General features: G+C 40.1%; 5 protein-coding genes across 9 annotated transcripts; 3 read left to right on the plus strand and 2 right to left on the minus strand.

Annotated features, from left to right (window-relative positions):
* Positions 1 to 4,012: 4,012 nt before the first annotated feature.
* Positions 4,013 to 8,947, minus strand: LOC146566256 (microfibrillar-associated protein 3-like). The gene is made up of 3 exons (XM_085289857.1): positions 8,851 to 8,947; positions 7,578 to 7,863; positions 4,013 to 6,219 (listed from the first exon to the last, which is right to left on the minus strand). The coding sequence occupies exons 2-3, from the start codon at positions 7,816 to 7,818 to the stop codon at positions 5,492 to 5,494; spliced, it is 969 nt and encodes a 322-aa protein (XP_085145983.1). The 5' UTR covers positions 7,819 to 7,863; positions 8,851 to 8,947; the 3' UTR covers positions 4,013 to 5,491.
* Positions 8,948 to 9,532: 585 nt separating this feature from the next.
* On the plus strand, positions 9,533 to 17,905 carry fam114a2 (family with sequence similarity 114 member A2). Of its 2 annotated transcripts, none has more exons than XM_085289858.1 (14): positions 9,533 to 9,782; positions 11,290 to 11,532; positions 12,030 to 12,129; positions 12,300 to 12,401; positions 12,935 to 13,050; positions 13,174 to 13,308; positions 13,484 to 13,648; positions 13,772 to 13,895; positions 13,978 to 14,063; positions 14,308 to 14,403; positions 14,538 to 14,662; positions 14,762 to 14,834; positions 15,284 to 15,337; positions 16,265 to 17,905. In XM_085289858.1, exons 2-14 carry the CDS (start codon positions 11,314 to 11,316, stop codon positions 16,364 to 16,366), a joined length of 1,497 nt encoding a protein of 498 aa, XP_085145984.1. In that variant the 5' UTR covers positions 9,533 to 9,782; positions 11,290 to 11,313; the 3' UTR covers positions 16,367 to 17,905. The 2 variants fall into 2 exon arrangements, with proteins under 2 accessions (XP_085145984.1, XP_085145985.1); XM_085289859.1 differs by having other exon boundaries at positions 12,950 to 13,050.
* A 575-nt stretch (positions 17,906 to 18,480) lies between these two features.
* Positions 18,481 to 25,782, plus strand: cnot8 (CCR4-NOT transcription complex, subunit 8). 3 transcript variants are annotated; one of them, XM_085289862.1, is made up of 7 exons: positions 18,481 to 18,588; positions 22,020 to 22,245; positions 22,644 to 22,837; positions 23,425 to 23,586; positions 24,194 to 24,338; positions 24,486 to 24,596; positions 24,965 to 25,782. In XM_085289862.1, exons 2-7 carry the CDS (start codon positions 22,129 to 22,131, stop codon positions 25,091 to 25,093), a joined length of 858 nt encoding a protein of 285 aa, XP_085145988.1. In that variant the 5' UTR covers positions 18,481 to 18,588; positions 22,020 to 22,128; the 3' UTR covers positions 25,094 to 25,782. The 3 variants fall into 3 exon arrangements, with proteins under 3 accessions (XP_085145988.1, XP_085145989.1, XP_085145990.1); XM_085289863.1 differs by having other exon boundaries at positions 18,489 to 18,567; XM_085289864.1 differs by lacking the exon at positions 18,481 to 18,588 and adding an exon at positions 18,648 to 19,101.
* Positions 25,783 to 26,061: 279 nt separating this feature from the next.
* gemin5 (gem (nuclear organelle) associated protein 5) lies at positions 26,062 to 44,730 on the minus strand. Of its 2 annotated transcripts, XM_085289861.1 has the most exons (28): positions 44,423 to 44,729; positions 42,775 to 42,929; positions 41,916 to 42,097; positions 41,310 to 41,461; positions 41,022 to 41,114; positions 40,559 to 40,691; positions 39,849 to 40,014; positions 39,193 to 39,405; positions 38,678 to 38,763; positions 37,360 to 37,442; positions 36,265 to 36,401; positions 34,981 to 35,054; positions 33,956 to 34,137; positions 33,646 to 33,785; positions 33,317 to 33,488; positions 33,022 to 33,240; positions 32,881 to 32,937; positions 32,681 to 32,806; positions 32,401 to 32,496; positions 32,118 to 32,255; positions 30,433 to 30,580; positions 30,202 to 30,321; positions 29,885 to 30,095; positions 29,555 to 29,809; positions 29,181 to 29,343; positions 27,988 to 28,492; positions 27,659 to 27,746; positions 26,063 to 27,104 (listed from the first exon to the last, which is right to left on the minus strand). In XM_085289861.1, exons 1-28 carry the CDS (start codon positions 44,562 to 44,564, stop codon positions 26,940 to 26,942), a joined length of 4,401 nt encoding a protein of 1,466 aa, XP_085145987.1. In that variant the 5' UTR covers positions 44,565 to 44,729; the 3' UTR covers positions 26,063 to 26,939. The 2 variants fall into 2 exon arrangements, with proteins under 2 accessions (XP_085145986.1, XP_085145987.1); XM_085289860.1 differs by having other exon boundaries at positions 26,062 to 27,104; positions 29,555 to 30,095; positions 44,423 to 44,730.
* A 130-nt stretch (positions 44,731 to 44,860) lies between these two features.
* mrpl22 (mitochondrial ribosomal protein L22) lies at positions 44,861 to 50,968 on the plus strand. Its single transcript, XM_085289866.1, has 7 exons — positions 44,861 to 44,970; positions 45,073 to 45,115; positions 49,010 to 49,142; positions 49,223 to 49,288; positions 49,753 to 49,830; positions 50,046 to 50,115; positions 50,668 to 50,968. Exons 1-7 carry the CDS (start codon positions 44,946 to 44,948, stop codon positions 50,874 to 50,876), a joined length of 624 nt encoding a protein of 207 aa, XP_085145992.1. The 5' UTR covers positions 44,861 to 44,945; the 3' UTR covers positions 50,877 to 50,968.
* The last annotated feature ends 19,217 nt before the right edge of the window (positions 50,969 to 70,185 follow it).

The following is a 70,185-nucleotide window of genomic DNA, read 5'->3' on the forward strand; positions in this document are numbered from 1 at the left end:
AGGAGTTCACTTTTGGGATGTGATAGAACAAGTGAGTTAAATCATAGATGTGCAGCCAGTAAATCTACAACTGTGTGATACTGTCATGCCAATACACACCAAAAACTGTGAGGAATGTTTCCAGCACCTTATTGAATCTCTGCCACATGAATTAATTACAAATACCGTGGTAGCATCACCTTAGTAACAATAGAGAAGCCACATTTATTTCCACAAATGTGCAGTATTTACCAAATGTGCAAACTGGAGAGAGACTCCTACAGTGTTCCTGGCTTACATTTCTCTGTCTTTCCAGCCCAGCATCCTACTGTGTTCATTATCCATCCATTCATTGGAAAAACTGTTTCTGTCTTACATTCAGAACACTCTGAAGCCACATCTTTGCTACACAAGGATCACTTTTTCATATGTTTACCTCATCATTTAAAACTTTGACTATGTTTATTAGAACCACCCAACAGTGTGCCACTATACTGCAGATAATCTACAAAGATCATCTGCTCATGTTTAATAAAACTTTAAAAAGAAATCTCTGGATTTTGCTTTACGCTCTCATTTTCAGGTCAATGAGGTCACATTTTTTATAATAATATACAGATATATAATAGATCATTTATACCAGCTACTATAAATTAGCACCACATGGCCAAAAACGATGCTATAGACCACACAAATGTGGTTAATATTTTGCTTTTAAAGGTCTGTTCTACTCCATCTAATCTGCTGAAAAACACAAATGCAAAAGCACACGGTGACATTTTAGAGAACAGAGCTTTTAAACACGGCGATATCCTCACAGCATGAAGCATTACAAATATTTTTTTTATCCATGTTGGTAACAATTAACTTGACTGGGATCCACAGAACCCTTACCTCACCAGCCATTAATATTAACGGGTGTAATGCAGGTAGTGAAGCTTTGATTGAGGCAGATCTGGAATGGCAGATATCCTTAACATGCTGTTATAAAAGTACAGCAGAGCAAAAAAGTTTTAAGTATCCTTTGTCCTTCAGTGTACAAGCAGCTCAAATCTGAGAGGATGCAAGATGAAGGGAAAGCACACATACACAGAGCAAATAGTAGAGATAATCATGCCTGCTGCATCTAATGAACAGATATAACAAGCACTTCTCTCATTGTGTCATCTAATTTATCAGCTATTGTCCTGCGCTCCTTTTTTCTGTCAAGCTCCTTCAGGCTGATTGCAAATAAAATAGAATTAGCAATCATTTTCTTCTAACCCGATTTAATGAGCAATTTAATTTCAAGAGACCCAGATTTACTGCATGCACCGGCTTCATTCGTTTAAGTATGTATACATAATCAAACACACATGCTCAAGTATGTGGAGGAAATTTTTTTTCTTTTGTATTTCCCTCACACACACGCGCACACGCAGAAAGTGCCATCCTTTTTGGTCCAATCGATTCATTTAGTTTACCTCAATGACACCGGAGCCTGCTGGAAATATCCTGTCCTTAAAATCTTCCTTCCCCCCTCCTTAAACGTCTGCTTTGGCCCGACATGATGAATGATCGCTCGGGCCAATCAATTCTATTTAGATAAGCTCGCCTCCAGATAGGACAGGAAAAGGAAGAAGGATGGATTTTTTTGAGTTATTCAACACGGAGGCCCAAGGTTATTGTTATTTGGGATGTCCGCCAAACTGATATTTCACGGGTAGGGCGGACTTGGTAACTGTACGAGCTTGAGGAGTCTCACAAAGATGATCGAGGTGCAGAAAAATGGCGTTTGCTTTTCTGTGATAACCGGACGGCGGATCTAAAAGAATAGACTTGGTGTTGTCTTTGTCTTAACAATCTTTAATTTTCACAACTGTCCACTCTGATGTTGGCTTTCCAAAACCTTTAACCACTTTTCCAAAGTTACTGCAAAAAGTTAGGTTTTCCTGCAAATTGTTTTCCTGAGCCATTCATCGGTAGATATGCTTCATCATCATCATCATCATCATTTTACTATTGAAAACACAAACCTATGGTTCAAATGCAACCTTTGGACAGATGGCCTCACATTTCCTTCAATCAGGTTTTTTGATATGAGACAGAACTCATAGCTGAATCAGTGACTGCAAGCTGCCCAGTCCCTCAGGCAGCATTTCCCCTGTCATGCTTCATGGCCGGTGTGAGGTTCATTTCCCGAAAAGCTGTCTTTGGTAGGTGCCAAATATGCCTGCTGTTATTGTGGTCAAACAACTGTCACGAAACTGGCCAACCTTAGTTTTCTTTAAATGTTCTTTCTGGAATTCTAAAGCTTTTTCCTGGACCTGCAGCTCATGCAGGTCAAATGTATGTCAGATCTCTTTGTACCTGAAGAATCTGCAGATCCTCTGATGGCTTTTTTGTTTTCAGGCCACTCTCTGAATTCAGTGGCCTGTCTGTCCTAGAAAAGTTGTCATTACCAGACCCATTCTAATTATGTGTTTGTGAGGATTTGATTAACGTAGGGGTGTCATTGTGTTTTTATGTGACCTGAGAACACCTACACCTTTATCTTTATACACATTTGTTCTTAAAAGAATAAAAAGTTTATTCAAATAATTTGCAAAAGTACTTTATATGGCAAAAAAACATATTTCTTTACTTCCCCTTTACCCACATATATGTTAGTCTTTTATATAAGCTGTGATAATTGCTTTAAAACTGTACTTGACTGTGCACCTCCACAAAATATAGAGTTCAATGCAAAAGTTTTGAGCCATCCATTATTTCTTTATATGTTGCTAGGAACATGAAACATGGAAATACAGCATATGAAGCAAAAACAGAGTTTGTGTAGTTCTAGTGAGCTTGAAAGTCAGTACTCTGTAACAATACTCCCACATCGCCTCAGTAATGTTGAGGTGTGGGCTCTGGAGAGGCCAGTCCACGGCTGATAGCACTTCCATTCTGGCATTATTTTACTGCATTGGGAGTGTGTTCGGGATCATTGTGATGCTGAAAAATGAAGCTGTTGCCAATCAGATGCTTTCCAGATGGTTCATAAAAAAGTTATGGTACTTTTTCTGTATTCAAAATTATTACAATTTTGAAAGATCCCAAGACCACTGGCTGAAATCCAGCTGATGACAGGGCCTCCACCATGTTTTACAGATCCATTCATCTGTCCATGATGTATCTGGGTGGATTTCAAAAACGAGCATGGATAAATGTTCATACGTCTTCCCTTGTTAACCTGCACACCCCTGTACAGTCTCATTTATTTCAAAGTCTGAGGATATTCCAGTTATTCTAAAGATTTTAAAATAGTGAGATTAAAGTAGGCAGTAGACCAGATCAGCTCCATTTAAATAAAAATGGATAACAATCCAGCCTTATTAATTTACATGTGTCTGGATGATTTTACCAGATCTTCCAGCTTCACCCAGATGTAAAGACTTTCACCTAAAGTTCCTGCAAAATGACAGCGTCTGCAACAAGAACAACAGCTTTCTAAACTGGATCCGGTGTTTAATCCAAGCAAGACACTGACATATGGGCCTCAAATCAACACTTTGCCCATGAGATGTGACAGTTCAGCTACCAGCACTAAATCTCTCTCTGCTGGTATCAAGTCTTCATTGACATCTGTTAGCAAGCACAAGCTTCCTTCAGGAGTGTTACAGCTTGTGAAAGTAGCAGGGTTGGAGATGCTTAACCCAACAGCTCCACTGTGTGGCTCATTTGGAGCATTGCCTGTAAATAACTACCAGACATTTACACATTTTAATTGTGAATTACAGGCTTTTGCTTTCCCTTTATGAACTGCAGTAGAATTATGTGCAAACACAATTCAGGTTCTGCCACTGACTCAGTGCTGATTCATACTATATAATACAGGCTTTTATTTCCTTTTTTTTTTTTAACATGCGCAGTAAAGAAGCCTGCAAAGCTGTAAATATTTTCACAGACACCATGGAAACAAATACCAATACTGGTGTTGGAGGCACACTGCCAAACACATTTCTGTGCTGTTAATAAAGTTTTAATGAAAACAATGAATTGTGCCAGGAGTCATTATTTACCTTTTGTACTTCATTAATCTGTCAACATGTCACACTCCTTAAATCAGTATGGGTGCCACTATGACTCACTATTTACTCACACGACACAGACGTGTGTTACAGACATGTAAGAAGCTCTATGTGAAGGGTTTTCAACATTTTCTTAACAGCTGATTTAGTTTCAGGGTGTGAAATCTCAGAACTATAAAACAGATTCTATGGAAAAGGCTAAAATACTGAAAACATCCTTAAGTTAAATTGTTTTTCAAATGGAAAAAATATATACATATTTCTACATACACGGGCTATGTATGTCAGTGAACATCTTGTACCAGACATATCAGTGCTTCCCTTCTATACTTGATTAATCTGAAGTTTCACAATGAAATAAATGACTCTGCAGATGCTGAATGTCACTATGCCACAGAAAGTTATAATAAATATAAACTGACTTCATAATAAAAATGTTTTTGCTGGCATAGAGAGAGATCGGGAAATGATTTATATATATGACCATTAAACAATCAGGAATTTTTCATCACAGCCACGATGATTGCATCCTAGATTTGCAGCTTATTTAAAGAATCACATTTATGCTACTTTCCCTTTAATGCTTCATATTACTTATTCAATTTTGAAAAAAACCCAACCTGCAATTAGCCGCTATCCTTACTCACAAATGACTACACAAACACATATGTGACACAGGAATAAGTCTTGGGATGATTATTTCTCCGGCTTTTACATCTGCCTTCGAGTTTCAAGTGAGTGACAGGAAGCGCTGACATGAAAACAATCGACACGGCGATACGAGAACATTTCATTGCAGCATTTTGCTCTGTGGAAGCTCACTGACTGTCAAAGCGAACGCAAGTGAAGAGTAGCAAATGATATCTGAAAGAGGATAATGAGCGCTTGCTGCTTCATCGGCTGTGTGCAGAAAAACTCAAAGAAGGCAAAGTTAAAGGTGAGCCAACACGCAGGGTTGAAAAGAAAAAAAAAAAAAAAAAAATAGGAATACAATATATTCAAGAGGGTAAAGGAGGAAAAAAAATTACTATTCTCTGCTGTATCAAACTGAGGCAAAATGAGACCGAGGAACTGTTAGGGAACAGCTTTTGATTCTTGAGAGCAAAGCTGGACCTTTTGCACTTTCCTCATCATCACTAATTAAACAAACGTTAGTGTGTGTTTGTGTGTGTTGCATTATGTGCAAAAAGGGAGATTACTGCAAGCATAACGTAGGAATAGATGTGCAAAATGAAGGAAATTCCGTTTTAAGCAGGAAGGAAAACAGTATTTTAATGTCCACAGATGAATTCATAACTTATCATAAACAAGATGTTTCAATACAAGACTTGGTGACACAATTAAATAAGAAAGGGAGGAGATAAGAATGTTATCTAATAATCAGCTGCACAATTTAACAATTTCTTGATCACTAATTTGCAATCAGAAATTAGTTTTTGATGGGATTCACATTACTTATATCACACAGATGTTCGTGTGCCTGGTGGGAGCACATGAGCGGGTCCTCTATCCTCACTGACGGTCTTCTCAGAAGTTGTATGGACAGACACTTTGACGTAGTCACCACCTCCATCATTCCTTTGCCCTTTGCTTGAAAGCAGTGCCTGCTCCTCTGCATCCTTGTCGGGGTTGGGGGGGGCAGTAATCTGTCTGTTCCCTCTCGCCACAGTCGACTCTATGTGTTCTGACGCAGGGTTCCCGGTCTCCCCCGTCTCCTCTACCACCGCCCGGCAGTTTAGGATGAGTGGCGGCAAAGGCACGCTGCGGGCCAGCTCCTCGATGTGACGGGCAAACTCCATAGTTTTGAACTGCGTGACCTTGGCGAGCTCCACCGTCTTGGCTGAAGTGACAATGGGGATGCTCTTGGCAACCTCAAATGCCTTCTGCAGCTTCTCTGTGCCCTCTGTCCGGAAGAACTCATTGATGACCCTCTCCATCTCCTTGAGGTGGCTGCTGACCATGCACAGGCGGGCCACGTTGAGGATCATGGTGATGGTGAAGGCCACCAGGCACACAACGACGAAATGCAGCCCCAAGCCACTGTCAGAGTAGGCAACGCGAAGAGTCACCGTGTAGTTTTGGGTGCCGCCGCTGGCGCTCGAGGCAACGCAGGTGTAGCTGCCGCGGTCCTCAAACAAGACCTCGGTGATGTTCAGGATGCCTTCCTCTTGAATCTGCCACCTTCCACCTGCGGCAATAACGCACAACATATTTTTACTTTTACCACAAAGTTTCTCATTAAAACGTTCAAATCTCCTTCATCTCCTTAATCAGCAGCATTACCTAAGGCAATTTGTCAAAGACAAGAAATAGAAGGCAGTCATTCTTTTTCTCCAAACTCTAATCAGTACACATCTCTGTCACCTGCTGACAAATAGTTCAGCAAGTCAACCAGAATGACAATTTCTGGATTTCTTTAGTATTTGAAAATTAAAATACCTACAGAGACCTTTTGGTGACATGGTAACAAGTGTACAAATACAGAAGGTGGTTTTATTCAATGCCAGTGTCCTGGGTCTACAATTATTTAAATACAACATCGTGTAACACATTATAGCACATCGGGATATTATGTTAAAATTCATGGAAGTCCAATTATTAAAATGGCAGCATGAGTTAGGTTTGCAAAGTTACATCTGAACAGACTCAAAGACTTCGGGAACAATGTCCTTTAGACAGACAAGGCCAACGTGGATGTGTTTGGCAATAATACCCAGCATCATGTTTGTGCTGATAAGCTGTATTTGATTTTTGTTAAACACCTCACACTAACTGTTTGCTAAAGGCCAACTGTTTGACAGCTAAAACTAGGCCAAAACTGGCTCATGCAACAGGACAATGATCCTAAGCACAGCAGCAAATCCACAAGTTGCACAGGCCCAGCCAAAGTCCGGACCTCAACCGGACTAAACTGCTATGAACGGACCTTCAATTTATTTCTGTTAAAGGTGGTTCAGCAAACTACTGAATCATGAGATGTACTTAATTCATCACACACTGCTTCTGCAGTTTGTGTTAGATAAATAATGATGCAGTGTGTCACATAGTGTAGGCCAGCAGGGGGTTTTCTACGGAAGAGGATTAGGGCCACTAAGTGGGTACGTCTTTTTTTTTCTTCTTTTCCTGAATTCTGAGAAAAAAGTCAGAATTCTGACTTTAATCTCAGATTTTTTTTCCAGTGGCCCTAATCCTCTTCCGTAGTTTTCAGTGTCTGAACACACAAAATTTTATATATGAAATGAAGCATACTTCCTTTTTCCACATACTGTTTGTGACTAAAGTATTATTCATGGTAAAAACAGTAACAATGATTGACTAAGTGATTGATATGCTGGTTGAAAGGCAGTGCTTATGTGTCTTACTTTACATAAAACCTTTTTGTCACTTTCAGAATTAAATGCCACTGAAATATCAGCACGAGCACTAACTCTGAAAGTATGTTTTTCAGTTCATTTGATTGCTTTCAGATAAAAAAAAAAAAAGCCATGCAGGACGAAAAGAACTCGAAGCTGATCAAAATCTCGCTGCTTCATTTCCTCGTCCTACCTGCGTCGTCACCCTGCAGGGGTCCTTTAGAGTTGTACCAGCTGATGTTATCATAGGTCCCGGTCACGTTACACGTAATCAGCATGCTCGACCCCTCCTTCACCACGATGGGTGGGATGCTAGCCCGCTGCATTGAGGTCACCACCTCTGACCCATTGTGAGCTCCACCTGCTTTCCAGCAATTGAGCAGTAAGAATGTGGCGAGCCAGTGAGAGAGGTGAGGATTATGAGGCAAAAACATGTTGAAAAGAGCCACAGGTTCAGCTCACATTGGGACGAGACAAACCTGCAAAACAGGAAAAGTCAACGGTCAAATCTGATGTAGCGTCATATGACAACAGGCCCTTAGCTCTTTAGTGTCTTTATAATATGTACGTCTGCATTTCACAAATTTGAATGTTTAGTATATTAGTATTTTATGCAGTAATCATCAGGACATAAAACCTTTACAGGACAATTTTAATTAAAAGGAAATCACTTGAGTTTAAATGTTGTGTTTAAGCTCTTCTTCCAGTGAGGTTTTTTTTTTTTTGCTTGTTTGTTTGTTTTTTAATCTTTTTTTTTTCAGAGCACTTTGTTGAATTCTTGATCTCATTTTTCTCCATGTCCCAACATTTAAGTTACAAAATCATCACCCTTTTATTTGAATAACATTATAATTTTGCTCTGAAGTCACTTTTAGCTCATTTTTTTAATCTATCTTTTCTGAACCCTGTGTAAGTGTACTGAAAAGAAATCTCGGTTATAACATTAAGTATACGGCGAACGGGACAGGCGTGAGGCACATTTACAGTGATGCTTAATGAGTGCGCTAAACTAACAATTCAGAATAAATTATCGGAAAAGTGGGCAATTCCTTAATTCGTTTACAGACTGAAAGTATCAGTAAAAGGTACTGTGGTGCTATAATACACCGAGTTTTAAACAGAAATATAACATAGGTCAGACACAGCTTGATTAAATAACAAACTGGTTCTTGTTACCGCACTAGCGTCCCAGGCACGATAATGGTTTTCGAACTAAAACCATTCAAATTCCCACCTGTTGCCCACAGAAACCAAGGCAGCCAAATCCACCATCAGCAAGTGGCAAAAAACATCAGATATGTATAGGGTTCAGTACCACGTACGAAAGTGACCCAGTTCGGATGTCGGATTTGTGCTGTTCACACCGTCATACCATGATCGGATATGGGTCGCATAGGGTCAAAAAAGTCGGATTTGATGCGCTTTCGCCTGCAGTGTGAAGTTTTACAATTATTTTAGTAATTTACCTTGAGTGTGCCAGCCAAGGAAGCACAATCCATCCGATCCATTCACTTCCTAGTACAGGTATGAGTGAATGGGCGTGGTTTTCTGTCAACTCTTCCATGCAGGTAGGTGAGATCACGTCACTGTCGCCTATTTATTTATTTTACATTTTTACACGATTTATAAGAAATAATCTAAGTCAAACAGTTTATGTACTGAACGTTTTGTTATTTATTCAATGATTCATTAGCAGTTTTTATCTTTAATCGTGTTTCTCTATTTTTTTTCAATAAGTAATAACAAGGGATTTAATAGTCATTTGTATTTGTATATTGTTGTTAGAATTAAACATTAGTATTATTATTATTATTATTATTATTAAAGTAGCAATACATTAACTAAGCGCATTTTATTTTGACGTTTCCGGAAGTCTTGTTTTCTTTTTTTAATCCAGGACGACAGACCCCCCTAATGGGACTGATTCATTTCAAAATAATATTGCAAAAACTGAACCCTAAACTACTAACCTAACTTTTCGGTTCGAGTTTGTACTTTTTGTAAATTAAACTTTGAGCACATTTGTTTTTTTCTCTTCTATAAAGATTAATACGTTTGACGTTACAGTCAATTTGTGAGCATCAATGTGCTACATACTTTTATTTTGAAGAGAATAACAGGAATTCGTGTTTTTCATTGTGACTAACAGCTAGACTTTGAAAACAAAATATGACGTGGCTAATCCGGGTGGAAAAACCACAGCACGAAAATCTGAGCCATTGAAGTGTTTGTCAGAAAACTAGAAGTTGCTAAAGGTGTAGATACTAAAGTGCAAACCGAAACAATAAAAGGCGGATCTTAATTTTTAATTTGGAAGCGGAAACTACTACAACTATTAGCTGATTGAGCTAACGTCACCTGCTAACATTACGACTTTGACAGCTGAGCAGGAGAAAAGGTGAGTTAATAGCAAGGAACTTAAGTTAGCTTGTTTTTTCTCATTAAATTATTAGTTTATTATAGTTGAACCAGCAGTCGATGCTAGAAAAACAGCTGACGCTCGTGTAAAGGATACTTGCAAGACACGAACTCGATGTTCTCCTAAACTGTTAGCAAGCGTTTTGAAAGGGAGAACTTAACAGTAAATCCAGTAAACATCCAGTACGTATTGATCCCAGCGCTAAACTATTACCACGGACTACAAGAAAACGTGACACACACATTTTTATGGATTATCTTTATACTTGTACAAACTCCTACTTTTTCTTCTGTGTGATGATTGTTTTCTTTGTCACTTTGGACTTTCTATGTACTTAAATATGATTCAGCATCACTACCTCCAGCTCCCATGGATAGCTAAAAGCAATGCAAAGTCGGATTAATGCATTAATCTCATATTGTAAGAATAATTAGATTTGTCCTGACAGCTCCACGATTTAACGCTTGGAGATTTGAAAAGCTTCTGCTTCAAACCCATAAGAAAATACATCTCCTTAGAGTTGGTTAAAGCCTTGGTTAAGGGCCAAGCTAAAGAAACATTTAGTGCACCTTGTTTTTATGAGTAGAACAGCTTATGAACAGAGCATTATGTAGTGTTTCTTCCTCTTGTGAAGCCCCGGTCAAAATATTTCTGTTTTTATGAAAAGACGCAGAGATTCCCTCACAAGTTTGATTTACTGGAGTCACTGTTTCAAGACTAAGTCTTTTGAAATTAGTGATTATCTCCCTGACATTAGAATGTATCACCCCCCCCTTAAAACAGTTAATTTCATATGAAAGGTCTCTTTTTTTTCTACCTTTCTTTTCTTTTTTCATTTCTTTTGTACGTACATTTTGATAAAATCCTGATTTTGAAGCTGTGATTTTGTTGAAATGTTTCGATTGCAGATCTTATCCAAGTTTAAGTGTCGTTGGGTTTTTTGTTTTGTTTTTTCTTTTTAACTGTAAAAACTTATAAAGTTATAAATGTACTTATAAAGTTATGAAGGTTTAAAAATTCTGAAAAAGTAACACAAATTGAAATCCCAGCCCATGTACATCAAGGGACTTTTAATTTGAAAATATTCATAATATGAAGGTAAAATTTTCAGTACTTTTTTAATGTGTGTTAGTGTGGAAAAAAAAAAAAAGGAACCCGGACTCCTCTGGGAGGTGAACTGAATTTACTCATGATTGAAACTGAATACTACTACTGCTATCACTACTACTACTATTAATAATAATAATAATAATAATAATAATAATAATAATAATAATAATAATTAAACAAAAAAATTAAACTCACAAGTGAAGTTGACTGACTCAGTTGAAAGGTCGACTGACACGTGATGAGGTGAGAAGTGCACAAGAGAGTTAACTACAAACCAGTACCTGGCATTTCCGCTACTATCCAAAGCAACAAGCAAATCATTTTGTTTATTGCCAGAGTTTATGCAGTGCCTTTTTTTCCTCCTCTTTCTTTCCAGGTATGCACTGAGACATTTGGTAACATGTCAGACAGTGAAGCTTCTTGTGCAGCAGCCAAGGGTGCAGAGGCAGCGCCGGAAAAGCAGAATGTCTCTCCCGCTCGAACCCCTGACAGCTCCTCTCCATCCACACCTGACATCTCCACTGATGTAGCTCCGACGAGAAAAGCCAGGAGGAGGCCAGAAACCCAGCCTGCGGCCAAAGTTCAGGAGACTCCAAAAGAGGATGAGCAGCCAGCAGAGGTAGTAGAAATTGAAGTACTGCTCATACTCGAAGAACTAAAGATGATTGCAAAAAGAGAAGAGCTGAAGCCATAATTTCCATCATGACTTCTTTTTCATCCTGCAACATATCATGTCACATAAACATCTTCAAAAGAAGCTTGTGTGTTTGGTCGTTGACACTGTAAAGCTATCTCACAGGGAAGTGTGATACCTGATGAGCGTGGGTGCAATAACACTTTCACATGAGATTCTTAATGACCCTGCTGATGTGCGATGTCATCTAATTATCTATTGGATGATTTAACAACCTAATGGGCTTAGACTAAATGGTCTGATGTGTTGGATAGTTATTCTTGTGTGAAATGTGAGTTTTAAACAAGCTGCGTTTGTCATAATCTTTAATGGTTTTCTGTGAAACCACTAAAAGGCACTTGTTGAAGTCATCTTTCTGTTTTACTCATTCACAACATCTGTTTTGTGTCTTTTCTTCTTTCTCCTTCTGTCCTCATTCTCAGACATCCAATCAGTCGACCGTGTCTCAGGGTGGCTGGGGTTACTGGGGCAGCTGGGGCAAATCCATCTTATCCACAGCAACAGCTACTGTGACCACTGTGGGTGAGTATCCAACACATCACTCAGTCTTTACAAGTACACAGTTGGCTCCTCTGAAAAATAGTACAACACCAAGTCATTTGTTGTTTAAACGTAGTCTTGCTTTGGCCTTTTTCATTCTGTTACTGTTAAAGCTTCTCTGCTATATGTACTGATGTCTTCTGTCTGTTTAGGCCAAGGTATCACTCAGGTGATCGAGAAGGCTGAGACATCACTGGGAATCCCCAGTCCAACCGAACTGTCAGCTCAGGTGGAGGAAGAAGAGAAACAGAAGGGTAAGGCCGCATTATTGTGAATATGAAAAATGTTTGTTAGAACCTGGAGGATCAATAAAGCCAGGCTCTCCAGTCAAGATGATCAAGATGTATCAAAACACTTTAATGGGCACATTTGATTTGACTTTTCATCTGCTGCTAATGAACCAATCAGATGTTGATCACTTCAGTCAGAGAGGACTGGCTGATGGAGATCTGCCAAGAATTCAAAATTAATATAAAAGCAAAATGCAACACCGGTACTTCAGATAAGACGGGAGCTGGCAGAGTGTGGCAGAAAATTGTTGATCCTGTAGATTGCTAAGTGGATATATTTGCTTTAGTACTCCGTTTCTGATGTTACAGCAGCAAATTAATAGAGTTTTACTTTCATTTTGATTTAAACATCTTTAGGCTACTGAGTTCCTTCAAGTCCCATAGCTTTGTGAAGGAAAGATTTGTCCAAATGAAAATGAAATTAATTGAATTGACCCATTTAAATTATTATTGTTTTCTCTCGTGTAATCCTTGGACATTGATTTTTATGTCGTTAGTGTCTTCTCCTGTAGATGGCACCAGCATGGAGCCCGACAAAGCAGTAGATGAATCGTCAGCAGTGGGAAGTGCGATGGGAATGTTGTCGTCACTCAGTAGCGTCGTCCAGAGCACGGTAAGCTGATGCTTAAAACTAGAGAGCACTTGTGTGTTGGTGCGACTGTTCTCACTTGACAAAAGTTAGGAATTTATTTTAGCTCATATTTTAAAGAAAAGTTTAAACTGGGCTTCCTCACAGGGTAAGACCGTGATAACAGGAGGTCTAGATGCTCTTGAGTTCATTGGGAAGAAGACGATGGACGTGATAGCAGAAGGTGATCCTGGCTTTAAAAAGACCAAAGGACTGATGAGACGGAACGCCACTCTCTCTCAGGTAGGTAGTAAATACAAAACCAAGCTAAAATCCTAAAATCTCACTCAAACTTAATGGACAAGAGGGAACATATATATATGAAGACTTTAAAGCTTAGTGGATGACATAGATTTCTGGAGCCGTGTCCCTTATCATGTGTCACACTCTCTCAACTCTGTCACTCTTTGTTTCTCAGGTGCTGAGGGAGGCGAAGGAGCGAGAGGAGCTGCAGTCAGCAGACAAAGACTCGGCAAATTCAGACAAGAAGGTGGTCGCTCACTACGGGATGCTGTTTGATGAATTTCAGGGTCTGTCACACCTTGAAGCTCTGGAGATTCTATCTCGAGAGAGTGAGTCAAAGGTACAATGAAAGTCTCTGCCAAAATATCACTTCTGCTGTAGCTAAAAACATACAAAGACACTGTTTCTATGCTTTACATTTCTGGGGAATCTAGTAAAGTATTTTCTCTTGTGTGTGCTGTAGGTGAAGTCGGTGCTCTTGACTCTATCAGGAGACGAGCTGGTTGAGCTCAGAGATGAGCTCGACCAAATCAAAAGCTCCTTCTCCCTGGTGGAGTTCGATGATGAGGAAGTTGATGAGAGTAAAGGTAATGTCTTTTAAATCAGCTATAAAAGTTTCACAGCTGCAAGAAGAACCTGAAATAAATGATGGTGCATTTCTAATTGCAGATGAAGACGGATTAGAGTTTGAGAGGGAGTTAAAGGAGGCCATGGAGGGCCTCAGTGTTTCTGCAACTGCAGACAAACTGAGCAAGGTACAGCTCAAACAATTCACTGTGCAGAATCATATTCCTGCCAGTTTCTGACTCATTATTCGAAATGTTACAAGGACCTTAACTTGTCTCCCTTGTCGTTAATTTGATGGGAAAAGTAACAGAAATATGTCAGATACACTCATAGCTTTTAAATCTATTAGACTGGTCTCTTTCTGATTTACAGTAACTGCTAATTCTCAACTCGCCAATTTCCTGTTAAAGTATGATTGCTAACATCCAACAGGCCTGTAAGAGCTCCGCCAGCCTGATTAGTGAGCTGACCAAACAGCATGTGGAAACAGATGTAAATGAGGAGGATGTGAAGAAGCATAGTGTGGAGGTATGTCTTACTGACATCATCAACATATATATATTTTTTCAGTGTCCAACATTGCAAGTATTGGATGTTTGAGGGTAATACTTGACTGCAGGATTTGACCAAGTAGCAATGGTGTGTGTGTTGAATCTTGTCAGGAGGTTCATGCTGCAGCTATCAGGAGTCTGGCCGAGCTGACGGCCAGATCCATCGAGCTTTTCCACAAACTGGCTGAGATGATCCTTTTCTCCAATGGCAGTGCAGAGGCCAGCGTCCTGTCACAGTAAGACAGCATGAGCGGGGGACTCAGGGGTGGGGATATTTCACTTTTTCTGTGCACTTTAATTAACTGTATACCTTTTGTCATGCTGTCTGTTCTCAGGTTAACTGTTGTCCTGTGTAAAGAAATCTCACTGCTGTCCAAGAAGTTTACTTCCTGCCTGACAGCAGCAGGGGTAAGTTTCAAGATCCTATCCATCTGTTTTAACGTCAGGGCGTCACTGATACCTGATGCTTGTAAAGCATTTGTCCCACCACACTTAGATTTTCATATTTACTATGTAAATTTAAAGTCTTAAAAGTAACAGATGTTTTATTTTCCACTGATGTCATTTATTGTTAATCTGACCTCCACGTGTTTATTATTTCTTCATATTATCACACTGTTGATAAGGAATCATAGTAAGCAGTTCAGCTGATGTCTCACAGTTATTATATTATAAATATCATTTTAGAAGGAGATCTGCATTAGCCACAAACTTCATCATTTTGTTTCCATCCACATTTTTCTGTTTTTATGTCAAACCCTAATTTATGCTTCTCTTTGCAGTGTTTTCTCTTCCAAACCACTAATTCTTTGTTCCACAGAGAGATCATTTTAATTTAATTTTTTTCTGTTTTACAGTCAAACGAGAAGGGAGAAGTCCTCAACCCCCTGATAACAGGAGTATTTTTAGAGGTTTGTCATATTACTGCAGCCAACATATGTTCATTAATGAATTGTCCAAAATGTTTTTGTTTTTCGAATACATACAACACACCAGGGGTTCTGGCACTGTCTACTTTATAGAGATCCTCATCTTTTGGGATTCTTCGCAGTTCAGTATGTCAGTTAAAGGTCCGTTCGTGTAAAACAAGAAGCGTTCTCGTCTTTCCTGTTAAATTTGATTTGGTGTCCCACAGGGGTCAATTCTCGAACCTTCTTCATTTAGTCTGTATTTCCTTAGTTGTGTTGTCTGTAAAATTCCTGATGACTTACTTTAGATGTCTGATTTTTCCAGCCAGTAGGGTTCTGGAGAAACCTCAATATAATCATTTCCTGTAATTTAAAACTAAGAAGTCGTATCAGCTCATTGCTTCAGCAGAAGAACAGAACAGAATCAGTTATCTGACTGTCGTTGTTACTTAATTGCAAGAAAAGTATATCAAAAATATTTACTATAGCTAAAATAAACAAAACAATTTATTTATCTGCTGCTCAGAGCACTTTAACTTTTGGTTGTCTTGACAAGGACTGTGCTACAATGATATTAGAGTAAATTAAGACTTTTGTCAAAGAAATATTATTTCAGCTCATGACTGAAACATGACTAGATGTCAGGAGAAGATTTACAGCTATTCAACACGAAAGCTACGTTCTAATAGTCAGAGAAAACTGTGCTGAGACTTGATTTTATGGTGTTTTATACAAAGTGTGACCAAAAGCAAAAGCTGATTTAAAATTGGTTGGCTAGTTCCTCCACACCACTTCATCCTGCTTCATCAGGATCTCTGCTTGTAGAAGTTTGAGTTTTAAAACCCCATATAGATTAACAGACATTAGTATGGACATTTGGAGATTGATATTTCATACTAACGTGTTCTTTGTTTTTTAAATCCCACACAGGCATCCAACAGTGCATCTTACATCCAGGATGCCTTCCAGCTCCTTATGCCAATACTGGAGATATCTCACATCGAGAGGAGAGTTCAGCTTACGCAGCAGTGACCCGCTAACCTGACCTCTGCACTCCACTACAGCCACTAAGCTGGGGCTCAGAGTCTCAGCAGAGAACTGACATATCTTTAAAATGTTTAAGTTGTCTGGTTTTTCAGCTCAAGACAAAATCTACTTTGAGATTAGGAGAGAAAATGTTTTCTTGTCAAACAGTGTTACCTTTCTGCGCATTGCTGGTTTATTTGGACTGTATGTTATATGAAGTCATTGGTGTACAGAAGAAGAAGAACAGTGTGGATTTATAATGAACGCAGAACAATTTTTACTTTCATTGCACAAAATACACTACCTTTTCTTGGGTGTTATTCATTCACTTAGTTCAGGCATCTCATACAGGATACCAACCAGTGATAACTTGTTTCCAAAAGAACATCTTAACAAAATAAATGGTAAGATGTAGACATGAGGCTTCACTCTTACTGCAAAGCAAATCATTGCTGGTCCTGGAGCAGCTGGACTCTAAGTGTGTTTGCTAAAATCTTCAAGACACAATAATTTTAGTTTTTGGCAACTTGTCCTTAAATCAGGGGCAGACTGAATGTGATAAGCCTACAGTTCTGTTGCTTTTTGGCTAACTGAAGGATGATATTTGGAGTTTTCTTTCCCTTTGTTTTAAACCCACATCCTTCTAGGTTTACATCCAATATCAATTTTAAATTTTGCACCATCGCATGTCAGCACTCGTTCTAGCCAACGTCTCTTTTTCTCTATAGACAGCCTCAGATTTAAAGAAGACTTTGAGCCAACATTTCTTTTACGACTGCACCACTTTTACTAGATTTGATAGAAAAGTCGTGGAGCATTTAAAAAAAAAAAAGACCAACAAGCTGGTCACATAGCTTCAATAGTTTACATTAATGCCCTTGCATTCTGTAAGAGCATTTTAAATAAACCTTTAAGAAATCGTCTAAATGTTTAAGCGATGCTGAGTTGAGATTCAGAGTTGCAGTTTGTTTAGGAGAAATAGAATAATAAATCTTGAAAGGGACGTATTATTTTCATTTCCTGCTCTATACTTTTGGTCTCTTTTTAAGCAGCTTTGTTCACAAATTCAAAATGAACCTCATTTTTCTTATACTGTACAGTTTATCATTTAACTTGAAACAAAAATGTACAAGCTCAAATGTTGACAATCAAAAAAGTTTGAACATCCTGTCCTGCCACAGCTTATAATTTACTCCATGTCTGCTTTGTCCTTACTGTCCATCCCCAAAGCCTGTAGGTACCATGTAGAAAACCATTGTTTCATCAATTTTTCCATCAATGAAATAAAAAAGCAGTGCACAGCAAAATAAAACTCATTAGTGAGGTATACAAACATGATGATTGTAAGTGTCAGTGTTATAAGCCTGCTTTCCCCTTTTGTCATCTATCCAACATGAAAACTTCTGTCTGCCAAGAAGATAGAGGACTGCTAACAGCTGAGTGTTGTGGGCATGTAAATTTATGGTTTCGGAGTAATATGGAGCAATATACTGTACGCTATGGCATATTACTGAGATGAGATTCAAATAAATGTGCTTCCTTCAAGCTTTTTGTGTTTAAATTGCAGGGTTACATGTTGTCAGTGGTTTTTGACTTTTTGTGTGCGCACATACTTTCTTTGGCTTCTCGTGACTAAATTAATCTCGTGACAGAATCCTTGGTCTGATGAGAAACCAGACATGTTTTTTGTTAATCCTTTATAGAAATTATCATTTCAATTTTTCAGTCTGGCTAATTGACTGTTTTCACTGTGGTTGTGTCTTTGGTAGAAAATAGTTCTTATGGTGGAGGGATTATCCAGATCAATGTAAAAGCACCTCTTTCACAGTTTACAACATTACAATTAGATTACCAGTGAAATTTATTAATGTATATGTTATAAGAAGTAGATATATGAATATCTGAGTTAAAGCACAACAAAAAAATTTAAAGGTAATCCTGAAGTGTCTGAAGTGAAACCATCTAGACGTTAGGGAATTCAAAGTAAAAATATATTTGAAAGCAAAAAATAAATAAAGATGAAAATATCCAAAAATGGAAACAAATGTACCCCAGCATGTCATCTTATCACTTTATATTCTCCGGTTCGATGGGTGGCGCAGTGCCCATTTGAAGGTTCTCACCTAATAAACGCAAAGAGGAAGAAGCAGCAACAGCAGAAAGAAAGCGAAGAAGAAGATAGGGGTGCTATCACCTAGCTTGGAAGGGTACGTTGAAGAAATTTTCAGGTAAATTATTTTCTTTATTCTTCCACAGCAGCGCTGTGGTGTAGTTGAAGTGCGTTCAACTATAGTGAGACTATGAGATGTAGAAAAGCAGAGCTGCTTTTATGTAATCTCCGTTTCCGTGATGGTAGCTTTCCCGACAACGCGAGGCTTAGCTCGTAAACGTTAGCCATTCGTGCTAAACGCCGTGCTAGCTTCAATATTTTTTTTTTGCAGTGTCGTCAGTTTTATTAAAAAAAAATTAAGCTGCACGTTATTAAAAGCTCTCAAACTTTTAGCAACAATTTCCCCCAAAAAAAGACCCTTGTGCTTTTTTCATTTTAGCATTTAGCATTTGGGTTAGCTAGTCTAGTATCGTAAACAAAAGCCAATGTGAGTTCTTCATGATGTCATGGTAACACAAAGGCGCTTTATACCTCTCACTGTAACAGCAGGCATCACTATAATGGGACACCTTTCAGTAACAGGTTAAAGTCCTTCAAGAACAAAGTGTCGCCGCTCGGTGGTCAGCACAGGGTACTTATATGGGTAGTTATTTTGGAGCATTGTCTAAGTTCATGAGCTCGATACTTCTAAAAACTGGATGTGTAGAATAACCCACACTTAAAACGGGTAGAAGGCTGAAAGAGCCTTCAATTAAAATACCTTTGATTTGTTCTTAGTGCTGCGTGTTTAAACGGCACATCCTCGGTTGTTTTTTCGTGTTTCACACCCATATGACTATAGTACTGATTACTGTTTTTAGTGGTTATATTAATTTTTTTACGTTACGTTGTATACCGTAGTCTTTGTAGTAAAGTTCAGGATTTTATTTACGTACTTATCTATATATGTATGTATTTATTCTCTTTATGTCCACCAGTGAGATTTTGACCAGGAATTTGCTACAAACAAACAAACAAACAAACAAAAAACCCCCACTGATTTTAAACATTTTTTTTAAAAGTGGGTTTAATTTACTAACGTTTTACATATTTCAAAACGAAGTTTGTGATGACATATGACTAGCTGAAGCACCGTTTATAGTATTTATTTCACTATTTAAATTGTAAGAGGAAGTATAACTGCTGAACAGTTTTTTACTAAAGTAAAGTAACCATATTTTTTCAGGAGTTGCACAATGTTTTTAGAGATCCACTTGCAACTTGAAAAATAGAGGAATAGGTGCCCCTCTGTCACCATGCAACCGTATCACTAATTTCCATCCACTGTTTGCTCTTCCTGTCATATGGATTGTTACTACGGAGAGCTCAAGCTGTGCTTGATGAAGAAGTCATTTGTTTATTTTTGGGTCACACATTTCCAGCTGCTAGTTTCTCTCATGTACCTTCATATCCTGGTTGTATACAACAGCGTATGCGCACTAAACGCATGGGATCATCCTGTGCTTGATGTCACAATGTTTTTATCACACAAAAATTTGTACTGGCTTCATCGGATATGGTATAACCATCGTACCCATTTTATCTCTTTTGTGTGGATTAATTTATCTAATATAAGCAATCTAACTACCGTATTTCCCGGACTACAAAGCGCACCTGAATATTAGCCGCACAAGCTAAAATCAGGGGAAAATCCTGTTTTGTACATACATTAGCCGCACCTGACTAAAAGCCGCAGGTGTTTCAATGTTGACTTATCATATGTAAGAGAATATGCACAAAGGGAATTGTCAGGAAAGAGATGGCTGTTTGGAGACACACCCCTTTTATTAATATTTTGAAAAACAAGTTATGAGTACATATTTGCATAACCTTTTAGGTATATGTACAAGTAGCAGTAATTACAAGTAGGAAACATGTACTGTGCTTCATAAATGAGTAACAAATGTAGTACATAACAATAACCTACAGCACACCAGAAAAATAGATTCAGACTACCTTTTAGGCTCAGGTGCAGTGACACGGCTTTAACAAGAAGAAAAGTCAGTCATTCACCACCATCTTCCTGCCCACTAAAACCACCAAAGTCCTCTTCTCCAGTGTTGGATACGAACAGGCTCAGGGTGGCTTCATCATCCACTCTCAGCTTCTTTCCTTCGTTGTCACTTTCAAAACCAAAGAAATCCTCGTTGTCAGTGTCAGAGTCGAACACCCTCAGAAGGGCCGTGACGGGGTCCTCCTCTCCATCATGCAGCAGTCCAGCCCTTCGAAATCCGTTGGTGATCATTGATGTTTTCACACTTTTCCACGCTGTCAGAATCCACCGGTGGAGTTGAGCATAACTTGCTTTTCGCAAGTTTATCGCCGCACATCATCCACGACTCCCGCTGAACGTGTAGCGCTACTTTGAAGTTTGTTTTTCGCGCTACTTGTACAGCACTATGTTGTCTGGCGGATGGACACGTGACCAACACACCACTCTTGAACCCCGATACTGTGTGTCTGATCACATGCCCTTCCGCCAGGCAACGTAGTGCCGTACAACAGCGGAACAAACAAAACAAATCGTCTTACGATATGACAAAAATCATGGACAATCCATAGAAAAGCCGCACCTGACTAAAAGCCGCAGGGTTCAAAGCTTGTGCAAAAAGTAGCGGCTTATAGCCCGACAATTACGGTAAGTGGTCGGAGGTAGTTATCAACCCGACAAGTTTACCCAGGGTTTCTCTATCTAGTTAAAAGCATGTTTACATAAAAAAGCTGGTGGAGGCAGCATATAACCAATCATACTGATGAATAAGCAAGAGAACAACTAATTTTCCAGTGGAGGTCATAACTATACTATTAGAAAATGTGAACACCGTAAAAACTTACTACAAGCTGAAAGCGACAGTTTCATTGTTTCACTTCTGGTTTTTATAGGTAAATGATAATTATGAAAACAGAGTTCACACGTAGACTTAAACCTATGTGCAAATTTGTAATTTGCAATAAAGTTGTGTCAAAATTTTGCATAGCTGTCAAGGAAAAATCAAGAGAACCCAAATTTCTCATCACGGAAACACAAAAACTTGACTCTTCATGCACTGAGGTCTGGTGGATCTTTAAACCTTTTTTTTCTGTTTGTTTATTTTGGTTTTCCCAAAGATTTTTCCAGAGAATTGATTGAATTGGTTGAACTGTCAGTAGGTGTGGATTTCATATCTCAAACATACCCTGTTGAACAAATTTGGCCGTGAGTTCTTTAGCACTGGACTAGCCTCATAACACTGGAAAGAGTTAACCCTGAAGTTGTGTTAATAAGACCCAATCCTGCTTTATAAGACCGACCTCAGGTGTCTGACTGTCTGGCAACCCTACGATCATGAACTGATGTACAAATTGATGAATAAAATTTACCAGAATACAGATAATTAAGTGACTTGACTGCAAACCTCTCTATTAATGTGAAAATGAAAAGTATTCCCATATGTGTGTGTTCTTTTCTCGTGTTACAAGCATTAATTGGCCTTCTCTTCTGATACCAGTTTTCTTTTCATCTTCCCCCAGAGTTGTGTTTTTTTTCTTTTTTCTTTTTTTTTTCCTTTTTCGGTGTACTGCCGCCCGCCGCCTCGGTAACGAGTGCTTTTGTTGGGCTTTTTTCACCTGACCTGCCAACATGCCAGCCGCACTTACAGATTCCAGTCAGATAATCTGTGAGGTCTGGGCGAGCAATGTTGAGGACGAAATGAGGAAGATTCGGCAGATTATTCAAAGCTACAATTACATTGCAATGGTGAGTCTCTGGCGTGATGGCCTAATTTCTTTGTCCAATGTTTTTACACAGTTGAATTTGAGGTGAATTTTGTGATATAGTCTTTTTTTAATTTAGTAGCTGTGGTTTTACAAATGACATTTGTCTCTAGATACCTGCCCTATTGGTATCTTTTTTTCCTGCTCCCATTTATTTATTTTTAAAATCTCTGTTTATTGATGTTTTCTGTGGGGGGGGGCAGTTGATCTCAAATATTATTTTCATATTTAATCGTAAAATTTACCTAAATGTCCTTAAAAGACTCATGGCTACTCATTTCCTTAGCTTTCACTGCTCTCAGGCTCTTATTTCAGTGAGTAATGACAGATTTCTGAGTGAAGAAAAACTGTAAACAAACACTTGTTGATATTGTTCACCAGGACACAGAGTTCCCCGGAGTTGTTGTCAGACCGATTGGAGAGTTTCGGAGCACAGTGGATTACCAGTACCAGCTGCTGAGGTGCAATGTCGACCTCCTGAAGATCATCCAGCTTGGGCTCACGTTCATGAATGAGGAAGGAGATTATCCCCCTGGCACAACAACGTGGCAGTTTAACTTCAAGTTTAACCTTACGTGAGTGGACTCTCTTTAAATCCTCGTTCTTTTCATTGTGTTGCAACCATCTGAACGTTTTAGTGTACTGACTGTGACTGAATGTAGAGAAGAAGGGCTGACTTAATCACCTGCTGCATTATAACTTCATCTCCACCATATGTCTACATGTCTTTGGAACTAAGTTGAAATCATGTTAGAGCAATTGTAAATTGATTGTTGCACTCAGACTGTATGTAAAAGATGGACACAGCTGGCTTTTACAGCACCTTCTGGTTAAAGTCCTGTAGTTAAGGGTCAAACTGCACACTGACAGTTTCAGACATACCCTGCTTTGCTGCCCTCTTTGACAATACAAAATGAGCATTATGTCATATTTGGTAAGTTTTGAAATAGTAACTGACAATTTGCTCTGTGACTTCCTGATGAGATCAAAAGAGCCAAAGGGTTGTTTTTTTTTCCCCGTAGATGTCTATACAACCGCAGGTCTTTTTGCAGCTGCGGGATTCGCCACCTGCTGGCTGTTTAAAAAGGCACATTTCAAAGCGTGAAGCTTTTTTAAACAGTGTGAATTTACTAAATGTGTTTTTCTCCGGTTCTCCTTCCAGAGAAGACATGTACTCGCAAGACTCCATAGACCTGCTTCAGAACTCTGGCCTCCAGTTTAAAAAACACGAAGAGGAGGGAATCGACACGCTCTACTTTGCTGAGCTCCTCATGACGTCCGGCCTGGTGCTGTGTGAAAACGTCAAGTGGCTCTCCTTCCACAGGTCAGTCATGTGTTTGCACCCTACACCACCTTTTAGTTGTATACAATAAAAAAATGATTTTAACAATAAATAAATGGTGTAACGTTGCTCTCTGCAGACCTTTCTAAAACCATGAATGAAGCTCAGCATGTGTAGTGTTAAAGCAAACTGAACCGTTTTCTTAGAGGTATTTCTGTGATATTTCTGCATCTGTGAGGTGTTCAACGAGTTTCTGAATCTCTGTTTCTTTTAGCGTTGTTTCTATCCCAGGAACTTTAACCAAAGAGTAGGAGGTTTGAAGGAAATGGATTCCATGGCCACCGGGATCTAAATTAAACTCTGAGAAATAATTTTAGTGTCCCAAAGAAGCAATAAGCTGAAAGAAGGGAACATTTGACTTCCTTTAAAGCTCCTGGGACTAAAAGTTGTGGATACTGGTGGAAATGAAAAGGCTGAACCTGATCAGTTTAGACATCTGTTACATTCTCCAAGACACAGTCCACCTAATTTCTCAATTTCATTTCGGGAAATAATTTTAAATAAGTCTCGTTCCTGTAGAGAAGACTGTAAGTAATTCTTTAGACATCATCAGTGTAACCCAGCTGTCCTCTTGTCCTTTGGTCCTCAGTGGGTATGACTTTGGCTACTTGGTGAAGCTCCTGACGGATGCACGCCTTCCCGAGGAGGAGCACGACTTCTTTCAGATCCTCAACTTGTTTTTCCCAGCGATCTATGACGTCAAGTACTTGATGAAAAGCTGCAAGAACCTGAAGGTAAACCTGGATAATTGAGTCACTACATCTGAGTTGGTGCTTCGGCTAGACTTGAAGCTGTTAATGGCTTCGCTTTTAAATAGAAGACATCTGTCAGATCAGATCAGGATGAGTTTTGACAGATATCTGACCGTGGTGTGTTTGCAGGGAGGGCTACAGGAAGTGGCAGACCAACTGGAGCTGAAGAGGATTGGACGGCAACATCAGGCTGGGTCCGACTCACTGCTTACAGGCATGGCGTTCTTCAGGATGAAGGAGGTACGCTCTCACAGATACCGGTTTGATCTCTGGTAGAACTCACGATGGCATCTGCAGCATTATTAAATGCTCATGTTTGCTCTTTATCCGAACTTTGAGTTACTTTGGAGATCTGAGTCAAAAGATCAGATATTACAGTAGTTTAATGTAATTTACCACTTTAAATATTTAATGTTATTCACTAAACTCAAACTGGACTTATTTAGCATGTTTGTGAATCCAAACGTCCTTTCTTTGAAAATAAATATGAATTTAAACTAATGGAAATCAGATACAAATTAAGCAAGTTTTGATCAAACAACATTCCTGTTTGCACACCTGAGACAGTGTTTGAGTCATGTCAGTGAAACTTTATATTTTGTCTGCAGCTTTTCTTCGAAGACAACATCGACGACGCAAAGTATTGTGGGAGATTGTACGGCCTGGGCTCGGGCTCCACCCAACCCCAGAACGCCATCTCCAGCTCGGGCCAGGAGGAGACCAACAACAAGCACTGACTGAGCGCTCGACCCTCCAAGTGGAACATGCACTTGTTTTAAAACCCAACCAGCAGACCCCCCACCACATGCTCTCAGACGTCCCTCGGCAAGACTTTACTAAATGCATATTTGTTTGAGCGTCGCCCTGCCAAGTGACAGTGGCTCCTTCACCGCTTTCTTTTTAGTCACTTTTATGAGTATATGGCCATATATTCATAAGACTTTTTTAAAAAAGCTTTTTTTGTTTTCTTCTCTCTCACAGCATCAGTGACATCTTTCTTTACAGCATGGGACCAGCTGCTCGATCTTACTGTGATTTTTAGACCAAACATTGACACGAAAGGTCGGGTCTTTTTCATCAGCCGGACTCTTCTCTTGTTGCAGGGATTTTTTTTTCTTTCCTTCTTTCTTTTTAAGTTAATGCTGGAAGGGCCTGTAAATTAAAATGTATAATTTTGATGCAAATAAATGTTTTAGCTCTTTTCCACTTTGAGAAACTTTTAACAGTGGGAGTTGGAGTGTATAATTGTGCTTGGGTACTCACATGCTTCATTGGCCAAACTGCTGTCCTTCTGTACATTCACCCTCAGATCAAACTGTCCACGGTCACTTGTGCAGGTGTTGTGGTCACTTTTCTTTTTTTACATTCTTCATTGTTTTAAACAGTTGTACATTAAATTGTTTTGTATTTTCAATGCAAGCAAAAAGCATTTGCTCTTTTCTTAAGTAGATTTACAGAAACACAGTGTGTGTCTGTGTGTAGAAGGGTTAATGATATATAGATGGACTCCATCACAGTTTGTGCTCAGAGAAAATTCTGATAATTTTGGAGAGAGAAGATGAGCATTTTGCACAAATGTACAGCTTTCTGAAAACAGGAAAATCATCTCCTCCTAAATTTTGCTTCAACTCCTAAACCATTTGGTGCTACAGAGAAAATTCTGATGGTTTTTGAAAGGTGAGCTTTAATTTTACAGGCAAAATTAAGAAATACGTCCAAGCAGCCTGTACGATACAACAAAGACTTCTGTGATGTTCTTTTGAAGATGTTCATTGAAAACGAAATTTGACATGTCAGTGTGTATATCAAAGGTGTGCTAAGACGACCATTAGTATGAGTTTTTCTAAGGGAAGCTGTGTAGTGAGAGACCACCTTCACTACCTTCTGATGCACACACAGTTCTAAAAGCTTTTCATGATCATTTTAAATCACTTTCTTTTTTTAAGACTTCAGTCTCTAGAAGCGGCAGATATTTTATGCATCGGTTTTTACAGTTAGGACTAAATATGTAGAAACACCAGTGAAAACAGTGTTTGGTTATTTTGCTCCAAAATAAGGCTTTAAAAACTTTCCACACAGTCACCTCTGCCATCATCTCTTTTGGTGAATTCTCCACTGGGTTTAAACTCAGGGCTCTTGTTCAGTCCGGCTGGACATTTATGTTCTTATGCTTTCAAAGGTAATAGATATTACTCCATCCAGCCCAGTTCTTATCAATATACAGTAGATCCATCAATCTGTGATTGTAACTATTATAGAAATAATTTGACCTTGTCCGGCTTCAGAATTGGTGAGACTCCTTCAGGCACTTTTAAATGTGGAATCAAGCTGACTCAGGACTTTTTATTAAGTTTGTTTTTATTGTAGAAAAAAAACTGCAGAAATGCTGCTTTGAGTGTATCAGAAAACTCAAAGAAACATATCAGAGTGTGTAAAGTCTGCAGTTTGGAACCACGTGCTTTTTGAGGTGTCTGACTGAACACATCTGAGCATGCTTTGTGTGGATGCAGGTAAACAGTCAGTGTAGCAGCGGAGACATGAAGTCAGACCATCAGACGGGTCCCCAAACTGCCAGCAAATGAATCAGATGAGGAATCGCTGCGAGGCTTTCAGGACAGAGGGACTTGTCCCATATTTACGAAGCAGATCTTTAGCTTCTTGTAGGAGCGAGTCCGAGAAAGACATTGAAGATTTGCTGAGATGCAGAAGAACCAGACAGCATTCCACAACATCTGGGTGAGGGTACACCTGAAAGACAAAAACATTCATTCTGTAGCCCTGGGGATCAGTGTTTCATCCTAATAATATATTAAATTGCAAATATAATAATACATCTAAAAACTGAAGAGCATCTTACATCACAATAAAGAGTTCCTGTGACATGTGAAGAGAAATCTGCAACATAGTGAACTATTTGTGCAACTTAAACTCTTCATACTAAGCACTTCTTGCTGTTAAGATGTCAAACTGTCTGGTTGTGCTAATCAGAAATGGAAAAAAAACAAGGAGCATGATGGGATAGCCAGCAGGTACCCTGAGGGTAGAGCTGTGAGCAGAGAAACAGGTCAAAACTGACACATGAAACTGCTCCCCTCTCTCTCTGTGATCTCTCTCTGTAGGTGGGAGATCATAGAGGGAGCACAAAGGTCCTTGGTATATCTTACTACTTGACTGTCATGTTGAAATGACAAATACTGCACGCACAGAATCAACATTAACATCCTCTCTAAAAGGTTTACTTCCACGACTGCCTTCAGGATACTTTGGGAGAGACGACTCTCTCTTGTAAGCTTTGGTTATACCTTGAGTGTGTTTGGCAGCTCAGCCAGCTCTTTCTGATGCTTGGACATCTTCGAGGATAATGACAGCAGAGTCTCCGGGTCCTCAGAACTGGGGAGAAGAAACAGCCGCCTGATTCAGCAATCAAAGTTAATCACAAAGAAAATAAGACCACGAGATGGCTGAGACTGATGGGAATGAGGTTAGTTTTAGACATGGCCCTGCCAGATTTCAAAGAAAAAGTGATGCGCAGTAAAACTAGTTTTATAATCATGGCTATAGTGCTATGATCATGGGTCTGATAATCACATATAAACAATAAAAACATAAGAAGCTGGCACAAAGCTCTCACCCCTGCTCAGCCTCAGCAGAGTCCTGACTGTCTGAGGATTCCCTGGTGGTGGAAATCACTGCAGGGCTGTCATCCCGTTTCTCCCCAGAGTCGAGCTGCCCTCCCTGGGTCTGGCTGTGCTGCTGCACCATGGCGGCGAGCTGCTGCTGGATCTGTCTCACAGCTCTCTGTGTGGCCTGGCAGGCAGCGTGAGGCTCACACAGAAGGAGTGATGGATCTAAGCCCAGTTTATGAAAACTCCCACTCACAGGACGGTGGGTCTCTGCCGACTCCAACAGCCCTCCGTTTGACACCTCATCCTTCATTTCATCTTCAGGAGACGAGTCAGCCAACGACAGGGAGAGGCCGTTCTGGATCTCCTGGCTGCCTCCCGAGGTCCTCCACCAGCATTCATACAGGCGGTGGTAAAGGACAAAAGCCTGAAGACTGCTGGCAGCAGCTTTGGCTGCTTCTTCCGTGTGATGAAGCACTTTGGGATGTTTCCGAAAACTAACACTGACATCGCCTGACCAACAGAGAGAAAAGCAATTTTCAGGAAATGTATTCATTATTAATGCAGATTAACCTGTTTATTCCTTTTATTTATTTATTTACTTAAAAGCAGAAAAGAGTACAACATACAAACTGCTCACAGGGGCTCGTCTGATTGTTTCTCTGTATTCTTTCAGGGTCTTTTAACATTACAATATTTAAGTGCCCTGAGGTGACTGCTACGATTTAGTGCTATATAAATAAAATTGAACTGGGTGGCTTTGCAGTATCTGCAACAGCTACAGAGCAATGCAAAAGGCTACCACTGCTACATGCCCAGAAAGGCCGCTGAGCTCAGTGTGGTCACCCTGTTCACATATATACAGAGGCTCCTCCCTCTGCTACCACCAAAAATACAGTCTACTCCTGTGAGAGACACTGCAAGGTAAAGCTGCTAATGCCTGTCAAACACAGTTATTTTACATTGTCCTAACATTTAAATTCATGCATAAAAGTCTCATGAATCTAAGCTCAGATGTTACAACACTTATCACCACAAGGTGTCGCCAAAACGACTGCGACAGAACTTAAGAAATGCTCATCTTCTGGCTAAAATGTCAGTTTGCCCTTATTCTGTCTCAGTAGTGCAGCCACCACATTTAGGATTGATATGATGTACCCTGATGGACAGATGACTTCACTGTTCTGTTAATAGGACGTACCATCTGGGAACAGCAGCCTGCAGAGCTCTGCAGAGACACAGAAGTGTCCGGCCTCTCTCGGCCAAGCCACTGCGTGCCACAGCTCTGTCACCAGCTGATCATCATCAGCCAGTAACCAGCTGAGCACAGCACAGGTCAGGTGGAGGGATGAATGCAGCAGGACCTGCAGATGGAAAGGCACATGGACAAGATTTTAGTCTAAATTCATTAAAAGACTTCCTTTAGTTTTCTTTCAGTTCTCTGCTTCAAATATGCTTCTACGTCATATTTAAGCTGTTTTTTATATCTTCTGTTGTGCATGCTTCAGTTCTTCTATACATAATACATTTGTTTCCAGCCGTATCATCAATTATGTACCTAGTTTGTGTCTGTACCTGTCTGAGAGGACTGTTAGCAGTGGGCATTGGGCTCTCTGCAGACTTGAGCTCCTGCAGAAGAGCCCCGACGCTCTGATGTGAAACAGCAAACTGCTCCTCCCACACATCTCTCACTCGATCCATGATGCTAATGTGACGCTCACCCGGTGACGCCCACGGGTGACGGGAGGCGCAGGATGCTGCAGGACTAACTTCAGAGTCTCCCAGCATCTCAGAGAGCAGCTCAGCCACACAGAGATGCAGCCTGTGGACCTGCAGAGGGTTGGAACAGGTTTCACAGACTTTCAGTTCATCTTCTAAACCCAAATTCACACTCCGACTACTAACCAGGAGGCTGTCTTGCAAACTCAGAACCTCCTGTGCTCCGACCCAGTCTCTAGCGGCTGCCAGATCTTTGGCACATCTCAGCGACAGAGACTGAGCCAGAGAGGAGTCTCCTGAGATTCTTGCTAGACTGGCCGCGGTCCTCAGTGACAAGACGTCATTCTTCCTGGCGATGACCTTGGCGGCGTCAAAGCTGGCATCGGCAGCGAGGTAGCTGGGAGATGATGTCAAACCAATGAGAGAGGACCCATTTAACAATGTTTGCAAAGCAATTTAAATAATCATTAAGAGCAACTTTAAACTTTCTAAACACTTCTCACCACTTAGCTGCTGCAGAAAAATGCCCATCTTTCTCCAGCACTGCAGCCCAACACGTGTACAGCTCCTTCAGGAGAGGTTCGTCTGCTGGCAGCCGGGCTTTAACCAGCGCTATGGCCTCCCTGATAATAACAAATGAACAAAACATATCACCAGAATATGTAGCAAACAAACCTGGAACAGAACTTTTTTATTTAGAGGAACAAAACAAAGCAACAGTAAATAAAGCAAACCTGTAAAGCTTGTGGGAGCGCAGCAAGTCGACTGCCTCGTAGAGTTTGTTGATGGACAGCAGGTGGGACGCCGCTTTCAGGTACTGCTCCTGCAGACACAGCTGCTTGACGAAGGCCTCCACTGTCCGGCTCCACACCACGAACCCAGCTGGAGGAGCAAATAAAACACTTCCCATTACACCAAAAGCAGAGAAAGTGGATCAAGAGCTGAGTAAAGAAACCGAGCCGTTTATATTTTTAGCAAATATCGACCCCATTTGTTGACATGGCCATAAGATGACATTTACCCTGTCAGCAGCTGATATTTATCCCTTGGCTTACATACATTTTGCACTGACTAAATGTTCAAAAACGAACCCTTCAGCTGATCCAGAAAGCTGCAGCGAGTGCGTTAACAGGGACAACAAAGAGAAAGCATATTTCCCCCCCACACTGGCTTCTCTTCCTCCCTCTGGAAGTCACAATCAAATTTATGTCAAATCAAATGCTTCTCCTCACATACAAAATCTTATAATCAAACCGTGTCATATGTAAAAGACCTCATAGTACCGTACGATCCTAACAGAACACTTCGCTCTCAGACTACGGGTTTACTTGTGGTTCCCAGAGTATTTAAAAGTAGAATGGGAGGCAGAGCCTTCAGCTTTCAGGCCCCTCGTCTGTGAAACCAGCTCCCAGCTGGGATTCAGGAGACAGACACCATCTCTACTTTTAAAATTAGGCTTAAAAACTTTCCTTTTTAATATAGTATACAGTTAGGGCTGGATCAGGTGACCCAGAATTCTCATTTAGTTATGCTGCAATAGGGTCTAGGCTGCTGGGGGCATCCCATAATGCACTGTTTATTCTGCACTCACCCTTTTCACTCACTCTGTGTTTATACCCCGCTCTGCTTTTAATCTTTAGTTATTATTATATTTCTCTCCCGCTAAAAGGGAGTTTTTCCTTCCTATTGCCACCAAGTTCTTGCTCATAAAGAGTTATTGGATTGTTGGGTTTGCCCTGTATTACTGTATTATACTACATCGCCTTGAGGTGACTATTGTTGTGAACTGGCGCTATATAAATAAAACAGACTTAAAATGAATTTTTTTCTTAGTTTCTTCAGAAAAATAAAAACAAAAGAAAAATAAGACTGAAATAAATATTAGCATCAGTTGTATAACTGAGACTACATACGAGTCACTGAGCCTTCAGTAGGAAGGAGGAACCAGGGAACAACTACCAGAGTCAAGAAAGCAAACAAACGATGGTGGGAATGAAGAATGAAGACTTTCCTCAGAGTCTAAAATAAGAAAATTACTCCCCCCCCCCCCAAATAAATAAATAAATAAATAAATAAAACACAGCACAGAGAGGGCCCAGCTGCAGGTGGCATGAAGAGGACACTCTCCATTTTTAACATTTTTCTTTTAGTGGGCTTCTGTTGATCAAAGTCACTGACACTGTGGAAGTGGTCACAGTTGAAAAGAATAGAGAAGTTTAAAAAATATATAAATGAACAAACATAAAATAATAAAATATGTTAGTCCTTTTGTTACGACGTTATGGGTCCCAGATATAGTATAAACACTTTGATGATACACCTGAGGACCAATACATTTTTTTCTCTGCCTACATCTGTGCCAGTGTCACACACTCTGCAAAGGCTCAGTCTCAGGTTAAGTCAATATTCTTGCATTTACCCATGGGAGCGATGGAGAGCAGGTGGTCGTTCAGCTCTCCTTTCTCTGTGGCGAGCTGCAGCGCCCCCTCCAGGTCGCCACTCCACAGCCGCAGGTACACTACGGAGTCGAAGTGACCCGCCTCCACGTGGCCCTCCTCTGAAGGGCAACATCAACGTCACAACGGATGAGTCATCCAACACATCATGTAAAAGAACTCCTCTCCATTTAAAGCTTGTTCCGAGAGCTGAACACGCATTCACCACTTTAACTTTAAAGACTCAGACGAAAAACTAAAGCGTACCTTCTGCATCAAACATGCGGTACAGAGCCTGTCTGTCAGCAAACAGGCCCAGATGGATATGATCTCCCTGGCCTGGGACACAGCCTGTGGGAGGTGCTGGAATATAAATGCACACGCTCATTGAACAGTCCAGATGATATTTGCTTATCAGCTTCATTTTGCTTTCATGCAAGCAGAAAAAAAAAGGTTAAAAGGGTTACATTTTTAAATAAAACGTTATTAAAAGTATAGTCTTTACAGTAATCACTGTCTAAAACGATAAACTGCATGGTGGTCTTACTGTTGTCGTGTCTGACAGAAGCCAGAGTGATGCAGTCCTGCAGCAGCTCGTCTTTGGGCCGGTGGTCCATGGATGTACTGAGAGGCAACATGGAGCGAGGCTTTTTCTTCTTCAGCCCAGTTAAGTCTTAAGATAGACACACGCACGGTTACATACAGAAATGTGCCAAACACCCGTTTCAAAAGGACATCTGTGCATACCTGGCTTGTCTTTACTCTTTACAGCAGCCGAGGATTTTCTCTGCATCTCAAATGTGGCTGAAAGACAGAAAATATTTGGAGCTTCAACGCAAAAGTAGCAGAAAATCTTGAAATGGCAACTGCTGTTTTCTGAACTGCTACCTGGTGAAGGTGCTGGGCTGCTTGTTGAGCTGGCTTCATCTTCGTCATCTTCACCTGACACCCCTTGTCCCGTCACTGCCCTCTCTCCGATTGTCACCGGCGCTCCATTGACCTCTGGCTGTGCAGCTCCCTCAGCCCCCGATGGCCCAGCCTTCTTGTTCTTCTTCTTCTGCTTCGTATTGGCCTTCATCTTCTCTTTCAGGTCGACCATCTTTTTCCCTGAAAGCATATGCGTGTCACGGCCTGCTGGTCAGACAGAAAGGCCGTTTTGTGCTGGTTACGGTTCTGGCGTTACCTTTAGGCGGCTTTGTGAACTCTTGTTTGGAGACGCTCCACTCCTGCAAGGTGAAGTCCTTCCCTCCAGTCCAGATCACATCTGGATCCACAGGGGACCAGTCCACACACAGCAGATAACCAACGTGTCCTCTGTAGTTAGAGACAGCTGCTTCCTCCAGAACATCCCACACCTAAAGAACAAGAATATTCAACAATAAAACCCAAAGATGTGTCGACATGCTGAGAGCAACATAAAAACACGTCTACCAACTGAAAAGCCAACGTGTTGAGGTAGAGATTCTTATGCATCTACCACCATCATTTACAGGTTTACACCCATCCACTGACCTGCGCTGTGCCATCATATGAGACAGTGACGAGCCGAGCGTTGTGATGCGGACTCCAGGCCATGCTGGTGATTTTAGCCGTATGGCCACACAACCTCCGATAGGGCTCCGTCAGCACCACGGGGCTTTCTGGAGGATTTTCTGCACAACAAACAAAACACTGATGTAAATACAACCACAGCCATCAAAGCCTTAAATATGTCGTTTACCTTTTTACTCGCTCTTTACTGACAGTTTAGATTCTTCCAAATTGACATAATGAGGATTGCAGTACAGTTCGGTTGACATACTACATGTTAAAGAGGACTCACCTATAACAGAGCGGAGATCGTGCACGTAAACGATGGCGTTGCTGGAGCCCGAGGCCAGGAGGCAGTGCAGCTCAAGTGCAGAGCTGTGGTCGTGATGCCACTGTAACGTGTTAATGATCTTGTGGTGCTGCTGGATGCTGCACAGCAACTTCAGACTGGGAGCCTGATATACGTCGATACACCTGCAGCACAGAGCAGCTGGTCAGCTGGTCGCAAAAAGCACAAAAACACTTCAAGCAGAAATGAAAAGCAACTGTAGTCCCGAGACGACAAGCAAACAAAGAAGGCAGTACGGGATGCAATGTATGAGATTACAGAAGAAATATCTGACTTTGTTCACCAACCAGCTACCAGCTGTGCTTTTCATCTATTGGCAGGTTGTGTACAGTGGGTTTACCAGCTGTTGATATGCTTTTTTAGACATCAGCTACTTCAACGTAGCCAAGATATCTGCAAAAAATTACATTTTTACAGCTGAATATTGACCATTATTAGTTACATTACAGCTATTGAAAAAATGCTAAAGTGCATCTCCTGACTTCAGGAGTGCCCTCCTGAATTTTTATTATCTTAAACACACCATCCATACATTCTAACACCTACAGAAAACACATTTTATGACCTCATCCTTTGGACTTTTTAATGACCTGTGAGAACTTTGTGCAGAGTTATGCAATAACTCTGTAGGTTCATGAATCCAGTTGCTTGTGAAGACGTATGATGAGCCACAAAGTGAAACAAACAAGCTGCAAGCCATTTTCTATTGCATCTAATAAATCAAATGTGGTTTGTTTTGAACCTGGCTGGTTCAGGAAGTGTAGACATCTACATGTGTCAGTGTGGCACCCAATCATAATCCCTGAGAGCGACCTAGATAAGAGGGGGCAACAGTTCAAACAGAACAAAATTCATTATTCTGTAGCCTCGAGTCCAGACACTGTCAGCAGACAGTTGGACCCTCAGAGGACTCCCGCCGGCTGCTGATGGTGTGTTACAAGATGGGTCACGCCAGACCGTTCACTCACCCATCCTCGTTGCCGATGGCAACAACTTTCCCATCTGGCTTCCAGCTGAGGTCGGTGTGTGGAGACAGCTTGTGCTGTTGGGAAGCAAATTTTACCTTTGTAACTTATTCAAATCTCCTTTATTTACATTCAGCAGCAGACATGAAACAAACTGTTGCAGGCACGAAGGACCTGCAGAGTGAACTTGTGCTGTCAGCTTTCTTAGTGTGTCAGGTTTTATTTTGCCTGACATGTTGTTGGTTCACTGAGGGCTTAATGAAATCTCTGCACAGATAAAAGTCCTGCTAACAGACTACAAAGCAACAAAAACACGTCTCTATACATGTGACTGCTTTACTGTCCATCTTACCAACTGCACACAAAGCTCTCTTTGCTTGGTGCTGGAAGTGAGATGATGGTGAGGAGGGTGTCAGGCTGGGTTATTTGTGCCTTTATCTGCAATGTAGCCTATAACAGAGGCTTTTATTTCTAGAGTCCTGTTTGATAACTGATCTTATTTCAGTACAAAGTTAGGTTGTTGGGAATTACATCAGGAATCAGTGACCACCAAAGTGATTAGCAATAGATTGCTGAAGATTTGCTTTATTATATTTTAATCTCAGCAGCACTTATTCACCATCCTCTCGAAACATGAAAAAAAAAAAGAAAAAAGAAAGAAAGAGGGAAATTCTAGTTTTAAATCATCCTGATTTATCATCCTGATTTAAAACTAGAGGTTAAATTAACGGCGCTTTTGCAGAAAGGCTAGTTTTTGTTTCACAGGGCGTCCACGTTTGTCAGTGAAGGATTTCATCGTATTGGGAGCACACGACAAAGAGTGGAGGAGAGAGAGGTGAGCAATGTTGTGCATATAAAAACAGATTAAACAAGTTTGTAGAACCAGGAATGTGCTACGATCCTGCAATTAGCTCTAAGTGTGTCCAGTGTTAACCAGTGTTACAAGCTAGCATTATCTCAGGGAGGTGGCGAATGAGATGAGCCCTCATGTGCATAATATTTCCAGAATATTTTAATTTAATTAATAAAATATTGGTATTTGTCATCCCTGGATCCATACAATATCACCACATAATCCTATATCAATTTTTTTACCCCACCCCTTACAAATATGATCCGTTCATGTGCGTGACAGTGGTTTCCACCACTGCATTATGGGTAACTACGTGTTAAAGAAAGAATCGTTAGGATCAAAAAGGATCAGTGAGTAATACTTCTGAGTTATTTATCTGAGGATAAAGGGACTGCATAATTACATCATCATCATCACATCAAAGCCCCTCCCACCTTGATGTCGTTAGTATCTCTGATGAGCTTGTCGATGTCCGACGCCTCTCCGTTCAGCTTGTATGGATCGTGCTGGAGTATGACGCCCTCGCCGGCACAGCTGTACAGACTAAAGGAAGGTTTTCCTCCTGCTGTCCCTGAACGCCACACAGAACATAAAACTCAGTGTCTTCATGACGGAGGTCTACTGTGGACAAACTGTGGGTTTCAAGTGTTTTTTGATAGCGTTTACCGCTACATAACAGTGTGTTAAAGCCAATTACTTAAAGACATTTTACTGCATTACAGTAAATACTTTTAGTTTTTAACTAGAACTTAAATGATTAGTTAATTGGACACCTCATTAATTCGAGCAAATCGTAAATTTGTAATGGCATCTTTAACTTGAAATGACTTCATGACTGCAATCTTCACACAGGAGAGCCGAACTTAAACATTTTAAGGACCACAAGTCTCAAAGATATAAATGAATTAAAGACTTGGTTACTATAACTACCCATTCAATATATACACAGGCATTATTATAGGTAATATAGATAAGATAGACTAATCTGTGAACACCAGGTATGTAGAAGCCTTAATGTAAAGAGCAAAGGAAGCATGGCGGCTGACAGCCCTGAGAAGCAGCTGGTCCTGATCTACTCTGCACACCTATTGTAAGTCATCCTGACAATTTGAACCAATCACAAGTCCACGAATGGAGCTGAACTGGTGCCAATGCTGTGGGTAAACTAATTAGCAGCTACTTTTGTTTGTTTAGGAGCCATCAGCAGAATTTTTGGCAGTGCAACAATTACATTTATGGCTTTGAAGCCCAGTGACTGATACGCTAATCAAAATGTCATCTGCTGACAGCTGGTAAAATTAACTTCCTACGTCTTGATTTCCCCACATGCGGCTCAAGAGGAAGGAGGTGAGGAGTAAGTGTTTTCTCAGCTCACTCAATTACAGGGTCGATTACGAAAAGGCGTGCAGAGATGGTCGGGCTTTTTCGCTGACTCTCTGCTTATTTGGTGTCCCACTGCCAGGCTTTTTGCTGGGTCAGAGCGTTCAGAGCAAACAACAGCAGTTGCTAAGAGTTCATTAAGAACTTACCAAATGACATTGGGGGGACCGGGGGCCCCCAGGCCAACGTGTACACCGTTTTTCTGTGATAGGAGCTCGATATCTGAGGAGGCCTGGGAGGAGATGAAGCAGAACAAACGCTCGGTTAGGGATGTGTGATGTGTATAGCTGCAGGAAAACAGGCCTCAAGGGAGTATAAGAAGAAACCACAAGACTCGCACCAGAAAACAAGCAAAAGATAGACTTTGAAAAGTTTTCTGAAAGTCACAAAGTCAAACTCCAACTGAAATCACAACAGTTCTGACGTTTTGCATAAAAATAAATAAATAAGAAAGCAATTTTCTTACAAATTATTTAAAGTTCTGTTTGTTTCTTCAAGTTGATTTATTCTGCATTTCCTTTTTTTTCTGTCAAATGCTGGTATAATACTGGTGGATGAAAGTTAGCAACACCACAGATTCAAATAATGAGATCACCACAAACCTCTTTCACATTCATTTTTACAGGTGCTTTTTTCTAAGCATAGCATTCATGCACTTGCTCTTGGAGAGATGCATCACAGGAAACGTTTGGAGTTCGGCTTTTTGCCCGCAGACACTCTGAGATGCAGGTCGGAGGAGCCAGACTGACCTTCGGATCAGCAGACAACCTGCTGTACCTCCTGAACTACAGCTGCCACATTTTAAATAGGTGTTTTACTTATGCTTTGGGTCTTTTGGTTGATGGGATTTCACTGTATGGTCATTTCAGACACTGGTAAAACCCTGTAATCCACTAAATGATGCCCCAAAGATTGGTACCAGTGCCAAAATCAAAACACTTCTGAAATTACTTCTTAGGAGTATAAGCTCTTTAATATGTGCAAATTTGATTAACAATTAGGCAAGTCTGATGCAGTTTGTAGATCACAGTATCAGTTTTATTTTGTTTTGCTTTCAAAGGAAAGGCTTGAAGTTTGTTTTGGGAATCTCGGAAAAGGGAAGGGGAGGTGGTGTTCCATACAAGCCCTCAGTTCCGGTTGTGGAAGCCAGACGAGGGGCAGCCAATTAAAAGAAAGTGAGATACATAATGATGTTTTGAAAAGGGAATCAAGCAAAGATCATATTTTACAAATGAACATAAATGATCCTCTGTGGAAAAACACAGCATGGATCACCAAAGTTTAACACATACGCTTCTTCATAAACAATGAAAGTGTTTTGAATACCACCGACACACACTGATATATGCTTCTGTACGTGCTGTCACCGATCGTCTATCAAGGCAACAGCATGAAACAAGCACAAGCAATAAACACAATAAGCATGGGGCGGGGTCAGACAGCTAATCTTAGAGAAATGAACCTTACTTGTTGGAGAAGACGTCATAGATACCAACTTTCCCATCATCTGTTCCAAAAGACAAAGATCCCTCTTTTGTCGGATGCCACGCCAGCTACAACAAATGAAACCCTTTTTTTATGCACTTCATCTTTTGTGTCAGCGAACAGCAACAAGCTTGTAATAATTTAGCCACTATCATGATGGAAGCTTGAAGAACAAAATAAAATTTAAAGGCTGCTTAAAGCCGATAACATAAGTCTGACTTTAATGTCCTCTCAAAGTCTCATCAGCAGCTCCGCTGGATCATTTTTTAAAGCAGACACTCGGACAGCCGACAAATTGTTTTTTCATCCGAGAAGTTGTTTCTTTACTGATCTGAGATCTCATCCTTTAACGTCTTTCAGAAAACTTCCTCACACACACAGACTTTAAAGTGAAGTAAACCATTTATATTCTTCCTGGGTATAAACTGATCATGTCTCTTATTGTCCCTAATAGTTAACCATAAATCAGCTGTGCTTTGCAAAAAGAAACTCCTTACCGCTGTGACTTTGGACTTGATCCCCTGCCAGAAGGACCTGACGTCGTACTTGTTCTGAGTGGTCAGCGTGTTCCACACCCGGATCATGTTGTCACCGACACCGAGCGCCAGACATCCAGTACCCACGGGGGAGAAGGTCAGGGCGTAGACGAAACCGCCCAGGGTGGGCAGAGTCCAGCAGCACTCCAGAGAGGCCAGGTCCCAGCACTTAACCTGGAAGAATGAACCAGCTTTCAATGAACTTCCCTCTTTAAAGGCAGTTTAATAATAAATGACAGAAATCCTTATTTGCTTTCATGCAAAATTCCCACTTTAAAAAACAGGCCAGATGAACGCTGGAACACAGCAGTGCACTCATGGCTAAAAAAGCTTCTTCGAGTGAATCTTAACTAGTGCTGGGAGATTAATCAGACCGTGGTGTCAGACGGTTGTTGCCTTTGGCTTTCGTTCTCCCTCTGGCCACCAAGGAGGTCTCCTGATTCGCGTGAGCCCACTGCCAATTGGGTTTTGTTGCTCGATTACTTTCCACAGAGGAGGATACGGGCTGGCAGCAACAGCTGTCCTCGCAAGAGCTTTACAGTTAAAAAACACCCACTGGCCTGTACTGAATTCCATACTGGCACAGGCCATGTACTGTAAGTTCAAAGGTCACTCACCTCTCTGTCCATGGAGGTGCTGATGAGCAGCTCTCTGCCATCCTGCAGGTGAACCGAACTCATGTTAAAGACGATCCTGCTGTGGTTCTGACCCTCTGAGGATGTGCCGAACAGGGTCCACCTCTGCTTCCCTGTCTTGGTTAAATCCCACATGACCAACTCACCACTGGGGAGACACCAAATTAAGCCTATCAACTCAATTATCAGCCAAGCTCTTGGATACAGCTAATGAAGAAGCCCAAAAAAAGGAAACTAAATCCAGCATTGACAAAGCACTTTACCGTTTTACATTTTAATGGGTCTGTTTTATGTTCTATTTTGCTTTGTTCCTGACATTTTGCCAAGAGACTTTCGACAAACACACCTCCAGACAATATCCTGAAAATTAGAGACCAAATAAAAAGGTCTAAAAAGCAATTACAAGTGATTTTGCTCCCAATTGTTACAATCCTGAAATAACAATCTTCAATTTCTGCTGCTTGCAGCTACATCACAGTTTCATTGAAACAGAGAGAAAAAAAAGTCTGTATTTTTTATACTGAAGGAAAAAATATTAAAGCAGGCAAGTTATGTAAATGTTAAAGTGATGAGGAAAAATTCAAAGCGGGCCACAGTTTTACAATCACTTCTTGTCGTGATCATTTTGTTACTCAGTCAACAACCAAAAAAATCTTCTTTAAACCGTTTGACTGACTGCACACACACTGTACCTGAAGCAACTGGACACGAGCTGCGTCGGCCGTCCCTTCGGCCAATGAACGCTGAGCCAGAGACGCTCTTTCACCCCGGGGTCGACTGCGGTGCCTCTCCTCTTCAGGTAGGGCAGCTTCAGAGTCATGACACCTGCAAGGTGAAGGTGAAGATGCTAAAAGGATTACGTCTTACACCAGGTATGATCTAATCACCTGCGGTAAACCTTTGTCATATCATGGAGTTATCAAAAAAAAAAAAAAAAAAAAGCTTTTTATGCTGCGTGTGGGGAGGGAAATAAAATCTAACACGAGCTTCAGAGGTGATCAGAATTTGTATACACTGTGCTTTTTTTCCTAAACTCTAACCCTCGTGTTTAAGTGAAATTTTAAACACTCATAGTGAATGAAACATTTTCTTCTTCAAGGCTGATTTCTGCAGCATCAATTAAAAAATAAATCTTAAAAATGAACATGAATCCACCTTTTCCCTTGGCTGTACTCCAGAGCCTTACAGTCTGGTCTTTGCTCCCAGATGCGAGATAGCAGCCACCTCCTCCAGACACTCCATTGGTTGCTATTACATGAGAGGAAAAATAAAAGTCTCATATACTTGTGTTGAATTGGCTTCTTCGTGCACAACGAACATATTTTAAAAAGAAAAATAAAGAGGATAATTTAAATACTGCCCAAATCACAACAGCGGTTGCCTCAGGGTGCTTTATATTGTAAGCTAAAGACCCGACAATAATACAAAGAAACACAACATTACCTTCACCGTCTTCAGGTCTGGTGTAGAGGGCATCTTCATGGGCCAAAGGTGACCACGCCAGCGCGTGGATCTCATCGTCGTGTCCACGGAGACGGTGAATCACCTCGCCTTTCTTACTCACATCAATCAGCACGATCATCCCATCTTTGTACCTACAGCAGCATTGTCACAGTTACCGACATCATGTTCACTGAATTTAAATTTTGATTCATTTATAATCAAGACTTCAAATGATCATTAAAACATGTTTATTGAGATTTTTGTCTGTTACCTACAGCTTTGTGAAAGACTTTAAAAGAACTGTAATCTAGATGCTCGACTGGTTAAAAATCTTTCTTCAGACATTTTTTTCCTCAAACAAACCTGAGCTCAGAAAGTTGCCCTTCACACGAGTAAAATTTAAAGCGAGTTCTCTCTTTTATGGATAAAAACTACTTTGAAACACTTAGTAGTAGACCCACTTCACTCACTTTATAATGTTAATGTAACCTTTGACAGTCAGTTTGGTAAAATGCAGAAAAACTACCCTCGTTCATGCAAAGTGCTTTAATGTTCATGATCCAGCAGACTAATCTGTCCAGCGGTCGTCTTTCTTGGTATCCTTACCCAACAGCCACATAGTTCCAGGTATGAGGAGAGCAGGTGAGGCAGAAGATGGTTCTGGGCTCAGGGAAGAAGCTGGTCGTGTCACCCGTGTGGTACCAGTGACAGACCACCACGCCTTTCTCATCCCCGGACACCACCAGGTTTTTATCCACAGGGGACCAGTGCAGCGCTGATACGGAGCTCTGTGGACAAAAAGAGACCCGAGTGAGTGCGTGTCACAAGTTCTTCTTAGTCAGGTGTGTGCTGACGGGCAGTGAGCTGCTTCCAAAGACATTTATAGCAAATACTAAACACCAGATACTATTATCTAAATGTAAAACCCTTTGTTAACATTTTGGCATGATGAATCAATATACTAATGTTTTTTTATGCGTTTCATGATTTGTCAAATAAATATCCTTTCTGGGTTTAAACATCTTCCCAATGATATTTAACCAACATGTCATTACATGCAGTTTATTATTCAGATGAATCCACAGACAAAATACTGCTTTAAGGCATCTGCTCAAGCAAAGAATGGAAAATAAATATGCAATGCCCTCAGTAACCTTGACGACTGTTTTAAAAATGCCCTCGAGAGAGAATCACAGAGCTGCTGCAGACGATGTTTTTGCTGCGCATCCCACTGAGTCCTGTCGAGCTCTGATGCTTAACTTTCTTTCTCCAGACCTGGTCAGGGGTCCAGTCTCATCAAGGAGATTGGACCATTTCATATAAATGTGAAAAAAACAACGTGAGACGGCACAACACACATACAAGCTGCTTCCAAGTTGGTGTAGAGCACACAACATCCTGTAGGGGGCGCAAGCACGACACAAAACCTCTTTCTGTGTTAGTGGACACAGGACAGGACACTCACCTGATGAGCTGTGTGCTCCCTAATAAGAGTCTTGCTGCTGGAGTCCCAGAAACGGACACTGCCATCGCTGGAGGAGCTGACACAGATGTGACTCTGCCCTGCATGCTGGCAAAACGAGAAGCCGGACACCAAGTCCTTATGGCCCACGAGCTCACCTGAAAAAACACACAGAAAAGGACACTGATTTCACTGCGACTGGAGGATTAATCTGTTTAATTTCAATTATGATTTTAGCTTCCAACAGTTATAAACCCAAGACAAACTGGAGAAAATATACTAATAATTATTACTTTTTTGCTTTCAGCTTCTAACTTAATCTATAATAGTAAATAATGAGGTTTTACTAGATACAAACTTTACATTAGAAATGTATAAAATAGAGTACAGCTACTAAAGCTCTGAACTTGATGCCCTCTGTGCCCCCTTTAGACTCACCCCTGCATGCTAAAAGTATCACTGCTAGAAAGAGAGCACAGACTTGTGCTGGATTTAAAGTGCCAATCTAAATAAACAGTCCATCTGCATACACGTGCCTTTATTTTTGGCTTCTTCTTAATTTAGTTGTGCAGGCACTTTCGTAAATCAGTGGTGAGTGGGAGAAGTGGAAAAGATTGATTTAAGTGATCCAAATAGATGATTTGATGAAGGACTTTTACTGGTATTTCAATAAGAAAATAAAATATACAATAGGTCTATTTTAGTGAGGGCTTTGTGGTGAAAAACAGCCAGTATTCTGAGCCTGCCTGACCACCCTGTGTCCTTCATCATCCTGCCCACCCTCATTTAACAACAACAAAAGGTGAGGCAACAATGAGACAAACTCAAAACAGGAGTGGTTGTACAAGTGGAGGCCAATTACATTTTTCCCGCTTCATCTTTTTTGACTGTTTTGGGGTTTGTTTTTTTTTACTAGCATTGCATTTGGCTGGGGTCAGTGTCAGTAGAAAACAGTGGACCCTATAGAACCTGGGCAAGTACTCCAACTTCTCCAGGATGGCACATCACTAAGTTTCACTGCCAGGAGGTTTGTAGTGTCTCCCAGCACAGTCTCAAGAACGTGGAGGAGATTATAGGACACACAAAGATACTGTAGGAGAGCTGGACACAATGCTCGGCCTCTTGTGGTAAGAGTATACAGGCAGTTCCTGGAGAATGAAGAAACCACACTGACTGGCCCGCACCTAAATCCAATAAAACACATTTTTGCCATTGTGTTTTCTTCAACCTGACGCCACCTGGGTGTACAGACTAGCACCAGGACAAGCTCCTGGTACAGATCACAGAAAAGATCCCAAAGGATATCCATCGTCTCATTAGGAGCATGCCCTGACATTCTCAGAAATTAATACAAGCACATGAGGGCCATACAAACTACCACAATCGATTAGCCTGTCACTACATTTTTTCACACTGACTTTTGTGGTGTTTTTGGTAAGTTCATCATTTTTATTTCCATCGAATGTTGTAAAATCCTTTCATTGGTTACTGCAGCCCATCAAAGCCCGAGATCCTCTAATCTCTCCGATTTGGTCAGGCAGATACGTTGTACCTGAGTTTAACGCGGTGTTTCTGGCTGCGGGGACTAAAACATGAATGCCACGATCAAGTCTGTGCTATGTGTGGTGTCCAGCGGTGACTGCTCACTCACCTGCCACTCTGCACGAAGATACAGACACATCTATCAAGTAGATGATGTTTTTGGCCCCGACGCCCAGCAAACCGCTGCTGCTGACATCACTGCAGCGCGAGCAGTACCAGTTGGGAGAGGCGGGAAGCGACCGTTCCCGCATGACGCCCTGGATACTTTAAAAATATTTTTTTTTCTTTAATAAAGTCCTAGAAACCTAATCCAAACTTCTCACATGTTACCTGCACTATCGTAGCTACAACACTTATGACCGTACACACAGCGTGGTGTCGTAAATCCTACCGGTGCTTACGACGGAAGCCTAGCTGGGACAATCTAAAATCCCAGGTTGTCGAGTTAAAAGCAATAATTTCCAAAATTTATTTTGAACAAAAACAAAAGCTATTTATTAATTTCCCTTTTAACACGACATTTAAATGACGATAAATAACTAAAGTAAAGGAATTACATGCGTTGTGAAAACGCAATAGACTCATATTGACACTGCCATAAAGCGAAGGCATGAATGTCGTAAAAAACCAACATGGCGGCTGCAATGACAGGACGTGGTGAGAGAAATGCAGATATATTAGCCAATAGTTGACCGTTTCGTTGTATTTATAATAAACCTCGTCTACAGTTTAAGTAAAGTGATGTCTTCTCGTTTTCAGGTGTCTCTTTTATTAGGAGTATACCTTCGGTGTTACTCTCACGGTAAGTGCATCAATACGAGTGGCAGGTTAGCTGTACCGCTAACGCTCTCTGCAGAAGGACAAATCCAGCTCAGATTGGCTTTTTATGTTACCCAGACCTGCATCATTAGAGTGGGAATTCCGGGTATCAATTGAAGACAGTGTAGGAAGTTATCTTAATTTTACAGCCGCTATTTCTTCAAGTTTAGGTAACCAAGAAACTCAGCATAGTTAGTCTTGGGAGAAAAAGAAGGCTATTGGATTTCTTTAGGTTTGTAAAGACGTTTCATCTCTCATCCAAGATGTTGCTTCAGTTTATAAAAAAAAAAAAAAAAAAAAAAGAAAAGAAATGATGTATAGTCCCGCTTATTTAATTTTCTAGGTGGGTTTATATCCTTTGAAGGTAGTCCTGAGGGTCGTTGATCTATTTTTGATCACCCATCATGAGACCATGACTATTATGTGAACACTGGCATCACTGAAAGAGTGACCTTCATGCTTTTGGTGCACATGTACAGTTGGGTCTTGTCCTGTTGTGAACCGACTGTTGGGTTTCTCCTGTGTGCAGATCTGAGCACTCCTTGCTGTACTGCATGCACTATGTGGCTTAGCTTGTGTGACAGTTGAGATAAACCAGTTTTTGTCTCAGAGAAAGTCACAAATATTTTCTACAAATAGGACATCCCAGTGCTCTTCAGAACCAGCAACACCCTTACTATTTACTCCCCAGTCAACTCTAGCGTGCAATATAATGCAGTTAATGTGGAACAGGGTCATTAAACTGAAATGTCTGATTTATAGGATATGGAAAACAAATCTTAATAACCTTTAAACCTTTAATTAGCGTATTGAATTTATATGTTCAAAAATGTCAGCTTAATGATTTGAAAAAAAAAATGTTTTTGTACATTTGCTTACAGACTGCATGTGCTGACTTATTATTAATAATAATAATAATAATAATAATAATAATAATAATAATAATGATGCAACAAATAAGGATCTTTTATTAGGATTCATTATGACGTATTATTTTCAGTCAGGTTTGTTGTAATTGTGATTGTATGATATTTGTGCCACAATTTATTTGCTTAACAGTTAAAATATTTGTTGGAAATTTGATGGATGTAAAATTATTAACAAGCTGAATATGGCAAACACACAGCAACACCATCGAGTTCAGCTAAAACCTTCATATGAAATTATGAAACAACAAAGAAGAATTCTGATGAATGAAGAGACTCTGTTCTTCTCACGAGCAATTCCTTATAGAACTGTAGGAAATTCTTACAGTGTAACACCAGTGACACAACTCCAGGGGTCCGTTACTTTCTCCTGATATTTTCTAATATTTTATATTTTATGTTGTTATGTTTATTGTATATTTGATAGTCATAGATAAATTATTGCATTTTTTTTTTGGAATTCCATAGTGGTAACCCCCCCCCCCCCCCCCAACATGGTTCAGCTTCAGGGTTAAAGCAGCACCTCAGTTTCTTCTGTCCTGGCAGCAGCACATGGTAGCATCTCATCTCAAGTTTAGTGGACAGTCTTTTCGGGTCGCCGGGATCTGGTGAGATCCTATTGGCTCAGATCTGCAGCATTTGATGTATATGTCCCGTTGGGTGCACCTCCCTATCTTGGGAATGATTCTCTCTATTGAAGTTTTTCCTGGGTGGAAGTTTGAAGTTCTTTAATCATCTGAGTTGGTAGAGGCATTGATGGGCTTTCTTTACCAGTGGGGTGTCTAGGATGATGTGGGGTGGCTGTAGCTCAGGTGGCAGAGCAGGTCAGCCACTAATCAGAAGGTCGGTGGTTCGATCCCAGGCTGCATCCTGGCTGCATGCCAAATGTCCTTGGGCAAGATACTAACCCCGTGTTTGCCTACTGGTGGTGGTCAGAGGGCCCGGTGGCGCCTGTGTCCGGCAGCCTCGCCTCTGTCAGTGCGCCCCAGGGCAGCTGTGGCTACAATGTAGCTTGCTATCGCCAGTGTGTGAATGTGTGTGTGAATGGGTGAATGACTGAATGTAGTGTAAAGCGCTTTGGGGTCCTATGGACTAGAAAAGCGCTATACAAATGCAGGCCATTTACCATTTACCATGTAAACATCAAGGTATTTGAAGTTATCCAGTTATCCACCAGGGCTCCTTTAATGCTTAGAGGGTAGAAACTTTTCTGCTGTTTCATGTTAATGTCCACTGGGGCTGGGCCATATCATACCGTTCACGGTAATACCGGTGTAATGTTGGGCAACGATAAGAAAATGAAATATTGCGATAGAATATGGGTAAAATGCGCATGCGCAGTGCCTTTGTTTTCATACACGCATGGCGGCGACAGAGAATGAGAAGGGCGAAAGTGGATCGTTGAATGAAACGGATGAACCAGTTTGTAAAAATGCTGCAACTTCAGTGGTGTGGAACTGGTTTAGCTTTCGTCCGTCAGACACACAACAAAGCACTATTTTTGGTAGAGCATGCTAGCGGGCCGTTGTCGTTACAGTGTTTTTTGGAAAATACGGCACACTTACAATCAATCCTTTGATTTTTCTGAAAATCAACAGTGCCCTGTATAATCCCGTGTGCCTTATGTATGAATTCTGGTTGTGTTTACTGACCTCGAAACTATTTTATGTACACGGTGCTCGAAAATCTGTCAAATATTTAGTACGACTTTGCTAAGCTACAAAGCTGAACCGCTTGATGGATTGTCGGAGCATTACGGCTATCGTAGTCAGGAGCCTGGCGGAGTGATACGTACTGTGCTTCAACATAATGTTACTGTATTGTGTGTGTATAACCTCTTTTTAAGTTTTGTGCATATTATACATGGTTATGCTGAGGATATGTCGGCCAGTTTCCACTGGAAATGCCTTTTGGTTAAACTGTGAGCGAGGAATTTGCATTTGCACTGTTAAATTTTTATATAACTTTGATGCACATAAAAAAAAGCTGCTAGTTTAAGTAAAAATACATTGATGGGTTTGTTTTTTGGGGGTTTTTTGCACTAATAAAGTTGTTGAGTTGTAAAGTATTTTCAGATGTATATCGTGATAAATATTTTTGGTTATATCACCCTGCTCTAATGTCCACTATCATCTCATTGGTCTTACCGGCATTAATCTTGAGATTGTTCTCCTTACAGCAGTCAACAGGTGGTTAATCTCATCCTGGCAGTCAGATTTGTCATTCTTTGACATCAGATCTGCGCATATTTTAGAGGGTCCAGAGTGGCAGCCAGGGAAGAAGTGATGGAAGTTATGATCAGTTTCTCAGCACCTTTCATGACCACAGACATCAGTGCTATGGGGCAAAAGTCATTTAAGCAGCTGGGCTGGGGTTTCTTAGGAACAGGGACTATTATTGTCTTTCTGAAGCATGTCGGAATAATGCACTTAGACGGGGAGAGGTTAAAAAATTACTGTGAAGGCTAATGAACTGCAGGCTATTTTATTAAAAAAAAAAAAATCCATTCTTAAGCCTCCCATAATTGTCTGACTGGGATTTGATCTGAGTGAAGTTGAGTGCAGTTACCAAAGGGAAGGAAGGGGGGGAGAAAAGTAAATAGCATACATAGGTTTAATAAAAGAAAACCCCAAAGCACCAAAGACAGGATCCATCTCTTACCGGCTCAATAGTGGAAACAATATTAACAACACCAGAAAGTCTTTATTACAAAGCATCACTTTCCAGTTCCTCCAGGGGAGTAAGTGATAAGTGGAGTGTTCCTTCCCCCTCTCCTATCCTCCTCATCTCTCTTCCTGGGGAGAATGATGTCAGGACTACCCTGCTTGGCCTGCTGCCACAATGACTTGACTTTAAATAAGTGGAAAATAACAGATGGACAGATGTGGTGTACACCTGCCTCACACTACTGGACTGAACCCACCTCAGAAACATTTTCTCCACGTTCCCAGGTTACAGATTCTAGGTGGCTCCCAGCAGATCTCATGTCTCCACACCAGCGCATCCCTGGAATCCAAAACCTGGGAGAGGAGGAACCTAAAAGTGTATCCACCTCAGCTGCCTGATGAGCCTCGCAGACCAGCAGTGAGTCTTTCTGCCAGTGTGTGATGCAGAGTGAAAAGATGTCCTGAACAGGAGCTGATAGAAGTCTTTTCTTCCCACAGGAGATTCACCACAGTAGGAGGCAGATTAAGTACAGCAAAGACAAAATGTGGTATTTGGCCAAAATGGTAAGACATACTATATATTCAAATCATTCAACAGCTCCATCCTGATCTGTAGTGTACAGCCATAAGTAATGACGTGAACTTAGAGTTAGCATCATATTTTAAAGTTGTCATCTGATCAGAAATGCTCAAGGAGCTATTTCAGCTTCTTTATTTAAAACACTGTAATTTTGAAAAATCACTTTTCTTGTGTCATGATCATCATATATTCAGTTTGTTCTTCATACTTCACATTAGTCCAAGACAATTGGATTCTTTTAAATATGTTCTATCTCAAAACGCTAGACTGTGTATGTGCACACATTCCACTGTGTTTGTGGCACATGTTCTCATAGACTTGCTCTGGTTTGTAGGCTTAAGCTCAATGCCAGAGTTAAAAAGCAGTCCAGCATCTTGCCGTCCTAACAGCTGTTCAGAAACTTTGATTTGATTATTTAGTCCAGCCTCTTTTTAATTTTTTTTCCCAGATCAGAGGGATGAGCATCGATGAGGCCATTGCACAGCTGGAGTTTAATGACAAGAAAGGAGCAAAAATAATGAAAGAGGTTTGGAGCTGCATGGTCACCCTTTTAACTGGTTGTTACCGTGTGTTTGTGTGCACACAATCTCAGAGTGAAGATTAATCAAATTCCTGTTGGATTAAAGCGTTCCTGGTTTCACTGCTTATGCTACAGATGTTTGAGCTGTGTTCACACACCATTCTAACATCATCCTTTATGAGCTTGAAGTTTATGAATAAATGTTTGCCTGTGTGTTTCAGGTCCTTCTTGAAGCTCAGGAGATGGCAGTGAAGAATCACAATGTAGAGTACAAATCCAACCTGTTTGTAGGTGAGTGTGAACATCTGCACATTAGTACCAGAGCAAAGGTAGATGGTCTGCTGTGTAAATGCAGTGTGCTAACCTCTATGAGGCTCTTGTGTCTTAACATTAAGTTGTCAAGAATAAAAACATGCACTAAATATGCATGCTTTTAAGTTAAAGATGCAATATTGTTTAAATATTTTATTATTATTTTTGGGACATTTTTCAAAGATTTTTTTTTTTTTTTTCTGAAACTACTTGAAAATGTCAAATCAATTCACACACTCTCACCAAAGGCAAGAAGATGCCTTTAAAAGTGAGCAAATGACCTTTAGTAATGGAAAGCAGGTAGCTTGTTGCCTTGTTTAAGATGAGATGCTGTGCAGAGTAATTCATGTGGAGTTGCAAACATTATTACAGAGAAGCCTGAAGTCCACCGGCACAGCCTTCATTACTTTGGCCTGTTTTCGTCGTGGGGCACTCTTCCAAATTAAAACTTATCCCTTCTCTTTCTCTTCCTCCAAATCTTTTGCCCTCTTTCAACTTCACTCTGTTCCCATCCTTTCTTTGCTCCTGCAGCCGAGTCGTATTCTGGCAAAGGGAAGTACCTGAAACGGATCCGTTACCACGGCAGGGGTATGTTTGGCATAATGGACAAAGTTTATTGCCACTACTTCGTCAAGCTTGTGGAGGGCGCACCACCCAAAATTGAGAAGAAGACTAGCTTTGACCAGGCCAAAGAGTACGTCCAGTCCCTGAAGAACCGAACCATCATCCACAGTCTGTAGAGCAGACATCTGACACCATTTCAATCTCACTGTAACCATTTTTATGTGTATGTATCATTTTTTTCTGTAAATAAATACATGAGAATTTCTGAGCCTTATTTTTACAACAATATTTTTTATGAAAAATACAATTAGCGTGCAGAAATAAGAAAAGACTTAAATTATTTATTTTTTATTATGTTTCATAATCTGCCTAAAGTAATCAAGTGTATTATCAGGAAAAACAAGCTTTTATTTTGTAGAAAGAAAGGGCTGAATTTATACAAGTGTGTATTATATAACTGAAGGGGAGTACATTTCAGTTCCTGCCATTACACATTAAGAATTCCCACTTCTTCAACATCTGCTTATAAAGTCAAAGAGTTCAGTGAAATGTGGGCTGATACAGTCTGAAGTTTCAATATAACATCAAACATATTGATGATATATTCCAGTAGGGTTTAAATTACTAAAATACCTGATTAACCCCAAATATTTTATGTAAATAAAAGTATTTTTGTGTCTCGTTCTTATGACAAATATGCATCCCAAATAATATTTTAATGTATATTCTGTATTAAAATGCTAATTCAAATCAACATCAGTTTGAGGGCTAGTACCAACTCCAGTGCTCGTATTGGTTTCGGCTGTAACTGTGCTGAGCTGAACACGCATTTCAAACTAAGTTTTGTGCGTTTTTGATTGACCTTCTTTTCGTCCACACCTGCAACCTCATAATAAATAAAAACTCTGTTTTAGAATTAAAGGTTTGCTGCTGGGAGACATACAAATGCAGTTTTGCAGGATGCCACAATAACATTTAAAAACAAAATATCAGAAGCTTGTCAGCGATGCACATATGATCATTTCTATAGAATTATTTTCTATTATTTTATAGAAATTGCCTTTCAGTGTGGGGTTTGCATGTTGTCTCTGGTCCTGAGTGGGTTCTCTTTGAGAAATTTGGTTTCCTCCCACAGTCCAAAGACATGCATGTTACATTAACTGCTGACTCTAAATTTAAGTGTGTGTGTGTTAACCCTGGGCTGGTCACCTGATCAGAGCGTACTTAGCTCTCACCAACCCCACAACCCTGAACAGGATAAATTAAATATTCTAATTATTACTTTATAATGAAGCAGTTAGCTCTACATCAAATATATTGCTTTAGATTTCACAGTGTTTGTTGGGGGCAGTGTTGTGCCACAGCATCTGTTAGAAATAATCTGTTGGTGCTGTAGCCATCTAGAGCTGAAAACCAGCTGTGCAGCCAATTTAAAAGTTGCACATTCCTGGAAGTTTGTGAGCAGATGTAAGAAAAAAAAAAAGAGGATTTTTTACTTTTAACAGCTTTGCACACACCACAGCAACGTCTGACATGAACACTGCAATTTGCCTCTGATGTAGCAGTGACACTCCCTCAGCTGTGCCTTTCATCCCACTGCTGCCACAAAATGGCTGCATGTGTGGAAAAAGCATCCTACAGCACCTCAAGAAAATCTCATAGTTCCTGCAGTGCATGCCCAGGTGAAAACAGACCCCAAGTGTCACCCTGTCACAGCCTTCCTCCTCTGTATGTGGTAAGCATGTTTGGGTGACAGCAGTTGCTACGGCTCCTCCCCTGAAGCAAATCTGCCAGCATTGCTGGTTTTCATCCCTTCACTTCGATGCCAGCTCTGTGAGAGTCTGACTCGCAGACACTATCAGAGCTGCAGGAATCCATAAGCTGAAAGTGAGTTGCTTGGCTGGGAAGCCTCGTCTGAAGAATGGAGGAAAAATATTCAGTGTTTACAATGAGATTTCACAGGTAGCAACAGGTGTCTTTATAAAGCTCGGCCTCGTTGTTAACTGTTCAACCTCAATTTGCTACTTGAATCCACTCCTCCGCTGCCTTTGCTTTCTTATCTAAAGCTCCCAAGGAATGCGGTGTCTTTCATGTGTTCATCTATTTATTGCTTGCCTTTTTCTTTTGGATTTCTCAGACACGCTCGTCATTAATGTCTGTTATTCTCCAAAATAAATTGAATTGAATGCGTTGGAAATGACGCTCAGGAGGAGACATCAAAGTGTTTCCTCATTGGGAATTTGTACTTTCGAAAGGTCGCAGTGTTTTGTCGAAGCCCAGAGCCTTGGTCTCTGCTGTTCCTAATTGGCTTTTATGTTCCTGTCCGTGATGTGAGTTTGTGTATTTGCCTGTCACCGTCCCTCCAAAGCCCACATCAGGTCTGAGCAGTTCTGAGTACATTTTCAAATAAAATGCCATTTGCTGGCCCCAATTTCAGCAGACAAGTGCCCTCAATCTCAGGTTGGAGGCTGTCTTGGTCCCACAGCACACATACACAAAAGCACTGACTTCAGCAAACAGCAACAGGCTTTATCTCCTTTTTTTTCTCTTCATTCTCTCTCAGCTGAGGTTACAACCTGAATGTTCTTTTTTTACAGTGTACACACACACACACACACACACACACACACACACACACACACACACACACAGAGAGAGACAAGAAATACATGTTTGGATTTTATTTACAGTTTAGAACAAGTAGGCATCTAGTTTAAGTCTATCAATATAGTCATACTGAGTTTTTGTGATGGAAACCAACATTCATCTTTGATTTTTTACAATATCAGACAATATTCATTTTTGACACTAATCAATGACATTATCCCTCCATCAATAAACCTTACTGCTGATGCATCTTATGACAGGTTACAGGAGCCTATTCCAGGTGGTGGCAAACACCCAGACAGCATCAATGCATCTAAACATGTTATAATCAAATTTGCATTTCTTAGATAAGCTGATAAATACATTGTTTACCATTTACTGCCCCGCAAAGACCTTTCAGCACCTCCCAGTATCAGCAGCTCTCATTTTAGCTCTCAGGAATTCACCTGTCCATTTGCAAGTAGGAGGCCAGCGAGGTGTTCTACAGCCCAGGTCAGCAGTACATAAAAGAGGCTAAGCTGTTTCATTTGAGGAGGAGACGTGAGGGCTTTAATGACCCAGAAGGATGATGCAGAGCGTGGAGAGCAGATCACAGTCTCTGGAGAAGCTGGTCCTCTGAGCAGTGCATGAATGTAAAGAGTCAAAACAGAAGTACCATCTAAGCAAGGAGTTGTTTTAATGATTATGTTTTAAATACACTGAAGAAAGTTCGGTGAATTGAATTTATCCACACAGTCAGTTAATTAAGCAGCGATCATTAGAGTCGCTTCAGGAGTACAAAATATTTGATAAGATTTCGCCTGGTGACCCGAAGAAGATCCTCTGGTTCTTCTGAGCTTTCTCAGTGTCCTGGTGCGGTAGTGCCTTGGCCAGATCTACATGCAGTAGCTGTTGGGTGTCAGGACTCTGGAGATTTGTTGAATTCCCACAATTCCTCTGTTTGCTTAGTCAAACAGACACAAACAGTAGACCATAAATCCCTCATTAGAGGTAACAGGTAACAACCGGTGACTTTCATTTGCATGACAAACAAGTGGATTTAGCAATATCATCACTTATAATTATTATATGAGTGGGAATGCTTGTCTGTTTCTGTGTGTTGGCCTTGCAGCAGACTGGTGACCTGTCTGGGGTCCCTGTGAACCAGAACTGAATCAGCTGATCCTGTTTCTGTTACTGTTAAACATTCTGGAAATGGATGCTGGGGACGATACTTCTTCCACTATGTCAAAGTCATAGTATATAAATGTAGATCTGTTTAAAAAAAACATATAAAAAGCTACATCTTTGCAGGGGTGGAGCTAAAAGTGCAGCTGGGGTGGCACCGCACCCCTCTCATGTACCTCACAGTGGTTTGGTCCACTGACTGTGTTTGCACCAATGGTTTGCACAGGCAGTGGACTTCTTTCAGGATTTGTGAGGCACTGCTATTTGCTTCTACCACTCAGTAAAACAAAACACATTTAACCAGGCCATTTTTTATCTGCTCCATTACCTCACTGTTAAATCTTGAGCTTCAATGTCCCCCCCCCCCCATATTGTTGGGGTGGATTTTAAAACACATGAGCCACACGTACAGTCTTACATTCATTCCAACATACACACTTCCATACATACATTAGATTTAGACTATGGGTAAATAAACCAACAGACAAAGACTTTTAATCCCACGCTGGGGAAATGCGTATGTTACTGCGAGGGTCATCAAAAAATACAAATAAAAAGTAAAAAATAAATGAAATAAAAAATTCATCTTACTGATGTCAATGTGCAAGTAGGATTGAGATTAAGGAAATGCTAAGATACAAAAATGAGCTTTTTTTATTGAACCAGGAAGTTTGCCTTAGTTTGTCTTTCTTTTTGTGTTTTTTTCCCCCCCATTCCTGATAGAGTTTTCAGATTCCCCACGAGCATGACAGAATTTCTTCCCCTAGCTCCCAGAAATAAACTTCTAATCAGTATTTATGATCGTGAAGACTAACGTGTGGAAAGGTGGTGGTGCAGGATTACGCAGCATACCAGGCTCATCAGTAACAGCAGTGAGTGGACTCTGCTTGGTTTGGTGATTTAAATAATGTTTGAACTAAACTGCATGTGAATCAGTTCAGACTAGTCTCCAATAACCACAACAGCACGCAGGGTAAGTCAATGCAAAAGTTATGCACGGTTTCCAGAATCCTAATACCTTTTGTCCAAAGTGACTGATATGATGAAATATTTATGAGGGTTTTTTTGTGTGCTGTGGTTTTCACACGTCACATAAATAAATGATCAAAAATGAGGAACTATGATTCCATACAGCAACACCTCTCCCGTCACCCCTCCACAGGGATGCCATGTTGGAGTTCGGTGGTTACATGGGGTGAATTATGTATCATATCTTTCCAAGCATGAACTCATCCTGCAACAAGACAAGCAAACGTGCTGCCAGCACTGGGAATTAAGTTGAGGAGAGATTTAAGTTGTCTGGAGTTCATTATTCATGACGGGTGAAATTGTGCATTGAAAACACTTCTGTACACAGGCGTATGCGCTACACAACCCAGACCACCTCACACACACACACACACACACACACACACACACACACACACACACACACACACCCCTTGATGAAAGAATGAGATGCCATGATGCTTTCTTTCATTTGTTTTTAATGTCTGTTGTCGGTCAGTGTGCTGGGCGGCTCAGCAGAGGCTCGGATTGAGAAACAAATAGAAATCAGAAGCCAGTTGTGTGGGGAGTGCCTGAGGGTGTTATTCATTTCCTTTTAACTTTTCCATTTTATGTTTTTTTTCCCAGCCTCTCTGCGGTGGCAGTGTGCAGAGAACGACAGCCGCAAAATAGTGTTAGCTCCCAAATGAAATCTTCGGCATAAAAGCGGCAGAGCAGGCTGCCTGCTGGCCGGCGCTGGATGCTTTGCCCTTGAGAAACAAATCCAGACATGGAACACTTTGTTAGCTCTCTGGACAGCCTCCAATGAAATGACGTTCACCTCTTTTCCCCTAGAAGAAGAAGACAAAAACAGCAACAACATCCTTACCTTATAGTCTTTATCTTTGTGATTCTGTGACAGGGACGCATCTGTTCTTAGAGTAAAGAGAGGAAGCAGAAAGTGAAGTACTTAAGTCCTCATCTGTTCTGTTGTTACAGCTTATTTGTTTTTGGAATGAATAGGAAGCTACCAACACAGTCTCCTCACTCTTCAACATGAATGGTAAATAACATGAGGGATACTCTACTTACAATCTTATGATCTTTTGAACATTAAATATTCCCAGCAGGTTAGCAGCGGGCTGAAAAACTGCACCGTGAGTGTGGTCACCTTGAATCCTTGTCAGCTAGAGCGCACTCTGGTGTTTTCCACCGTTGAAAAAGTATACTGCCATCATTTTTTTCTAATTGTAGTTTTTTTTTATGTTCCTGTAGACTTTTTTACTCTAAAAACACATGAAATACAATAAATCTGCATCCACAAAAATAATATTGGTGATGCCTCTGAGTTTGTCATTTCACAGCCATGTGGAAGATAAACGGTGAACAGATTTACTTAATAAGTACCACAGACTGTATGTAAATGATGGCAGTGAGAGACATCACAACCACATGGCAGGTGTGAAATAGTGAAAGGCTAGCATGCACAATCAAAGGCTAGCGACTTGTCAGTTGCACAGTAGAGCATATCCTGGTTTTATACATTTAAAATGTACCATGATTTACGAAATGAATATGTGTTATGTTCAATGTTACTTGAGACTAGCGAATAAGCTCATAATGTCAGCAGGAAAATTGCTAATTGCAATTAACACATTGCAGGGAAGGCATTTTAGTATACGTACAATCAGCTGTCCTGTTGCTGGTTATACAGATATCTGCGTCTTGTCCTACTGACCCTTGGAGAGAATACAAGTTTAGCGCACTTATGCATCTGTGGTTGCAATGTCATACAGGCTAAACTGTATAAAACCATATCACACACCAACAGCAATCATGGTCTAAAGCAGGGGTGGGCAATCTCAGTCCACGAGGGCCGGTGTCCTGCAGGTTTTAGATCTCACCTTGGGTCAACACACCTGAATCACATGATTAGTTTGTTACCAGGCCTCTGGAGAACTTCAGGACATGTTGAGGAGCTAATTTAGCCATTTAAATTAGCTGTGTTGGTTCGAGGACACATCTAAAACCTGCAGGGACACCGGCCCTCGTGGACTGAGATTGGCCACCCCTGGGCTAAAGGCTCCATAACTAAAATAACCAGCATAACATTTCTCATCTTACACATTTATATTCAGTCTTTGCACTTGTCAGGGAAAATGTGCCTCACTTGAGTTCACAGTACTAAATAAAGTGATTTTGTGCTGATGAATTATGAGGTCATTGCAATACTTCAATATTTGTTGCTTTTGAGAAATGAAATATTAACAGTTTTGTAGTATAGTGAACTATATAGAATAGTTTAGTATATAATGCAGATGTGGGAGTACAGTGTGTTCCTGAGTCAGGGACAGTCAAAAACTTCATTCCCGTTCTATTCTATATCACTATTTCCTCCTTTATTCTCCCATTGAGCCAGCATGTGTATTTGGATTATTATGAGTCTGATCCCAGTTTAAATCATATTATATCTGCCTTCAGCATAAGCACTCTGGCTATTCAAAGGTATTTGTTTTTACACATGATGCAAAGGAACAGCAAATGAGAGCTATATTGCAGTCCTCTCTTTTCTTTAAGTGTTTTAGAAGTGATCACATCGATTTCTAACTTTGTCCACAGTGTCAGTGATCTACTGTTTGAATATCATTAAACACCTAGTTGGCCCAACATAAGTAACCCCTCTGCTAGCCGGCCCTTTAAAATAACCCTACAATGATTCATTATGGTGATAAAAGGTATGGCCCACTTTTTATTTTCATTATAAAATCTAGTCACCCCCCCTCATGCTTAAAGTGCTCAAGCATTGGATGTTTAAATTACTATATGATTTAAAACATGAGATAACTTTAACATTATCAATAATTTCCATAATCCACAATGATCAGTAAATACTTGATGTGTTTCCTCCAGTATTTTCCTTGCACTGGGTGTCACTGTTGCATCATGACTGACTTCACCTGCATATTGCAACTCAAGGCCTGAGAGTCACGCTTCACATGGGGCAGAGGACAGCTTCCCTCCGTGTGTTTTCAGGCTTCTTCGAGCGATCGCATCCCACATGACACACCTACCGAGCGACACACAGAAACCAATCTGACAGAATCCTACTGGGTGTACGCACCGCATGTCTTTCAATTCATCAAGATGAATTTCAATATTTCAATTTGTCACCCGTGCTGCAGCTCTCAGCACAAAGTGGTATAATACAGAGACGATGAGCATCAGGCAGAGACAGAGAACATACTATTAAAGACTGTTACAGTAAAATTGACTTGAGGTAATTCAAATAGTGTGCATGTGCATTGGAAGATTTCATTACAGCTCCACAATACTTAATCAAATGTCCACACAGATGCTCTACAGTTCATTGTTTTCTCCTTTACTGAACAGAAACTCGCATGTATTTCCACATGCAAGAACTTGGCATGCACGCACAGTGTTGTTGATTCATTTAATGCACGACAGTCAGTTTTTGTATCTTTTTCTATTGTACTTGTGAAACGTGTTAATTATCTGTCAAATGTTGGTGCAAAAATGTGATGAGAAGTCGTTCTGCTGGGGTTTTTTTTGTAACATTTGACTTTCTCTACAGGAGAACAGTCAAAGTGTGCATCTGCTGTGTTTTCTGTCTTTCTGTGCTTTGATAGCTGATGGAAGGGAATGAAAACAAGTCATTTGCAGGAGGTCCCTGGGTGACAACAGGAATGCAGTGGTTTGATTATTTACAGACCCCCAGAACATGACAGTATTTATTTGAAATCTTGGTGATAGAGCTTTTGGAAACATGTCTCAGAAACTATAATTAATGCTTGTGGAAAATAATAACGCTATAAACGCGTGGTGGTGAGTCATAATGTGTTTACTTTTTCTTCCAATCTACCCTTGTCTAAGAAGGTATTTCCACAGCAACAGGCAATTCATCAACACTGTCACAAACAGAAGGAGAAATTTACATGTCTGCTACTGGTTCTCATTTTTCCTCTTATTGGATAGATCCTGGTCTGGGAATACTGCAGATTCTTTACCCTCTTGAGGAGACTTCATGATATGTGGGAGTTTTCCCATCTACATGATGTGTTTTGTGTATTGGAATATTCATATGCAGTGTCCAATGGAAGATGCTTTCAGAGTATGGGGTATACTCTCTCTTTTGTATTCCTCTTCTGTCCTCCAACCTTGTCTCTGTGTTTGTTTATCTTTTGTCTCTGTGTCAAGTGCATATGTCCTCATCCTGGTCTCAGTGTTAGTAATTTGCTGTTTTATTTTGATAGTCTCTTGTGCTTTGTATTAAATTCCGCTTCCTCTGTCTCATTATCTGCGATTGGTTTCAACTGTCCTCCCACCTGTTGCCTGTTCGCTCGTTGTCTTGTGTGTGTGTGTGTGTGTGTGTGTGTGTGTGTGTGTGTGTGTGTGTGTGTGTGTGTGTGTGTGTGTGTGTGTGTGTGTGTATTGTTGCATTCTCCCTCATGGCTGTGTCCATCCTCATATTATGTTTTCCTAAAAGACTCTCAGTTGTTTGATTATTGTGTGGATGCCTTAATAGGCATCCACACTATTGAGATCCTGTTTCTCTTTCTTCTTTATTGTGTGGATGCCTTAATAGGCATCCACACTATTGAGATCCTGTTTCTCTTTCTTCTTTATTATTATTCCGGGTGTTTCCGTACACTTTTTGCCGTGGATCTACTTCCACAATTTTTGTGCTATTTTCACCGTTCAAACTCTAAACTGTTCTGCTATTTCTGCTAATGCCGGCTATGACTTTTGGTGTTTATTACTATTATACTTTTTAAAATATTACACTTTTTTCCTTTAATTTGTCCCATTGAAATGAATGGGAAACTTCCACAATTCTGCTAAAACTTTCTTGTCTTTGAAACTTAACTACTGCCTCATACTTTCACCTAGAAACTTCATTCAAACTTTAAAATGTTCTCAAATGATTTGGCTATTCCTGTATGATTCAGCTTTTTCAGATCTTCTACCGTTTTAATCTTATCCCTCTTTGAGTTTTCAGTTGCAAAATTGTGATTTTTCAGAAAATACATGCGTTGCTATGGTTGCTATGCAATTAACTCAGAGGGGACAGTGAAACTGTTTGAATTTTCTCTTCATGTCCAAACAACTTCTTGCTACTCGCTCAATTTCCACTCAAGCCCCACAAATTATACACCAAAACGTAGGTATTTTTGCTGGCTTTCAGAAAATGTCACTATCATTGTTGTGGGACTCATAGATATTTTGCAAATCTCCTCAGAGTAACACAAAGTCAGAAAACTCTCCATATAAACTCAATGGAGAGTTTGTTCAAAATCACCGCTGGATTTCTCTAATGAGAGGCATTTTCAAATTGTCATATCTCCTTAACGAAGCGAAGTTAAGACATGAGGCTTGTCCCCGTATATGTTCAGACACTCCTGACGCTCACAATTCAAGAATTTCTTTCTCACCTATTACCGTTCTGAAATGAGTTGGACTTGTTTGAGGGTAGGAAATTTGTCCCTCGCTCAGATTTCATCAGATTTCAATCTCTGGAAATGAACCACTTTTTTCTCTCGTCATATCTTTTTGATGGATTTCCACAGAGCCCTGAAAATTTCCATGACTGTTCACCAAAGCCTGCTGTTTCTTACGGTGAAAGAATGATTTTGATGCTCCATATAGATTTAGAGTTACCAAAGGTTGTTTGAGCGCAAGTCAAGGCAGTTTTTGCTTCGCCTCTACTCAGTTACAGTGTATTACAAGTCATATATCTTTAAGAATTTATGTTTTATCTCTGAATTATGAAGACCTGAAGATTCCCCCATCTCTTCTGAATAAAACGATGCCTGAATGACCGTTCTAGCCTCTACGGTTAGGAAATTATGGCCATTTGTTCGAGGGGAATCCTGAATGTCAGAAATACACTGAAGAAAACTCACACCTCTCTCTGTGTCTGTGTGTGTAAGGGCTGACTACAGCAGGTGCAGCTAATTTAACTGACCTACATATACCAAGCCCAGACTCTCCACAGCTCCTGTTCCCTTTACTGTCTGTGTATGTGTGTCTGTGTATCAATATTTCTCCTATGTTTAGGTATTACTCCTCAATCATAGTATTTCTGCTAAAGCAAAGTACTTCTACTACATCTAAGTACTTTTGCCAAATCATAGTATTTCTGCTAAATCATAGTATTTCTGCCAATTCATAGTATTTTTGCAAAATCATGGTATTTGTGCAAAATCATGGTTTTGGGGCCAAATATTTCTGTTATTTTATAATATATGTGCTGAATATATTATATGTGCCAAATCATAGTATTTATCCCAAATTATAGTATTTATGCCAAATTACAGTATTTCTGCTAAAACGCAGAAATAGTACCTTTTAGCAGGAATTTCTACCAAAAGATAGTACTTCTGCTAAATCAGAGTATTTCTGCTAAACCAGAGTATTCCTGCCAAATCATAGTATTTGTACTGAAACATGGTACTTCTGCCCAATCATAGTATTTATACCCAATCATAGTATTTCTGCTAAATCATAGCATTTGTGCCAAATCATGGTATTTGTGCAAAAACATAGTATGTCTGCAAAACCATAGTATATCTCTTATGTTATAGTATTACTACTAAGGCATAGTATTTCTGCCAAATCATAGTATGTGTGCCAAATCGCAGTATTTATACCAAATCACAGTATTTGTGCTAAAACATAGTATTTCTGCCATATTGTGGTATTTGTGCAAGAACATTGAACTGTTATGTTATAGTATTACTACTAAGTCGTAGTATTTCTGCATTGTTATAGTATTTGTACTAAAACGTAGTATCTCTGCCAAGTCATAGAATTACTGCAATTTCATAGTTTTTTTTAGGAAATCTGTTATGTTATAGTATTACTACTAAGTCATAGTATTTCTGCCAAATCACAGTATTTGTGCCAAAGCATCGTATTTGTATGGAGTCATAGTATTTCTTCTAAATCATAGTATTTCAATCAAATCTCAGTAGTTGTTGTTAAAACGCAGTATTATTGCCAAATCATAGTATTTGTACCCAATCATAGTATTTCTGCTAAATCATAGCATTTGTGCCAAATCATGGTATTTGTGCAAAATCATAGTATGTCTGCAAAACCATAGTATATCTTTTATGTCATAGTATTACTACTAAGGCATAGTATTTCTGCCAAATCATAGTATTTGTACTAAATCATAGTACTTGTGCCAAATCATAGTATTTGTTGAACATCATAGTATTGGAACCAAAACATAGTATTTGTCCCAAAGCATCGTATTTGTATGGAGTAATAGTATTTCTTCTAAATCATAGTATTTCAATCAAATCTCAGTAGTTGTGTTAAAATGCAGTATTATTGCCAAATCATAGTATTTGTACCCAATCATAGTATTTTTGCCAAATCGTGGTATTTGTGCCCAAATAATAATTCTGTTATGTTATAGTATTACTACTAAGTTGTAGCATATCTGTTATGTTATAGTGTATCTGCGGAATATAGTATGTGTGCCAAATCGTAGTATTTATACCAAATCACAGTATTTGTGCTAAAACATAGTATTTCTGCCATATTGTGGTATTTGTGCAAGAACATTGAACTGTTATGTTATAGTATTACTACTAAGTCATAGTATTTCTGCGTTGTTATAGTATTTGTGCTAAAACGTAGTATCTCTGCCAAGTCATAGAATTACTGCAATTTAATAGTTTTTTTTAGGAAATCTGTTATGTTATAGTATTACTACTCAGTCATAGTATTTCTGCCAAATCATAGTATTCGTGTGAATTTGTATACTGTAATATCACTGTATTATGTAGTGGCTAAGTAGGGGCTGTTTACTAAGTGCATCAGTGTAAATAGGTCATCTCTTGTGTTGGAGTGCCCTCTTGTGGCGCCTTTTGGGTAGTGCCTTAGTAAACGGGAACCCTGTAAAAAGTGGCATCAGACTGATTTGTAGTGGAGGAATTTGTTACCAGTTTTCTTAATCTTTAATCTGTATGCATGTTGTAATGCATACCCTGTTCTTAATCATAGAAACCACACCATATCACCTCTCCACATCCTCCTACTGTATGCCATACCTCCCTGTACCATCCATCTGACCGCAATAAACTCCACCTGTGGTAATCTAATCCCTGGATGTCAGCCTCTCCTTCTGACCGAGGATAGTTATAGTATTTGAGCCAAATCATAGTATTTGTGCTAAAACATAGTATTTCTTCCAAATCATAGTATTTGTGCCAAAGTATAGTATTTCTTCCAAATAATAGTATAACTGCACAATAAAGGTTCTTGAGCCACATCAGTGTTTGTGCCAAATCTTAGTATTTCTTCTAAATCCTAGTAATTCTGCTCAATGATAGAATTTCTGCTATGCTTTAGTACTTTTTTCCTAGATTGTAGTACTTCTGCTAAGTCAAAGTATTTCATGTAAATCATAGTATTTCTACCAAGTCCCAATGTTTCTGCTAAATCATAAATAATGTTTTAGTACAAATTGTATGATTTGGTGGAACTTTCTGTGTTCCAGCACAAATGCTATGATTTGGCAGGAAAAAAATATTATTTAGTATAAATACTAAGTTTTAGCAGAAATGCTATGTTTAAACTTTAAAAAATTCTGCTATTTCTGCTGATGTGTGTTATGACTTTTGACCATTGAAATGAATGGAACACATTATCAATGTGGTCACTGATTTTGCATGATGGGCTGAGCTGTGCTTTACCTCAGTGAGATAAGCATCCGTTCTCAGACTGGGAGGCCTGGGTTCAAATCCAGCTTATGGCAACATTTCTTTCACTTAACAGTTAAACTTTCAGCTCTTTTTCAGCAAAAACCTCTTTTCAGCAGAATTCTGCTCATTCAACTCTTTTCAGCAAAATTTTCAGTTTTTTCTGCTGTTTTCAGAAAAAAACTCTTTTCAGCAGAATTCTGCTCATTCACCTCTTTTCAGCAGAAATTCTGCTGATGGAACTCTTTTCAGCAGAATTTTCACCCCTTTTTTTTGCCCAAATTCTGCTAGCACAATTGTCAATCTCTCCACCTTTTCTTTGTGAGAAAGTGTTTGGCTCAGTGAGCTAAATAGCTGCCCTTTGATCAGGAGGGCCAGGTTCGAATCCTGCTCAGGGCATCTTTTTTTTTTTTTTTTTTGTTTCAACTTTTTCAGCTTTTTTCAGCAGATATCTTCAGCTGTTAAGGCATCCACACTGCATTTTCGCAGGAAATGCAAATTTTTCTAGTTTGCTCTTAACCTTCTTTTCTTTGTATTTTGTAAGAGCTCAGCAATAAAGCTACTTTTAATTTTTGTTTCTCATCTTTCTAGTTTTGCATTTTGGGGCCACACAGCCAACCCTAACAATGTACACTCTTCAGTAGTGCTAGCTGGATGCTTGACCTTGACCACAACCTACTGAGGTGCTGCACTGAAAACCTCCTTAGTATGGTTTTGTTTTTTAGCAGATTGTATTTTGCATAGAAAGTGCAAGTTTGCCTGCAAGCATTCACCTGCTTCTATACAACCTACAAACTACTAACTGAACTGTGGCAGTTTGCTATTTATCAAAGTAATCACAAGGAGATTTTTTGCAGCAGCCTGTTTGGTGGCTGCTGCTGGATTGATTTCACCCAGCGACACTTGTCGACCAGTTGGAGAATACACAGTTTGACTTTGCACCTGGTGGTTGCCTCAGGGCTCACTGGCCAGTCTCTAGACCCACGTGACTAAAGATTCAGTTAACAAGACAATACTGTTGTCTAATTAAGACAGCAGATACAAGCAGTGAGATTCAGCTTCATCCAAAGTGGTAATTTGTGGTTATTGTGAAAGATACGCTGAGCAGCTCGGGTATTTGGGAGGAGCTCAGAGCAAAGCGGCTGCTCCTCCACGCTGAAAGAAGCCAGTTGAAGTGGTTCGGGCATTAGGATGCCTCATGGAACCTGCCTAAGTATGACGTCTCAGGAAGATAAAATTCAGAAGAGACCCCAGGGCAGACACAGGACACGCTGGAGAGATTATGACTCTCAGCTGACTTGGGAACACCTCTGTATCTCCCAGCAGAGCTGAAGGAAATGGCTGATGGAGCCAGAGACCCAGCCCTGACATTAGGCCTGATAAGAAGATGGGTGTATGGATCGTTCAGCAGATGTACATGGTGGATCAAGCATATCATCATATGACCTTAAACACACCTCAATAACATTTTTAAAAGCAGAAATTTAAAGACATAACCTGCAGTCAAATAGTTCATAAAGAAGCCAGTTTAAATGGGATTGACTTGCCAACTCGTACAGTTTCATTAAATCAGCAGTCAAATCATCAGGCACATTTTCCCTGTGCCTGCTTAGGTTTTCGCTGCATATTAGGTTAAACTGGTGATTCTAAATTGTCAGTAGGTGTGGGTGTTGGCATGAACTGTGGCCTGTCTCTCTGTGTTATCCTGGTAATGGACTTGCAGCCTGTGCTGGGTGTTTCTCGCCTCTCACCCACTGTCAGCTGGGACAGGCTTCAGCCCGACTGCAGCCCTGTTGTTGGTGGTTAAGAAAATGGATAGAAGGGTGAATCTGAATGCCGATGTAGCTATCACAGCGGTGTGTTTATGCGATGCAGCCCCTCTTACCAGTTAGAGATGATTATTAGCTGTGGTCATGAATCTGACTAAGTTTACCAAAATTCTAAGTACGCTAATGTAGTGCAATGAATGCAGTGTCTTAAGCTAATGCTGTTCTAAACGTAACTCTGTAGCTACAGTGTTGCATTTTCTCTGACAAGTAAATAGCTCATATTTGTTTTCTGACTTGCCACTAGGAAAGTCACCGGATACCTGGCGATGCTGGACATCAGACACCAGTCATAAAAAGGCCCATAAGTGCAGAAACCATAAGAGGGAGGATGATGCATGTGTGAGACTGTGTACTGGAGGGGTAGCGAATATACTGAAAGTGTGGGAGGCCTGGTCGAACATCAGAAGCTACAGTGCCTCCTTCCTAAAATTCACTAAAGCTAAACATTAACTCTGTGCTGAGCCAAACCTTCTTTATTAACAAGGAACATTGCACCTCTATCCAGTTAATGAAATATTGATTTGGAAATTGTATTGTAAGACGATGGAAAGCTTTTAAAGGGCTTAGTGCCTTTGCTCTGAGCCAACTTCATCAATTATTATTTTTTAATGGTATTATTTGAAAAACGCTCCTAAAGACGAGAGCAGTTTTCCCCAGGCTTTGCGTGCACCGTGTCCATGATTAGCGTCATGTTTCCATACAGAGGGAACACGGGACCCTGAAAGGCTGCATGTTTTTTTAATGAAAGATGTTGGCGTCAAACTGAGTTTCATAACGATGACAGTGGGACATTGCTGATTTAATGATGTGTTTGTTCCTATTCCAGTCAAGCTGTTAAAAGAAAAAAAAGAAAAAAAGATGGGAATTAATCACATTTCCAAATGCTTTCCGCAATCAGCGACTCAGTTTAATGGGATTGTGTGTCCCTGGTGTCCGAGCTGGGCCAATTTTACGAACCTCGCGAATCAAAAAAATGGCAAAAATGTTGAATCCATCTGTACATTACAGATAACAAAATAATCCAAACCAAATGGAATCTACTTGGTGCCAGAATTTAGTTATTTTGGTATCTGTGTTGAGCAGCTGACTTTGGTGAACCTTACAATTCAAACTGTGCGATAAAAGCATCAGAGCATTGATTTTTTTATTTTTAAAGCTGGAAATACATAAAAATGTGCACATGAATACCAAACAACTCAAAACAAATGCTGGTTCAGTTTAGTCAGTAAAAACGTTCAGAGTACAAAATTGAGCATAACGGCAGTTGAGGCAAAAGTCCTGGCAGAGCAGGGACGTCTAACTCATTTTACACCGAGGGCCACATACAGCCCACTTTGACCTTGAGTGGGCCGGATGAGTGAAACTCCACTTTATATCAGTGAAAGGACATTTAATGACACATTTAATACTTGAGATGTGCTAATATAAGATAAAGAAGCTGAAATTTCAACAACACATCTGAGTTCTTCTACATGATAAAAGTGTAAAATTACAGAAAAAGTTCTGGTAGCTCTAAAAAAACTTGTCCTGCTTTTGACTGAACGCAGATAATAATATCAAATCTCTTCCAAAAAATGACCTAAACCAGATGAAAATATACGCCAGATCTCTCTGAATAGAAGTAAAAATACTAATGTTACATTGGGAAAAACAAATCATTTGTATTTATGTTTGTGATATTAGTGACCACAACATAAAATAACATTAACATAATCAATAAGAGCACACAGTCAGTTTCTGATATGATGATTATTAAATTTTTGAGAAAACCTGATCTTGACTTTAGTTTGGCCGACTGTTACAGTCAGGCTTTTCACTTTGAGCCTGACTAGAGGCCTGCAGCTGACAGCCTGGTCACTAGGCAACAATGTGTAGTCCCCCATCTGGCTGGGATGTGGTTGCACGTAACTTAAATAGAAGAAGTGCAGATTAAAAAGTATTCTGGTAAAAACAGAAATACAGAGTCAACTTCTTTAAGTAGGAAAGTGCAGATTCTGAAGACTCTATGTACCAAAAGTAAAAGCAGCTTTTTGGATGATTTTTACTACCAGTTATTTTTGTGCAAAGCTAACTGAACTGCACGCCATATTAATATAAGGAAAAAAAAAATTAAGCCTCTCTTTGATGCTTTATTTCCTCTCTCTGGGAGCAACTGCAGCTTCAACTTGCAGACACATGGTTGGTTTTCTGTTAAGCAATTTTCTTCGTTTCTTTTGAAATCACCTGCCACTTAACCCCCTCCAGAAGAAATAAAATTAAAATAAAGAAAAACATTACTGTGTTTAGGTCATGGTTCCCATGGCTTTGAGTTTTAGGATGTTTACATTTTCTCTAACTTGCTAATTTTTATTTTGACATCTGTATTATGGTTCTGCATTCTGCATATTTGTCTTTGTGTTATTTCTTAGGGTTTACATGTCTTGTCCCCCCCTTATCTTATACAAGTTCCCTCTGGTGTAATTTAATGCTGCTCTGTGCTCCTGCTCTGAAGTTCTTTAGGTTTAGTCTGTGCTTTTGGTTTTCAGATGGCCTGGTGTAATGGTTCTGTTCCTGTTATCTGTGCCTTTAGTTGCATGGATGTTTTATTTTTCTCTTTTGTATTCCTCTTCTGTCCTCCAACCTTGTCTCTGTGTTTGTTTATCTTCTGTCTCTGTGTCAAGTGCATATGTCCTCATCCTGGTCTCAGTGTTAGTAATTTGCTGTTTTATTTTGATAGTCTCTTGTGCTTTGTATTAAATTCCGCTTCCTCTGTCTCATTATCTGCGATTGGTTTCAACTGTCCTCCCACCTGTTGCCTGTTCGCTCGTTGTCTTGTGTGTGTATGTTGTTGCATTCTCCCTCATGGCTGTGTCCATCCTCATAGTATGTTTTCCTAAAAGACTCTCAGTTGTTTGATTATTTGCTCTTAACCCTCTTTTCTTTGTATTTTGTAAGAGCTCAGCAATAAAGCTACTTTTCATTTTTGTTTCTCATCTTTCTAGTTTTGCGTTTTGGGGCCACACAGCCAACCCTAACAATGTACACTCTTCAGTAGTGCTAGCTGGATGCTTGACCTTGACCACAACCTACTGAGGTGCTGCACTGAAAACCTCCTTAGTATGGTTTTGTTTTTTAGCAGATTGTATTTTGCATAGAAAGTGCAAGTTTGCCTGCAAGCATTCACCTGCTTCTATACAACCTACAAACTACTAACTGAACTGTGGCAGTTTGCTATTTATCAAAGTAATCACAAGGAGATTTTTTGCAGCAGCCTGTTTGGTGGATTGATTTCACCCAGCGACACTTGTCGACCAGTTGGAGAATACACAGTTTGACTTTACACCTGGTGGTTTCCTCAGGGCTCACTGGCCAGTCTCTAGACCCACATGACTAAAGATTCAGTTAACAAGACAATATATGTGTTTAACCTAGAGGGGTTAGAAGAGGCTCTATCTAGGAAGTCTTTGAATCTTTCATATCACAGACAGTGAACATGGCTAGGAAAAGCTGAGCTCCACTAACAGGATCACTTCCACTGTTTTGCTTACCCATCCATCCAGCCTGAGCTCCTCACTAGCCAACTTTCATAACATCATCTGAATTCCACTTTTGTCCTTCTCTATCACGTTAATAAAAAATTGATTTGGACGTTGTATCATAAGGTAGAAGCTTTTAAATTGCTTGGTGCATTTGCACAGAGCAAATTTCATCAATTTTTTTCTTTTAATGGTATGTTATTATTTAAAAATGCTCCTAAAGCAAAAAGCAGATTTCCCTGGGCTGACTGTGCATCGTGTCTGTGATTAGTGTCATATTTTTGTACCAAGGGAACGTGTTGTTTTAATGAAAGCTCTTGTCATCAGAGTTTTATAATGATGATGACATTTGTACACTGCTCGTTTAATGATGAATTTGTTCCTGTTCCAGTTGAGAATAAGTTAAAAGAGAAATTTTAAAAGCATAACGAATTAGTCACATTTCCAAATGTAGTTCACAATCAGTGATTCAGTATAATGAGATGGTGTGCCCCTGGTGTCAAAGCTGGGCCAGTTCTGAAGCGTGAATCAAAGAATGGCACAAAATTGAATGTGTCTGCACAGTTGAACCCAGCTGTACAGTACAGATAACAAACTAATCCCAACCAAATGGAATCCACTTGGTGTTTACATATGGTTATTTTGGTA

This window comes from Mchenga conophoros, linkage group LG10, assembly GCF_057382185.1.
Source record: "Mchenga conophoros isolate Kocher_MC1m ecotype Shallow Benthic linkage group LG10, M_conophoros_male_GT1.1, whole genome shotgun sequence".
NCBI classification, from domain to species: domain Eukaryota; kingdom Metazoa; phylum Chordata; class Actinopteri; order Cichliformes; family Cichlidae; genus Mchenga; species Mchenga conophoros.

Coding starts and splice junctions, on each gene's coding strand:
- cnot8 (XM_085289862.1), top strand. CDS start 22,129: ATGCCAGCCGCACTTACAGATTCCAGTCAGATAATCTGTGAGGTCTGG. Junction 22,246..22,643: donor GCTACAATTACATTGCAATG/GTGAGTCTCTGG, acceptor ATTGTTCACCAG/GACACAGAGTTCCCCGGAGT. Junction 22,838..23,424: donor AACTTCAAGTTTAACCTTAC/GTGAGTGGACTC, acceptor TTCTCCTTCCAG/AGAAGACATGTACTCGCAAG.
- gemin5 (XM_085289860.1), bottom strand. CDS start 44,564: ATGCGGGAACGGTCGCTTCCCGCCTCTCCCAACTGGTACTGCTCGCGC. Junction 37,443..38,677: donor TATGACGTCTTCTCCAACAA/GTAAGGTTCATT, acceptor ATCTCCTCCCAG/GCCTCCTCAGATATCGAGCT. Junction 29,344..29,554: donor CTAACAGTCCTCTCAGACAG/GTACAGACACAA, acceptor TTCCATCTGCAG/GTCCTGCTGCATTCATCCCT.
- LOC146566256 (XM_085289857.1), bottom strand. CDS start 7,818: ATGTTTTTGCCTCATAATCCTCACCTCTCTCACTGGCTCGCCACATTC. Junction 6,220..7,577: donor CCTGCAGGGTGACGACGCAG/GTAGGACGAGGA, acceptor TTATTGCCGCAG/GTGGAAGGTGGCAGATTCAA.
- mrpl22 (XM_085289866.1), top strand. CDS start 44,946: ATGGCGGCTGCAATGACAGGACGTG. Junction 44,971..45,072: donor GGCTGCAATGACAGGACGTG/GTGAGAGAAATG, acceptor TCTCGTTTTCAG/GTGTCTCTTTTATTAGGAGT. Junction 49,143..49,222: donor ATGAGCCTCGCAGACCAGCA/GTGAGTCTTTCT, acceptor TTCTTCCCACAG/GAGATTCACCACAGTAGGAG.
- fam114a2 (XM_085289858.1), top strand. CDS start 11,314: ATGTCAGACAGTGAAGCTTCTTGTGCAGCAGCCAAGGGTGCAGAGGCA. Junction 13,051..13,173: donor GTAGCGTCGTCCAGAGCACG/GTAAGCTGATGC, acceptor GCTTCCTCACAG/GGTAAGACCGTGATAACAGG. Junction 14,835..15,283: donor CCTGCCTGACAGCAGCAGGG/GTAAGTTTCAAG, acceptor TCTGTTTTACAG/TCAAACGAGAAGGGAGAAGT.